The 72,089-nt window shown below is 39.4% G+C and overlaps 1 protein-coding gene across 1 annotated transcript; it reads right to left on the bottom strand.

Moving 5' to 3' along the window:
* Positions 1-36,210: 36,210 nt before the first annotated feature.
* Positions 36,211-70,829, bottom strand: KCNMB2 (potassium calcium-activated channel subfamily M regulatory beta subunit 2). The gene is made up of 4 exons (XM_008142316.3): positions 70,714-70,829; positions 54,385-54,555; positions 51,870-52,065; positions 36,211-36,495 (listed from the first exon to the last, which is right to left on the bottom strand). The coding sequence occupies exons 1-4, from the start codon at positions 70,767-70,769 to the stop codon at positions 36,211-36,213; spliced, it is 708 nt and encodes a 235-aa protein (XP_008140538.1). The 5' UTR covers positions 70,770-70,829.
* Positions 70,830-72,089: the final 1,260 nt, after the last annotated feature.

The raw sequence follows: 72,089 nt of genomic DNA, 5'->3' as shown, positions 1-72,089 counted from the left end.
AACTAAGGGGCAAAGCTGGGTTAGAAACCTATTTCTTCTGACTAGTATCAAGCTCTCATTTTGCATATTCAATAAAATAACACGGGTCAACTTCTTGATATTTAGTTCCTCTGCTTCCTCCTCTCCGGTTCCTTCCTCCAGCCCTCCTCCTGCCTGTCTCCTTCAGGTTATATATTGAATAGTTAATAATACTTTTTTGAATGTTATTTCTTCAGGGCAGAAATAATTGATTTTCAACCAGTCCGCAGTATGAATTTTTAAAACATGCAATACCTGTTTAGTTAGGAGCACTGACCTCTTTTGCCTTAAGTTGTCAAATTAAAAAATGACAACAGCCAACACAACAATAGCTGTCCAGTGTGAATGAATCAAAATTATACTATTTATTTTTATCATAGTGGTAAGAAATATATGATTTTTGGTTCAGAATTTTATTAATTAGTTTATGTGTGCCATGAGATAAAAAGGTTGAAAATCATTGCTTTAGGGAAATCTCAGATCTCCCAGACAAAGGAATCCCTCCATTACATATTTCCAGTGCACCCTACACCTTTTTTTCAGAGTGTATATTACAACTAAATTATTTGTACAAATATTTTACAAAGTCTCTTTTCCACACCAGACTTTATAGTCCTATAGAATAGAAATCACCTCTGTCTGTTCATCATAATATCTCTAACCCTTGGCAGTGGCTATGTACATACAAGTAGCTCAAACAAATTCATTAAATGAATGAATAAATGGCACTCACTCTATGAGTGGTAGCTGTTGTATTATATTTATTATTTTTGATAGTTGAATATCATGCCTTATATGGCTACTCAATGGGATAACTGAAGAACCTGTCAATGTAACAGGGCAAAAGAGGAAATGCCAGTGTTAGTAATTTCTGAACACATACTGAGATTGAGGTGATGACCTAAAGAAGTGTGACATGTCCAAAGTGGAATCAGAAGGGCAGGATGAGGGAGAGTGAGTTAGCAAATGCTTTTGCCTTTGACCTATCTGCCAGTCACTTCTCAACAAGTTCTGAAAAAGAATAGTTTTCAACCAATAGTTTTGATTTAAGGGAAAGAATCGATTCATTTCTAAGCTTGTCTACACTAATAAAAGAGAAACATGCAAATTGACCATCCCTCCACTACACCCACCAGCCAATCAGGAGTGAGTATGCAAATTAACCCAACAAAGATGGCGGCGGCCATGGAGCTGGAGCGAGCAGGAGGCTTGGGTTGCCCCCTGGAGGTGGAGGAAGCCAAGCTTCCCACCCACCCTGGCCACCACTTAAGGATTGGCTGGGAGCCTGGGTTGCTGGGAGCAACCCAGGCTTCCAGCCTGCCCTGCCCTCTGCTCAAGGGGAGGCTGGGGGCCTGGGTTGCTGGGAGCCGTGGCCAGCCTGAAAATGGCCCTCATCTCCTTACCCAGGCTGGCCACATCCCCATGGGGTGAGGGTCCCTGCTGGGGGGCTTGGCCAGCCTGCATACAGTCATCATCCCCTCACCCAGGCTGGCCAGGTACCTCAGTGGGGACCCCCACCCTGAAGGGGGTATGGCCAGCCTGAAAATGGCTCTCAGCCCCTCAGGCTGGCCAGGCCCCCATGGAGTAAGAGTCCCTGCTGGGGGACATGGCCAGCCTGAAAACAGCCCTCCGCCCCTCACCCAGGCTGACCATGCCTCCATGGGATGAGGGTCCCCACTCAGGGGCATGGCCAGCCTGCAAACAGCCATCAGCCCCTCACCCAGGCTGGCCACGCTCACCCAATGGGGACCCTCACCCCATAGGGGTGTGGCTGGCCTGCAAACCACCACAGGTCCCTCGCCCAGGCCGCCCCATGCCCCAAGGGAACCCCACCCTGATCCGGGACACCCTTCAGGGCAAACCAGCCGGCCCCCACCCGTGCACCAGGCCTCTATCTGTACTAATAAAAGGGTAATATGCTAATTAGACTGGGAGACCTTCCAGGAGACCTTCCGGACATTCTTCTGGACAAAGCCATGGTGGCGGGGCTGAGGTAGAGGTTGTTAGAGGCCAAGAGGGGAAGGCAGTTGTGGGTGATCAGGCCAGGATGGGATGGCAGTTGTGGGTGATCAGGCCTTTGGGGGGGGACAGTTGGGGTTGATCAGAGGGGTCAGTTGGGGGCAAGCAGGCCATCAGTGGGGGTCAGTTGGGGGTGATCAGGACAGCGGGGGGCAGTTTGTAGTGAGCAGGCCAGCAGGAGGGCAGTTGGGGGCAAGCAGGCCAATGGGGAGGGAAGGTGAGGGTGAGCAGGCCAGCGGGGGGGGGCAGTTGGGGGCAAATACACTGTCATAGGGGGCAGTTGGGGGTGATCAGGCTGGTGGGGAGGGCATTTGGAGAAGAGAAGGCTGGTGGTGGGGGGCAGTTGGGGGCGAGCAGGCCAGCAGGCAGAGTGGTTAGGGGCAATCAGGCAGGTGAGTGGTTAGGAGCCATCAGTCCTGGATTGCAAGAGGGATATCCGACTGCTAGTTTAGGTCTGATCCCTGTAAACCGGCAGTAGGACATCCTTCGAGGGGTCCCAGATTGGAGAGGGTGCAGGCCAGGCTGTGGGACAACCCTCCCCTCCCCCCCCCCCCCCCCCCGTGCATGAATTTCATGCACCGGGCCACTAGTAATGATAATAAAAAAGAAAGACCTAGAGGTAATTTTAATTATATACTTTCCCCCCAAAGTATTTTCCAATTTATCCCATTGTTTTTCAGTGCTAGTTATGCTTACTATATTCCTAATCAACATTTATTTTTAAGCCAATTGTCTTCATGCCTTATAAACTTGAAGCATCCCCTTTCATGCCTGTGTGAAATTTAGGGAGAGATTTACATTTCCCCTCTAGATCTTGCTGCTTAAAGTTATGTGAGACAACTTCTATTGTATTTTTATCTGATCTGTTTTATAGTATATCAACTCTGTGGTTGTTGCAGGAGCTTAAACAAAGATACTGTAATCTGACCCAAGCTGGCCTCTGATTGAGTAGTCTGATTTATAGATTGAAGTTTCATACCAGAGAAATGTTAACAATGTCAATTTTTAGAGCATTCAGGCTAGCTAAAACAACTATTGCAGTAGCATTTTAAAATCCATTCTAGAAGATTGTGCCCAGTGACTATTCAGTGCTGTAACAATACAGTAAAATGTTTTTAACCAAGGAAATTAATTTTATTTGCACCAAAACCTATTTAAAATTATGAAAAGACAGCAGAAACAATTTTTATAACAGAAAATTATGGTTCTAAACAAGTAAGATTGGGGTAGTCAAATATATAACAGAACACGCAGACACACAAATGACTATTAAACACAAAAAGCAAGTAATTAAAGCTTAAAAAAGCAATTACCCTACTTATTCAAAGAATGAAATAAGTAATTTACAGAAATAAATAGAATACAATAGAATGAAAAGTAAACAGAAGCATTTCTATTCACTACTATAGTACAGGAGAGGAGAGGTTATTGTTTTGTAAAGTTGTTTAGGTAGCAACGGATTTAAAAAAAATTTAAATAGCAGAACTAAATTTTTCTTAGATGGTAGCAGGCTTTTCCAGGTGTAGTGAAAGAAATATAGGTAGATTGTAATTTAAGAATACCCAATTTAGGAAGGATTTGCTCATGCAAATAAGGTCAACTGTTTCCTCTTTATTTCCTCCAAGAGACAGTTGCTTGCTGGTTCCCATTTGTAAATGAGTTGGAAAAATCTTTTATTACAAAGATATAGAGATGCAGACTCCAAAGTCTAGCCCATCCCCTTCCCACTTCCACCCGCCCACCAAAACGGTGCTGGAGTCTATTTCTGAGAATTGTTAATGTGGAACTGAGTGAGAAACAGAGAAGAGGAGGATCTATTCCATTTAAAGTTTGTTTCCCTTTATTTTTATTTCATTATATTTTATTATTTTAATTTAAAAACTTAGACAAATGCAAAAATCATGTACCCACCATCACAAGCAGGATACAGAATTCCCTTGTCCTGCTAAATTCCATTCTGCTATACCAGGTGTTAGAAGTCTCCCCCACCAACAGAGGTTTCGGGATCCATTTGCTCTCTGCCCCTTTGGTCTTGCCTTTCCCAGATTGTCAATTAAATACACCCAGACAACATGTAATCTTTTGAATCTAGCTTTTATTTTACTTGGGATAGCTTTGCATCTTTGTAAAAAATCAAGTGGTAGAATTCACTAGTAAAAGCATTTGGATCTGAAGTTTTCTCTGTCAGGAGGATTTAATTAGAAATTCAATTTCTTTAGTAGATATAAACATATTTAGGTTATTATTTATTTTTTTTAGTAGGTTTTCGGTCATTTGAATTTTTCAGAGAATTGTTGTGTTTTCTTCATGTTGTTGAATGTATAGCTATGGTTGTTTTTATTATTGTATTGTTATCCTTTAATGCCTCTAAGGTTTTTGGTGATATATCCTCTTTTATTCATAATATTAATAATTTGTATCTTTTTTCTTTTTAATTGATCTATCTGGCTAGATATTTATCAATTTTATTGAATTCTTTATAGAACCAACTTTTGGTTTCATTAATTCTATTTATTTTCTTTTTTACACTTTCACTGATTTCTGGTATTATGATTATTATTTATTTTCTTCCACCTGCTTGGGTTTTAATTTTAGCTCTTATATTCTAATTTATTTTTAAAAAATATATGTTCTTTGATTTCAGAGAGGAAGGGAGAGGGAGAAAGAAACATCAATGATGAAAGAGAATCATTGATGGGCTTCCTCCTGCATGCCCCACTCTAGGGATCGAGCCTGAAACTTAGACATGTGCTTTGATCTGGAATGGAACCCTGACCTCCTGGTTCATAGGTCGATGCTCAACCACTGAGCTATGCCAGCCTAGCTTTTAATTTCTTAAATGGAAGGATACCTTGTTGATTTGAAATCTTTCTTCTTTTTTAAGTTTAGCATGTAATGCCATAAATTTCATCCTCTAAGCACTTCTTTAACTATATCTCACAAATTTTGATGCGTTGTATTTTCATTTAGTTCAAAATATTCCTAATTTCCCTTGAGACTGCTTATTTAGCCATGGGTTATTGAGAAGTATGTTTATTTCCAAATATTTGGAGTTTTTGCAGATACCTATGTTACTGATTTCTAGTTTAATTTCATTATTGTGAGAACATATTTTGTATGATTTCAATTATTTAAAATTTGTTAAGGTTTATATTACAAGGTAGAATATGGCTTATCTTGGTGAATGTTCATGTACATTTGAAAGAATATGTATTCTGCTAGGTGGAGTGTTTGATTAATGTCAATTAAATCCAGTTGTCTAATGGTATTCTATTTTTTTTTCTATTAGTTCTATTGACTGTGAGAGAGAAATGTTGAAAACTATAAATATAATAGTGGATTTGTCTATTTCTCCTTTCAGTTATGTTAGTGTTTTGTTTTCTTCCCCGGTTGTTTTCAGGGTCTTTGTCTTCTTGGTATGAATGGACTCCTATCATATAATGTCCTTCTTCATCCCTGGTAACTTTCCATGTACTAAGATCATTTTTCTTCTGATATTAAAATACTCCCTCTGGCATTTTTAGAATACTGTTTCTGTGGTAGATCTTTTCCCATTTTATATTTTTACCCTTAAGGTTTAATGTTTTATCTACTCTGACAATCTCTCTATTTTAATTAGCATACAGTCAGAGTTCCTGACTTACGATAGTTTGACTTACAATTTTTCAACTTTATGATGGTGTGAAGGCGATATGCATTCAGGAGAAACCATACTTCAAATTTGAATTCTGACCATTTGCTGGGCTAGCGATATGTGTTAAGATACTCTCTTGTGATGCTGGGTAATAAGATGATTTTTTCCAACAGAGGTTGCTATAAATGTGCTAAGCATACTTAAAGTAGGCTAGGCTATGCTCTGATGTTTGATAGTTTAGGTGTATTAAATGTACTTTCTACTTATGATACTAATATGGATTTATTGCAGAGCATCTGTATTTGAACCATTTGGTTTGAATGTAATTATTAAATTGGTTGGATTTTGGTCTTTCACCAATTTTTAATTTGTTTACTATTTTTCCTTTCTTGACTTCATTTAGATTATTCGAAATACTAAAGGCCCAGTGCACGAATTTGTGCACCAGTGGGGTCCCTCAGCCTGGCCTGTGGGATTGGGCTGAAACCAGCTCTCTGACATCCCCCGATGGGTCCTGATTGCGAGAGGGCACAGGCCAGTCTGAGGGACTCCACCGGTGCATGATTGGGGCTGGGGAGGGACATGGGAGGTTGGCCAGCCAGGGAGGGACCACAGGAGGGCTCCAGGGTGTGTCTGGCCATCTCACTCAGTCCTGATCGGCTGGACCCCAGCAGCAAGCTAACTTACCAGTCAGAGCTTCTGCCCCGTGGTGGTCAGTGCACGTCATAGTGACTGGTCGATTGGTATACTGTCTGCCTCCTGGTGGTCAGGGCATGTCATAGCGTGCGGTTGAGCGGCCTGAGCATATCATTAGCATATTACGCTTTGATTGGTTGAACGGACAACCAGATGACTGGACACCGAGCATATAGGTTTTTATTATATAGAATATTTTTTGTTTTCTATTTGAATCTATCCATTGTCTTTTGATTATGTCTCTGTATAGGTTTTTTTCTTTTTGTGTTTGCTCTAGAGATTCAAATAGGTAGGCTTGACTCCTCACAGTCTATTTATAATTATTAATTTTTGCTACTTCAAGTGAAATATAAAAACCTTCATTGTCTCTTCTTTATGTAGTAGATAACATACATATAACATCTACATAATTTAAAACCCCAATGTTACTATTTTTGCTTTCAATAGTCATAGATAGTTTAAAGAAGGTAAACTAAGTATAGTTTATTTTTTTACCTAGATATTTACCACTTATGTTATTCATTTTTATTTCTGAAATTCTAAGTTTCTTTCTGTTATAATTTTCTTGCTGCCTGAAAAGCTTCTTTTACTGTTTCTTCCAGAGCAGATCTGTTAATGATGAATTTTCTTAGTTTTCCTTTATCTGAGAATATCTACTTTCCCATCCATCCCCCACCCCCCATTTATGATGGATATTTTCTCTGAGAGAAGCAACAGGGTTTAGCAAGGAAGACAATCACATTTGGAGAAAACTATGTAGGAAAGTCAAGGAAATGGAGAAGTGCAAGTTGGCAACAGTGGGTTCTGTTCATTGGCTAGCAGTAAGGGATTCAGAAGGAGAAGCATTTGCCCTCTCATTAGGCACAGAGATGCCACGGTACATCCATGATCCTGTTGTTCTGAAAACCTCTTCATATCCTCCTATTGCTTCTTCAGTACCTGACTTACCCAAAGGCATGGTTATTGTAGAAATTAAGAAAGCAATATGCCATGGAAAATGCTAAATAAATAATGGAGTTCCTTATTCTTCAAGGGCACTGCCCTGTCTCCAGGTGCAGCGGGTAGGGAGAGATCCTTAGGTAGAGATCCTCCATCCCCTCAAAAACATGGCTGCTCTGTCCCAGGAAAGTCTGCTTCCAGGAAGCCCACTCACAGTGACCCTCTGCTCCCCAGGTGGAGCAAACTCTCCCTTATAGTGCATGTAGACCAGATCCCCAGTGAGACTTAAGGACTGGAGTTTTCATCACCCAGCACTGAAGACATGTCCAGAAGAAGGGTTCCTAGTGTTCCAAGTAATTGGATCTATTTTTGGAATAAGCAAATTTACTCTCATGAAGACAGTACTCATTTGCATGTAATTTTTTTCATCTATTTTTATTTTAAAGACTCCTTACATCATAGTTACCCTGCATAAGGCTCAGAGCTGCCTGTCACCCCCACCACATTAAAAAAAAAAGTCATCTTAAGGAGACTAATTATCTCAGTGCCTCTTACAACCTGGTATTTATTTGGAAGAGCATTTGCAATAATGCATTAAACGGTAGCCTAGTGACCTGAAAGAGTTAAGGCACCTCCCCTTTTGCTGAACTCCTTCTGTCTTAGAATCACTTAGGCACTTAGGAAATTTTATTCAGTGAGTACAAAATAATCATGTCTGACCCAGGTAAAGTGAGTACAGGCTTTTAAAACATGTTAAGACAGGGTTGTGTACTGACCCGTGACCAATATCAGAGAGTTAAAGAATAACTGTCTGTTTTATCACAGCTGTACAGGCCATCATGGAATTTTTAAAGTCAAATCAGAACCAAGGCTGAAGACTAGCCAGTCAAAGGTAAACAGTGACTAGGGTCAACTGGGGTTTAAACCTGACACATAAACTTTAACAATGCAAACTGGATCATGCCGCTTCCCTTATCAAAGCCCTTCAATGGTTTCAGAATGTATCTTAAATTCATCAGCATGACATCAGGATCCTTCATGGACTGGTCCTAGACAAACCTTCTTGGCTCATTTCTTGTGTGTACACCTGTGTGATTTTCCTAGGGATGCCATAACAAAGCACCGCATGCTGGTTTGCTGAAACAACAGAAATTTATTTTCTCACAGTTTCTGGAGTCTAGAAGTCCAAGGATGAGGTGTCAGCTGGGGTGGTTTCTTTTGAGGCCTCTCCCCTTGGCTTGCAGATTGGCTACATCTTCACATGGTTTTCCCTTTGTGTCTGTCTCTGTCCAAATATCCTTTTATTATAAGGAAACCAGTCATATTGCATTAGGGCCCTAATGATCGCATTTTAACATCATTACCTTTTTAAAGGCCGTATTTTCAAATACATTCACATTTTGAGGTACTGGGGGTTAGAGCTTCTATATACGGATTTTTTTGGGATGCTGCTCAGCCCATAATACTTGTCCTCCAGCCCATAACTACTCTCAGCTCTCCAAGTAGGCCTACCTTGCTCTCCCTTCTTGATTTTATACATGTGGGTCCTTTCCATGCTTCCTTGCCTGGCCAGCTCCTACTTGGCTCAAGCATCACCTTTGTCACGACTAGGGGTGGTGATCTGGAGAACAAACTCAGTCTCACTTATTCTTACATTGGTCAAAATCATGCTCAACAGATGTCAAACTGAATTGACAATTTTAGGGACTCAAGCATGGGAAATGAAGTAGAGAGATTATTTATAACTTCCTCTGCTCTTTCTACCCCCACCTATCCTCTTTAATGACACTTATCAATCCTGGTCCAGCCCAGGCCAGCGTTCTGGGTCTGGGTCTGCCTTGGTTGTAGCTGAGCAATCAACACATCAGGGAGGATGCCATGAGGAGATGAGGGTCCATAAGACCTAATCTGTCCAATATGATAGCCACTAGCCATATGTGACTCTTCAATTTTACTAAATTAAAATTAAATAAATAAAAATTCAGTTCCTCAGTTGTACCAGTTACATTTCAAGTGCTCAATATTCACATATGGCTGGTGGCTACTGTGTTAAACAACACAGATATAGTCCATTTCTATCAATGCAGAAAGTTCTATGAGGACCCAAAAGGCCAGGTCAGTCTGTGTTCAATTCCTCTGCCTCACCCTGACCCTATTATTTGAGGCCATGACAATGTGAGGTTAACTGAACTGACCAAAATTTTTTATCTCTCCTGAAGCAAATAAAACCTAGTCTCCAGAATTTATCTGTTTCATTATGGTCCTTGGGTATGACTCACCATTGATCTTCACACCTTAGTGCCACTTGGCAACAGAATAAATTCTTTTAACACAATTCTACTTATACCTATATCCAAGGATACAGACATGTTCAGGGCAAACGTGGGATACAGGTGAAGGTTGTTAAAATGCTCCAAGTTTCTTTTATATCCTGAAACCTAGCTACAGTCTACTATTATAGTCACCAAGTATTATTTTCTCTTTTTTTCCCTATTACGACCCAATCATAGGGAAAAATGATATATTACTCATTTCTTCCTTAGCATGGACTTATCATATTACCTTGCCCTGTAGTGTAGACTGGAATGACATAATAAATATTAGAAATCTGACTCTATGCCTACCAGCTATGTGAGCCTGGGAAAGTATTGTATTCCCTTGGAGTCTCTGTGCTGTGAAATGAGGACAATAATATTTACTCCAAATTGTTGTAAGAATTGATGTGGGAGAGTGTACACCTACCATAGAATCCATATACTAAAAGGTAGTTTTCTTTCATTATTTTTTCCTCTGTCAAATATATTTATTTTTTGTCAAGTTCCTAGAAGAAGCTTTTTTGGGGTCTGGGGTACAGATGGGGGAGGTAGAGCCCTTTCACACGGCTCCTGAAAAATAATAGCAGAGCCAGCCCCCTGTTTTTGTCTTCAGATCTGTTTGAATTTTGAAGGAGGCACAAAACTTAGTCATTGTCTGGCTGCCTGGATTTCTCCTTCGGCAGGTGTTATGTTTCTGATCTAATTTCTCTTACAGTATCCTGAGGCTCTTTCTCACGGATAGAAGTTTCTTATTGTGAAGAAAAAGTGACTTCTAGAAGGAGGGAGGAAAGGCTCAGTGTGACAGTTCATTATTTCTGGAAGCCAAGGTGAAAACAAGAGGTGTATTCAGCCCACCAGCAGACTGCATTTGCTGGGCCAATATACACCCTTGGCCCTGAGAGAAATCCATCAGTTCTTTAGCCCAATTACCATATCAACAGACTGCCCACTTGGGATAACAGCACAAGGTGACAACTGACTATCAGTGTTTAGTGAGAAACTTGGTACTGGAGAGACAAGGGCACTTTTGAAGTTATGTTTAGAATTATCCATAACCAGAAAGCAACTCTGGAAGGAAAATAGTTGAATGCGACTTCTCATTCTAGCATGAAGAAGCCGATTCCAGGGTTTTAGCATTTAAAGGAAAACTTTACTTTTGAGATGAATATTCCACTGTATAGGTACAAAATTCATTTTTTAGGAGTGTCACCTTTTGTTGATGGTCATCAGCAAGAAGAATGTGGTACCCAGAAGTTATAGATGTAAGACAAATAGTACTGAAAACAGTTCTTCATATAATGACATAAAACCTGCCTTGAACTTTCTCTTGAAATTAACTAAATGTAGTTGGCTCTACCAGATAAATTACTTTATGTGTATTTTTTTTCCAATGTTGTATTTTAAATGTGAAAAACATATGTGAAAGTGTTACAACTGAAAGAGATTTATGTGCAGCTATTATTTGTTTTTCTACTGTGTAGCAATCTACTCCATAATTCAAAACATTTTAGGTCTGAGCTTTCAGACACTGTGAGTAACCATGATGACTGGGCTAAATTGATAGGGTAATGTGATGGTATTTTTATGGACTACACAGTATTTAACTTGTTATTTCTTTTATTCACTAAGAGAATCTGTTCTTTCTCCCAACCCTCTTCTTTCTTTCCTTTGTTCTTCCTTTTTTTCCTCTTTCCTTTCTCCCATATCTTTCTCTCTCCATTCCTTCCTTCCTTCCCTTTTCCTTATGGGCCTGAGAAGGTTTTAGTTTTACCCCTTGCTGTATAATACTAAATTTTATAAAATCAGTTAAACAGTGTTTACTGAATAGCTTCTCTGTTCTAGTCATAGTTCCAGGCACTACTGATACAGTGAATGAAAAAAGGTATATACACCTCTGTTCTCATGGAGTTTATATTCTCGAGAAAATCTCTAGATCTTGTGGGGCTTCTTTTGAAGCATTTTGGAGGGTTTGTCATAAACTGTAAAGGAGAATTCAATTTCTCTGGTTTTCAGAGAAATAGCACACTCAAAAGCTTTTTCCACCTACTTAATGAATTGAAGGTAGCCCATTATCTAAAGCTTGGGAAGCCTTGACCTTAAGACCACTGTTATGGTCAAATGCCTTGAAGATCTCTATCCTTAAACCTCTCATTTCAAACGAAACCCATCTAAAACTGCTAGAGTTATAAATCGTTTTTTTAAACTAAAATTCTTTTTCTTTCTTTTAGCCTTGATGGATTGTCCTATTTCCTGTTTCTACTGGAATGTCTATAAGGCAAATGCAACTCAAATACTAATTTATCTTGTTCATTTAGGTTCTAAATTTATATCCCTTTTCCTCTGACAAACAATAGATGGCAACATGTTCTGCATCCAGATCATAGCCATTCTGTTTTTCTTATGCTTAATATATTTTTGAGTTCCTAAGCATGAACTGTCCAACTTTCAGACTATATGTTAACAAATTAGATGACAGAATTCAAAATGCAAGCAAAAGAACGAGCTCTCAATGAGATCCATTTTATATAATGCTAGCATTTATGAATGGCAAGTTTAAGACAATTTAATTGAAGTAATTACCTCTGTCTCCCTTATTTTAGAATCTTTTCCCTTGTACTATTTTCTGTCATAGTTCACTGAACTATTCCTAGCAATTCAGACTGTGAATAAACTTAGCTAAGAACACCTCAAATGATACCAGGAGAGGAACCTACTTGTGTGTAGGACCATTTTCATTTTTCATATTTAATGTTTTCTTTCCTTTTCAAAAAATGTGTTTTTTTTTTTACCTAATTATGGAAGACAAATTATCCTTTAAATGACATAAATTTGATTTCTGATATTCTACTTACTGACTTTTCTGAGTACAACCATCCTATAGTTTGACTTCTCCCTCAATGAGAGGTGGTGCATGCAATCTGAATTTGGTGGTCATATTCCCTTTCTTCTAATGATCTAGGTTTATAGGAGAAAGTTTTTGGTACTTTTTTCTTGGAAAGCTTATATCTAAGGCAAAAAAAAAAAACCCAAAACAAAACAATTAGTTCTCTTTTCCCTCCCTCCCCTAACTTTTGTCCTCAAATATTTAATAAATTCTTAGTATGTATAAAGCACCATTCAAGGTGCTATTCTTGGAGGTAAAAATTATTAGAAATAATATTATGCTTTTAATAATAAACATACCATTTGGTGCCTATTTTTGCCATAAAGCTTACATAGTTTATTCATGAACATATTTTAAAGCCTGGCTTGCATTTTTATACACTAACAACAAAATATCTGAAAAGGAAGTTAGAAAAACAATCCTATTTACAATATTAGTAGGCCAAAAATATTTAGGAACAATCTTAACTAAGAAGGTGAAAGACTTTGTCTATAAGAACATTGATGAGAGAAGTTAAGAAGATACAAACAAATGGAAAGACATACTGTGTCTATGGATTGGAAGATTTAATATAATCTAAATATCCATACTACCTAAAGCAATATACAGACTCATTGTGATCCCTATCAAAATCCCAATGGCATTTTTTTACAGAAATAGAAAAAGTAATTCTACAATTCATGTAGAATCACAAAAGACCATGAATAGCCAAAGCAATCCTGAGAAAGAAGAACAAAGCTGAAGGTACCACACTTTCTGATTTCAAAATATATTTACAATGTATTATGTTAATCAAAGCAGTATGGCACTGGCATAAAGACAAACATGTAGATTGATGGAACAGAATAGAAACCCCAGAAATAAATTTATTCATATATGACCAACTTATCTTCAAAGGTGTCAAGAATACACAATGGGAAAAGTATAGTCTATATAACAAATAGTGTGGGGAAAACTGGGGATCCACATGAAAAAGAATGAAATTGGATCATTATTTTACATCATACACAAAACCAATGGAAACCGTAAAGCTGCCAGAAGAAAACATAGATGAAAAGCTTCATGCCATTGGTCATGGCAATGATGTAAAGGACATGACACCAAAAGCACAGGCAACAAAAGCAAAAATAAACAAGTGGAACTATATAAAACTAAAAAGCTTCTGCCAAACTAAGGAAAGAATGCTTAGAGTAAAAATGCAACCTATGAAATGGGAGAAAATATTTGCAAACTGTTTATTTGATAAGGGGTCAATATCCAAAATACATTAGAAACTCCTATAATTCAATAGCAGAAAACCTAATATGTAACTTGATTAAAAAATGGGGTAAAGACTTGAATAGACATTTCTTCAAAGAAGACATACAAATGGCTAACAGCTATAAGATAAAATACTCAATGTCACTAATCACCAGAGAAATGCAAATCAAAAATCACAATGAGACAGATAGCTCCTCAAACTGATCAGTGTTATAAACAAAGGAACAAACAACCCTCTCTGCCCAAATCTGCAATAACCCCTACCTCCCAAAGACAACAGTATTGGAGAGGATGTGAAAAAAACTCTTGCACACTGTTGGTGGAAATACAAAATAGTTCAGTTCTATGGAAAACAGTATGGAAGTTCCTCAAGAAATTAAAAATAGTACTATCATTTGATTCATCAATTTAATTTCTGGGTATTTTCCCAAAAAGAACTGTCATCAGGATATCAAAGCAATAGCACTGCCATGTTCATTGCAGCACTATTCATAAGCTTTAAGATGTGGAAACAACCTAAATGTCCATTGACAGATCGATGGATAAAGAAAATGTAGTCTTATGCCTACAATAAAATACTATTCAGCCTTAAAAAAGAAGGAACTTCTGTAATATGTGACCACATAGATGAACCTTACAATATTATTTTAATTGAAACGAACATGTCACAGAAAGACAAACACTGCATGATTCTACTAATATGAGGCAACTAAAATGGTCAGAATCATGCAAAGAGTGAAATGGTGCTTGTAGAGGATAGGAGGAGAGGGAATGGGGAGTTACTAATCAGTGGGCACAAAGTTTATCAAGATGGATAAGCTCTAGAGATCTGGTGTAACATTCTACCTATAGCCAACAAAAATAAATTATACCCTTAAAATTTGTTAAGAGGGTAGATCTCATATTAAGTGTTCTTACCACAATAAAATAAATTTTAAAAAGGCAAACTTTATTTTTTAAAATAACAGCTTTATTGAGATATAATTCCCTTCCCTATAATTCATCCATTTGAAGTAAACAATTTAATGTTTTTTAGTATATTCACAGAGCTGTGCAACCATCACCATAATCAATCACTGTTGACTTTATCTTTATTTCCTCCAGAGACTTTCATGGTTTCATTGAGCCATTAAAATTTTACTTAAATTTAAGTTTTGAAATAGTGATTTAACTATATTACCTTTCCCAAAACTGATAGCTAGTTATCTCATTGCCATTTATCACCTTCATTATTTTTCTATTAACTTGAAATCCCATTTGTGTCAAATATTTTATGTATTTCTGGACTTTGTATTGCTCTACTTACTTTTCTGCACGGGTACAATGCTGGTAAATACTCCATCTTTACCATCTGGCAGGGCCAGGCTCTCTGTCTTAACTTTTCTTTAAAAATTTTCGTGAGTAGATTTTTAGTTTATTACTTCAGAAGAAGTTCGGAAATGCATTGTCAAGTTTTCCCCTCCATTCTTTTGAAAGTTTGATGTGAATTGCATTAAATATATAGATTAATTTACTGAGACTTTACAATAGCAAGTCTATTCATACAGGAATGTGGTCTCTAATAAAATCTTTTATGTCTTTTGGCTAAATTTTTAGCATTTTCTTCATACAGGTTATATGCTTTTCTTTTTTGCCACCGGGGAATGGCATTTTCCCCATTATATTGTATAACTAGATATTGCTGGTATAAATAAAAGCCATAGCTTTTTGTTAGGTAATGAGCACCTACAAAACCTGATTATTGTTTCTTATAGGTGAGACTATTGTGGGTGTTTTAAAGAGGAAAGCAGGTGCTCTGGGAGCCAGGAAGGGGCTGCTGACTGGCCACCTTAGAGGTCTCACAGGTGAACTTCAGTCTTGCAATTACAGAAACTGGACCTTCACCAGTACCCTCCTCAGATGGATAAAAACCACATTAGCAGATACCTAATGGATAAACCAGAATCCTAACTTACTAACACACTATGGAGGATCGTCCCTTTGTAGGGATGGGAATGATCTTATGTCTCAACCCAAGGTACTCTCATCCTTTATTTTATGACAGCTAGGGAATAAAATTAATAATGAAAAATTTGTTTGGGGAGCAGAAAAATCATTTCGATTGGGTCATATTGGAATTGAATTTTCTCAAATCCTAAGCAGATAGCTAACATTTCTCCAAGGTCCAGAATGTTAGAGTTCTGCCTGAGCGAATTTCATTCTCCTGGCCAGTGTTGGACAGGTGCTCCTAAGATTTGCCTTCTGGATCCAGCAGTTTTCTGCTGGCCACTGACTTCTGTTAGTACATTCTTTGTTTAGACACATTCTTACTATCAAGAAAGTTAGATAGTTGTTTTTATTTTTTAATTTAATTTTATTATTTTTTTCAATTTTTATTAAGATATTATATGTGTACATATCTTACCATTGCCCCCCCCCACCCCACTTCCATATATGCCCTCATCCCCCAGAGTTTTGCGTCCATTGGTTATGTTTAGATAGTTGTTTTTAGAAGAGTGACTCTTTCTATGGGGACAAAAAGACGGTGTCTCTTCCTATTATGTGTTAATTACATTAACTTTCAGTAGGTTGCCTTAATTTTCTTATGTCCCAGTTTAGGGTATGTGTGGGGAAATTCCCTAACCATGAACTTCTCCACCCATGGTTTCTATAGCCATAGTGAAAAAACACCCCCCCCCCCAACCCCCCGCAACAAAACACAGGAGGATTGGTGGATATGTTGGTTTTTCTAATTCTTTTTGTGCAAATCAAGGTTGGTAAATACACAAAGGTAATCTTAATAAATACATTGGGTATTGCCAAAGGTTGGGAAATATGGGACAGATAAAGTTTGAATGTATTTGCCTATGACCTCCACCCCAGTTCCCTTTCTGTGGCCAGCACCAGCACCTCATCTGCAAGAATCCCAATGACATGAGGGATGCTCCAGGGAACAAAAGGCCCAGATACTTTTGAGAATATTGTTGAATAATAAGCAGAGGGTTCTGTTCCTGTCTGTGCCTCCAGAGAGTATGTTTTGTTTTTCTCCTCAACCAGAGGAGGAGAATCAAGCCCCTTAAGAAAAACTGGGCAGATAAAACTGCTCAACTTAATAAATAAACATAACCTCATTACAGTTTGGCTTAATGCATTTATTGGAGTCAGTCCATTGGGTGTTATCTGAAACATTCGCCAGAAAAGCAGTTTCAGCTAGGCTTGCTTAAGCTGAGAGAGCGCACAAAACACCCACCATAATAAAAAAGAAATACAAATGGAAAGAGGAGCGAGATAGAAAGTAACATACACTGTACATGTAATCTTCTCAGGAACAAGGGCTAATTAGCCTGAACAGGTGCATTTTTCTTGGTCCTGCTGTTTGAACATCGATTACTGGCCCTCTGCTTACTTCCTTTATGACTTACATATTTCTGTTTGTAAATTATACTCTAGACTTCCCACATGCTGCTGAAGTGGGTTGATGGTCTTACTTCCATTTATAAATAAAGAAAGAGGTTCCAGAGGGTGCCTCCCTTGACTGAGTTGGGATGGAAATAAGGTACAGAAGAGAGTCTAGAACAAGCATGTCAAACTCAAAGGCTAACACAGGCCAAATAAACAAGGTTTAAGTTTATGTGGGCCGCAAAAAAACAAACAAACCCTAAAGCTTCAATTTTCATAAAAACATAGGTTTATTTTGAAAAGTATAGTATAAAAAAAAAGAACAAGAGCAATGGTAAAATTAATGTTTTCTTCCTGACACTTGGCAACTCTTCTCTGCTACTATCTTTCCTACTTCGGGGGAAATCTTGTTCACAGCAATTACTTTCAAAACTGACTCAAGGTGAATGTCAGTAATTCTGGATCTGACAGGAGACTTATTTCCTTTCATAGTTGTAAATAACTGCTCACATTGTTATACTGGCTGGGCCGCAAAAATATTCGTTGTGGGCTGCATGTGGCCCGTGGGCCATGAGTTTGACATGCTTGGTGTAGAGAACTGGGTCCTGGAGGGCAAGGGAGAGCATGCCTGATGTCCGATTGTGAGGTCCAGGTGGGAAATAGGCCAAGTGATGCTGGAAATGAGATGTAGGTCAAAGAGACTAGGGAATGGAAGGGTAGGTGGAGGTGGAGGTCAGATGGATGTTTTACTGCATCTTTCCAGAATTCACATTAACTTCCATGGAGTTTAAGAGACATTGGCTTTTTGAACACACCAAGGCAATTTTTACAATAAAAAACAAAAAAAAAACAACTTGGCAAATCTTTACTAGAAACAGAGAAAAGCTTTGAGCTTGTCTCCTTTTGATAAACACTAAAAAATGCACGGAGGTCATTCAGTTTTCTTGGCCAAATGCTTTAGCTGGATATTGACTTCAAGGTCAGAAAGACAGGAAACTAAGGAAACTCTTTATATCCTACTCTTTATATATCCAACCCTAGGGGGACGTATGGGCAGCAAATCTACTCCACATATGGAGAACTGGATACACAAAAATAAATTCTCTACTTCAGGATTTTTGAAAATATGAACAGTTGAAAGAAGTAATTTTGGCTTATAGAGACAGTTTATGTGTAGATAAGTCACTTCCCAGATCATTTTTAAAAAATAGCCTCTTCTAATAATAAACGTACCATGATGAAAAGAATACTTTTAATCCTCACAACAACTCTGATAGGTGGGTACATAGTTTCCTGCGGCTGCTAGAACAAGTCACCCCACATTTAGTGGCCTAAAACAACGCAATGTTTTACAGCTTTGGAGGTCAGCAGTCTGAAATGGGTTTCACTGGGTGAAAATCAAGGTTGTGGCTGGGCCTGCACTCCTTCTGGAGGTGCGAGGGGAGAATCCACTTAGTTGCCTTTCCAGCTTCGAGCCTGCCTGCATTCCTTGCCTGGGGAGTTGGTACTCCACTTTTAAAGAAAGTAACACAGCAGCTTCAACTTTTAATTTCTCTCTCTGACCTCTGTTTCCATTGTCATGTATTCTCTGACTCCGGCAATTTCTGCCTCTCTTGTCTGAGGAACCTTGAGATTACACAGGACCAACTAGGAAAATCCGGGTAATCTTCTTATTTCAAGATCCTTAATCACATGTGAACAGCCCCCTTCACCATGTATGGTAGCACATTCACAGGTTCTAGGAATTGGGACATGGACATCTTTGAGGCGATTGCTTTGCCTACCTCAATAGTTATTATTACCCCATTTCGTGGATGAGGAAACTGAGACTCAGCATTTAAGTGATTTTCCATGTAGGTAGTGATGAAGCATGAATTAGAGCTTGAGGCCAACGGAGTTCAAAGATCCCATCATTTTTATGATACCACGGTCCCTTCTCTAGTAATGACAGAAGTCTTTGAATTTTATATACAAGCACTACATGAATATTCCATGTATATTAGTTTCCTGTGGCCACTGTAACAAATGACCAAAAACATGATGACTTAAAACAATAGTAATGTATTCTCTCACAGTTCTGGAGGCCAGAAGTTCAAAATCAGTGTCCCTGGGATGAAATCAAAGTGTCAGCTGGGCGTTACTCCCACTGGGGACCCTAGGGGAGAATCTGTTTCTTGCTTCTTCCAGCTTCTGGTGGCTGTTGGTAGTCCTTGATTTGCAGCCACATCACTCCAATTTCTGCCTCTGTCTCACCTGCTGTCTCTTTCTGTGTCAAAACTCCCTCTGCTGCTCTCTTATAAGGACACCTGTGATGACATTTAGGGCCATGTGGATAATCCAGGATGATCTCATCTCAAGATCCTTAATTTAGTCTTATCTACAAAACAATCCTTTTTAAAATAAGATAGTACAGGTTCTAGACATTAGAAATGTCTTAGTCAGGGTTCCCCAGAGAAACACAATCCATAGGACACATCTATCTATCTATCTATCTATCTATCTATCTATCTATCTATCTATCATCTATCTATCATCTTAAGTAATTGACTCATAAGAGAGCTGGCAAGTCTAAAATCTGTAGGCCACATGGGCAGGCTGGGAATTCAGGCAGGGATTGATGCTATTGTATTGGATCAGAATCTCTTCTCTGGGAAACCTCAATTTTTACTCTTAAGGCCTTTAACTGATTGGATGAGGCTCACCCACCGCTATCAAGGATGATCGCCTTTAAAGTCAATAATCAAGATGTTAACCACATTTATAAAATATCTTCACAAGAATAGTTAGTGTGGGATAAATAACTGAGTACTAAACTCTACCCAAGATGGCATATGAGACTAACCACTATAGGACACATATCTTTGAAGGCCCAGTACACCATGCTTTAAAGATAAAATTTAGGTAACAGAAGAATAAAGAGTAAAAAGTGAAAACCCCTTCTTTATTTTTTGTCCTCCATCTAACTCCCCCAGGAGAAACCACCGTTAACTGTTTGGTGTTTATAATTTCAGGTTTTCCCCATGTCATTTATACATTTACATAATATACTTATATGTGCATATATATTTTATGTATTATAAATTGGACTTGCTTTTTAAATATTATGTCTCAGAGAAATGTCTACATCTGTGCATACAGGTCTACTTCAATTTTTTAACTTCTATATGGATGTCTAAGGTATGAATGTACTTTAACACATTTAACTATTTTTCTTAGTGATGGACCTTTATTTTTAATTTATTTTTATTATGAACAACACTATTACAGTGTACAATCCTTGCTCATATGTCTAAGTGTAATTACATTTCTAAGAGATATCCTTAGCCATGGAATTGCTAAATAAAATGGAATTTGCATTTTAACATTTGATAACACTTCTAAATTATTCTCCATAAAGGATATATTAATTTACACTCACACAAACAGAAAGAATACTCATTTTTAAACAGTCTTAAGACTGGGAATCATACAGTTTTAACACTAACAGAAAGAATACTCATTTTAAAACAGTCTTAAGACTGGGAATCATACAGTTTTAACATTTTACAGCCTGATGGAGAGAAAGTAATATATCATTGTTGTTTTAGTTTGCTTTTTCTTGATTAGTAATGTGACTAAACATCTTTTCAAACATTTATTGGCCATTTTAATTTTGTTTTCTATAAATTACCTATGCCTACTAGTATTCTTTGCTCATTAGCTATTGCCATGCCTTTTACTCATTGATTTTTAGGAGTACATTATTTATTATACATAGAGTTAATTTGTCTATTTTATGAATTACAATTATTTTACTTATATCTTTCACTTGTTTATGAACTATTTTTATTTTATGGATGGTTTTGAATATGTCAGTGTTTTCTTCAATGGCTTCTTGGTTTTGTGCTTTGCTTAGGAGAGTCTTACCAATGTTCTATTAGGATATGAGTAGAAAATGTAATGATTTTATATTTTTTGTAGAGGGTTTATATTTGACTGTCATAGTGCTAGCAAACCCAGCTGATTGTACTGTGGCCTGAGAGTTGGCTACAGTTGTCACAATTGTCTATGGACTGTTTGTTCGTCCAGCGCTTTATTAGAGCCAACCTCTCTAGGAATCTTTGTTATAAAACAACTTTCCATGCTGATTAATTCAGATGTTATTTTAATTACTTTTTTTTTCTGAAAGCACCAGAAACTAGTTAATTCAGTTCCTTATTTCATATCCTATAATTCACAGACATAGCTTTTTGTTTTCTTCCCATAGAATCAGTGACAAAGAAAGCAAAATAAATAAATAAATAAATAAATAAATAAATAAATAAATAAATAAAATAAAATCAGGGGATAAACTCACAGTCAAACCTCCAGTATTACACTGGTAATGGGGATATTTCTTAGTTTCCTTCTGTGTCATTTGTATTTTGGCTTTTTATTCCCTGTCATTTCATTGATGGAGAGTTAGTTCCCTATCACTTCATTTTTTATAGTAAGTTTCCAATTGAAGATTGTGTCTGAAATTGTATCTTTTTAAAATAACATCTGCCATTTCACACTGCAGAAATTGGTCTTGATCAATGCATCACCATCAAGCTACATGGCTTTAAATGACATTCCAAAATCCCAGCAATCACTAAGTATGAATGATTGTCCTGTGACTTAGTGCAATGGGGCTCCCTGTTGGGCTGAGATTGAGTGCTTTCTTGTTTCTTTGATGTTTTGCTCATTTCAAAGTAATTCGCCAGAGACATTTTTATACACAACACTGAAGCAACTAAAATTCCATGTATTCCTTTATTTCTGCTTGTAATCCCAAAGTTTGGCGCATATAGATTTTGGAACAATTTCAAGCTCTTTTAAAAGTATGTTGTCCACTGAACCTTTTAAGTCATGGATAGTTTTTTATTTATTTTTATTTTTAAAAGTATGTTTTTGTTGATTTTAGAGAGAGAGGAAGAGAGATAGAAACTGATGAGAGAGAATCATCAATTGGCTGCCTCCTGCACATCCCTAATACGGATTGAGCCTGCAACCTGGGCATACACTTTGATTTGAAATCAAACCAGTGACCTCTTGGTTCATGGTTGATGCTCAACCACTGAGCCACACCCCTGGTGGCATGGATGGTTTTTTAAAAAGTGATTTTTTATTTATTTATTTATTTTAAAATATATTTTATTGATTTTTTACAGAGAGGAAGAGAGAGGGATAGAGAGTCAGAAACATCGATGAGAGAGAGACATCGATCAGCTGCCTCCTGCACAACCCCCACTGGGGATGTGCCCGCAACCAAGGTACATGCCCTTGACCGGAATCGAACCTGGGACCTTTCAGTCTGCAGGCCGACGCTCTATCCACTGAGCCAAACCGGTTTTGGCTGATTTTTTATTTTTAAATTACAGTTGACATAGGGATGGTTAGTTTTAAGGAGTCACTTAAAACTTGAAAGTTATATGTTTAAAAAGTGACTTTTGGGGGGTTTGTTGTCCCACTTATTTATTTATGCTTTTTGTTGCACTTGCTCCAGGGAGATCTAACAACAACAACAACAAAAAATTGCTAAAACCAGTGTCAAAGAGTTTACTGCTAATCTTTTTTTTCTAGGAGTTTATAGTTTAGGTCTTACATTTAGGCTGTAAAATCTAAAAACAAAACAGAGACTCATAGCTACAGAGAACAAACTGATGGTTGTAGAGGAGAGGGAAGTTAGGATAGGTGAAGGGAAACAAAAGATACAAACTTCTAGTTATAAAATAAACTAGAGGCCCGATGCACAAAATTCATGCAAGGGGCTCGGCCCTCGCATCCCAGCTTTGTCTGGAATATTGTCCAGAAGGATGTCCAGAAGGTCGTTCGGCTGTCTGGTCTAATTAGCATATTATGCTTTTATTATTATTGACTAGAGGCCCGGTGCATGAAATTCATGCATGGTGGGGGGGGAGGGGGGGTCCCCTCAGCCCAGCCTGGACCTCTACAATCCGAGACCCCTTGGGGGATGTCCGACTGCCGGTGGATCAGGCCGAAACCGGCAGTCGGACATCCCTCTCACAATCCGGGACCGCTGGCTCCTAACTGCTCACCTGCCTGCCTGATCACCCCTAACTGCCTCTGCCTGCCAGCCTGATCACCCCTAACTGCCCTACCCCCACTGGCCTGGTTGCCCCTTAGTGCCCCTTCTGCCGGCCTGGTCTCCCCTAACTTCCCCTCCCTGCCATCCTGGTCGCCCCCAACTGCCCTCCCTGCCAGCCTGGTCACCCCTAACTGCTGCCTCCCCTGCTGGCCTGGTCACCCCCAACTGTCCCCCCCACCCTGCTGGCCTGGTTGCCCCTCACTGCCCCCCTCTGCTGGCCTGGTCTCCCCTCACTGCCCCCCCCCCCCCCCCCCCCGCCGGCCTGGTTGTTCCACACAGCCTGCTGGTCAGTCATTTGGTCGTCCCTCACTAACCCCCCTGCCAGCCTGGTTGCCCCATGCAGCCTGCTGGTCAGTCGTTTGGTTGTCCCTTGCTAAGCCCCTGCCAGCCTGGTCGCCCCACGCAGCCTGCTGTTCAGTTGTTACTATGAGGGCATCATGAGCAATTTGCATATTACCCTTTTATTAGTATAGGTAAGTCGTGGGGATGTGATATGCAGCACAGGGGATGTAGTGAATAGCACAGGGAATATGAAGTGAATGAAGTGAGTTCCTTTATCAGAAGCAACACTGGGTGGAATACCATGATAGTGGAGAAGGCATTCTGTAAGTCCAAGGATGGTAGTTTTGGCAGAAGCATTTGTGCAAAGAAAGCAAATCCACATCCAGAATCAGTGTCTATTTCAGCTCGAGCAAAGGGCTGCCCCTTCCATGATGGAAGGGTTCTGATGTAATCATCCTGCCTTCCACTAGATGGCTGACCGCCCTGAGATGGCGCCCTCCTGGGGACTCAGTATTGGTTTCTGTTGCTGGCGGATTAGGTGCTTAGCAGTGGCTGTAGCCAGATAGGCCTTGGTAAGTGGGCATCCATATCGCTGAGCCCGTGTGTAACCTCCATTTCTGCCACCAGGGCCATCTTGTTCATGAGCCCACTGGGCAATGATGGGGTGGCTGGGGAAGAGGCTGACTGGTATTCACAGAGAAGGTCATCCTATGTACTTGAAGCACGTCCTACATACTAGCTTCTCCTTTACGTTTTTCACTAAATAAGTCCTTGACAAATAACCCATATCAGTGCATTAAGAGCTTTAAGAACACGTATCTTTCCAATAGATTTTTTTCTTCTTTTGTATAATGTGACCAGACTGGATTTACAGCAGTATGATTTAGTGGAAGTTAACAATGAGGGTCAAATGCATGTCTAGACCTGAACTGTGTGGTATTTTCTGATGTATTGATTTGATTGCACAGAATTAGAAACACTCAGCATTCATTTAGGAAGCCTGTGCCTTCAAGATGACAGGGAAGTGGCCAAGCTTCAGTATCTAGGCCAGGTGAGGTCATGACTTTAGCACATAGATGGTGAGTAAAAGCACTGAGCTAAACCAGTGACTGCCCTGGTATCCTCGTCTCTTCTCAACTGCTCTCTAACTTAACAATGACCATTCCTTTTATTCATTAATCTGTGTATTCAGTCTGCAATCTCGTGGGCAGGGACCTTGTCTTAATCATTGCTACATTTCAAGTGCTTTGCATAATGCTTGATACATAGTAGTTCATTTTATAGTCATTTATTACTTTTTCAGCAAATATCAAGGGAGCCCACTAATATTATTACATCTTGAATGGACACTCCCTTTCTCTTTTCCTCATTTGTTTTTCTGGCTATAACTCTTATTCATTTTCTTTACTTAGCAAAAAGGAAAACAAGTTTCATTGAAAGGCAACTTACTCAATTCAATTCTACAAACACTTACTGAGTGCTTACTTTGCGTCAGGCATAAAATTGGGTAAGAGACTTTCCCTCAAGTCACTGTTTGGTAGAAAATAAAGACACATCCTATCTAATAAAAGAGTAATATGCAGATTGACCATCACTCCAACACACAAGATGGCTGCCCCCATGTGGTCAAAGATCCTGCCCCCATGTGGACACAAGATGGCCACCACAAGATGGCCAGCAGGTGAGGGAAGTTGGGGGTGACCAAGGCCTGCAGGGGAGAGCAGTTGGGGGAGATCAGGCCTGCAGGGGAGGGCAGTTGGGGGGGGACCAAGCCTGCAGGGGACAGCAGTTATGGGTGACCAAGCCTGCAGGAGAGGGCAGTTAGGGGTGACCAGGCCTGCAGGGAAGGGCAGTTAGTGGAAACAGGCTGGCAGGGGAGCAGTTAGGCATCAATCAGGCTGGCAGGGGCGTGGTTAAGGGGTGATCAGGCTGGCAGGTGGAAGCGGTTAGGGGCAATCAGGAAGGAAGGCAGGCGAGCAGTTGGGAGCCAGCAGTCCTGGATTGTGAGAGCGATGTCCGACTGCCCATCTAAACGGGCAGTCAGACATCCCTCGAGGGGTCCCAGATTGGAGAGGGTGCAGGCTGGGCTGAGGGACACCTCCCCTCCCCTGTGCACGAATTTTATGCACCGGGCCTCTAGTAGAAATATAATCAAATATCATCAAAAGTAATATGACAAATGCCATGATAGGAAAATGCTTTTGGACCTAGGAGAATGTCTTATAGCTACTATGGAATACAGTATCAAGGGTCGGCAACCCCACCTCTGGGTGTATACCCAAAGGAAATGATATTAGGGTCTTCAAGAGAAATCTTCACTCCTATTTTCATTGCAGCATTATTCACAAGAGCCATGATATGGAAACAACCTAAGTGTTTGTCTACAGTGGAGATAAAAAAGATGATATAAATAAGTAAATACAAATAAATAAATAAGAAGTAAAAGGAATAAAATCCCGCTATTTGCAACCACATGTAATGACCTTAAGGCAGTGGTCGGCAAACTCATTAGTCATTAGAGCCAAATATCAACAGTACAATGACTGAAATTTCTTTTGAGAGCCAAATTTTTTAAACTTAAACTTCTTCTAATGCCACTTCTTCAAAATAGACTCGCCCAGGCCGTGGTATTTTGTGGAAGAGACACACTCAAGGGGCCAAAGAGCCACATGTGGCTCACGAGCCACAGTTTGCTGACCACTGCCTTAAGGCATTATGCTAAACTAGAGGCCCAATGCATGAAGATTCATACAAGAATGAGCCTTCCTTCCCCTGGCTGCTGGCACTGCCTTCACTCTGGCCCGAGCTGCCTTTCCATCTTCCCACGCTGCCCAGAGGCCCAGAGCGGCTGGGGTGGTATGGAACACCTGCGTCGTCATGCATGTGTCCTGCCCCTGCCGCTTGGCGCCCGTGTATGCAAATTAACCTGCCATCTTTGTTGGGTTAATTTGCATACTCACTCCTGATTGGCTGGTGGGTCTCACAAAGGTACAGTCAATTTGCATCTTTCTCTTTTATTAGTGTAGATGAGATAAGTCAGACATAAAGACAAACTGTATGACATCACTTATATGTGGGACCTAAAAAAGTTAAAATCATAGAAACAGAGAGTAGAATGGTGATGGCTAGGGGCTGGGGGTGAAGGAAATGGGAAATGTTGACCAAAGGGTGCAGATTTCCAGTTATAAAATGAATAAGTTCTGGGGATCTAATGTGCAGTGTGTTGACTATAGTAGATAGTACTATCTACCTAATAAAAGAATAACATGCTAATTGACCGTACCTTTGTGACACCCACCAGTCAATCAGGAGTGAGTATGCAAATTAACCCAACAAAGATGGTGGATTAATTTGCATATGCAGGTGCCGAGCCGCTGGAGGCGGGGAGCTTGCATCATTGCCATGGTGATGACTCAGGCGTTCCACACCACCCCTGCCGCTCCGGGCCTCTGGGCAGCATGGGAAGGCAGAAAGCTGGCTCCAGGCTGGAGCGGAAAGGTGGCTCTGGCCGGAGCGAAGGTGGTGCCGGAAGCCAGGGAAAGGAAGGCCCATTCTTGCACGAATCTTTGTGCATCGGGTCTCTAGTATTACATACTTGACAATTGCTAAGAGAGTAGATCTTAAATATTTTTACTGCATGCACAAAAATGGCAATGGGGTGATGAAGGTGTTAACTAAATTTACTATGGTTCATTTCACAATATATATGTGTATCAAACCTCCAAATACACTTTTGGCACTTGAACCCTTGTCAGAGTCTACTTCTGGGTGTATCTAAACCAAGACAAGCCTAAGATAGGATTTGAACCCAGGCTCTTAGCTGTTCCTCAACTGACACTAGGAAGCAAGCTGGCAGAGAGCAGCAGCTAGTGCACAGGGGCTTGGGAAAGGCTGGTGGGTTTGAAGAAGTGATTCAGGATGGCTAGAACAGAATGACATGAGTGGGATGTGGCAGTGGGGAGTGAGGCTTGAAAAATGCAGCCTGGGATGAATTCACAAAGTACTTATAGGTCAAGTGAAGGTATTTGAGCTTTATCACAAAGGCAATGGGAAGTCATTGAACTGTTCTACTCAGGTATGATATGATCAAATATCCGTTTCAAAATTTCTTTTGGTATAAGGAAAAGAATGAATTGGGGCAAAGGGAAATGGAGGGACTAGAGATAGGAAGACTGAGTCTGAGGCTACAGCTATTAGGAGAGTGACAGTGTGGATAGAAGAGAAGGAGCTGGCCTGACAGATGCTTAGGGCGTAGGGTCAATGCAACATGGTGATGGGTGGGGTTGGATGCATGCACAGAGAGTGAGAGATGTAGGATGGATGGCAGCAAGGATTGTCTGTGTGGCTTTAGAAAGAGGACAATTTCAATTGGAGCTGAAATTGAGTTGCAAGTGGCTGAAGGGCTACCCAGGTGGAGATATCCAGAAGCAGATAAAGACACAGCTCTAAGATTTAGGCTAGAGCCCACAACTAGATACACAAATTTAGGAATATTGATTGATATTTGAATATCTTAAACCCCTGCGCATGGATGGAATACCTTAAAAAATGGGGAAAAGGCTATAGAAAGTATATGAAATATTTTCATGTACATTACTCCATTTGATCTTCAGAATAACCATCTGAAGCAGAGAGGAAAGGTATTTTCACCATCATCTTTTAAGGGGGAATATTAGGACATGGAGCGAGGTTAGGTGACTTCAAGAAGTAGGTTTACTGGATTTACGTCCAGTTCTCCTACTGTTGCACCACTCTGTCCCTTTCAGAATACACTTGCATGCCTATATTGAGTGATATATGTCCTTTCCAGAAAAGTATTTTAGAGGAGGTATCATATATTTCCCCATGTTATGTATGTCTCCATTATATTGTAGAAGCCTGTCAAATGTCTAATTATGACATATAATGTTCTTTTCTGTAATTTTTACTTGTTTGCTGATAATTGGACAGGCATTTAATATAATGATTGGATACAGGCATAGATGACACCCATTCCCATTTTTCAAGGTCGTGCTGGCTTTGCAGGTGAATTCTTGGAGGCTCAGTTAATGCCTGCTGCTCATTTTTCTTGATCCATTTATTCCTGCATCACCTGTCACCACGGCTGTCTCCGTTTTCATTACTTTTGATTATGTGCTAAACACCCAGCCTAACTCTACAGAATGAAGTTTTAGGCAGTAATCACTCACATTTATCCGTGGACTCCCTAAATGCTTACAGCCGATCTTCCTGAGGCTTTCCTCTCGCCCCTTTTATGTCCTGGGGAAGACACTCCCCAAACAGGACCATAAGTTATATCACAAAAGGTCCCTGGAGCAGAGCCACCTTGGAATGCAGAGAACATAAACATTTTTGGCCAAGATGTTAAAAAAAACCTACTTCCCTCTCTTACATGTTAGGGAGATGACACTGAGCTTTGGAACCTGTTGCAGAAGAGCTTGTATATGTGACAAATTATGACATAGTTTATTACATGATTTGTGGCCTTTTATCTATTTTGGGGGAAACGCTGGCGATGTCACCTACGTGTGAGCCAGCCCCTGTAACCTCCCCGGGGCAGTCACAGCCAGAGCTGGGCTGAACAGACTGAGGGGCGGCTCTCGCTCACAGACAGCAGAAGGGGGCTGTCGTGTTCTGCTGTGGTTGGCAATTTGCTCTCCCACCTCTCGAAGCATATGGTACATGGTGGTGGGAAGACACATCCCAGATTATGGCAGAACACCCTCTGTGTTGTGCTTCCTCAGCTTTCTGCTGTTTTACCCAATTTCCAGTCAATTATACTGGTGTCTGGGGGTATTAATGAGTTTGTTTTAGGCAGAAAAAAACACACACACCCATACATTCCCATCCTGATCCTTTTCTTTGATCACCAGAATGTGCTTATTTTATTTTAATTTTGATAGAAATCAGGTTATGAGTCATTTGTGAGAAGGGACAGTTTCTGGGACTTCTGTCCCTTACTTTTCCCCACTTTTCTCCCTTTCAGATGGTGAGAACAGAGCCACTGCATGATAATGACTCACGTAGGGAGCAGATGTGCCCTGCCTGATGGAAAACTCGGATAAGCTATTGCCTCCAGAGGCGTGTGTGTTTGTGTGTGTTATGTGTGTGTGTGTGTGTGCATGTGTGTATGGGCTTTTTAAGTACTGTGACCCTTTCCCCACCATATCAGACCTCCTGAGTATCTAAATTATTTCTGTGAGGGCAGGGAGTATTCCACCTATAGCCATCCTTTCCTTTTGGGGAGAATAAAAATGCTTCCAGTGTGATGATATTTAGCTATGTAGTTGGTCATTTTCTTCTTACTTTTTCCAGTTAGCTGAAACTTGGAGACAGAAAGTAGGGGAAGGACAACATTTTCCTTTTCTGAGTTGACAGCTCATGTTTATGTCCTTAGTCTCAAGTTAAAATAAGTCGCCTGGGCTGGTGTGGCTCAGTGGGTTGGAGTGTCATCCGGTCCACCAAGAGGTTGCATTTTCAATTCCCAGTCAGGGCACATACTTAGGTTTCAGGTTCGATTCCCAATCGGGGGTGAGGATTTTTAAAAAAAGTCTCCAGAATCCTTTGCATAAGTATGTCAATATACTTGGATAAGGCGTGTGGTTAGTCAGAGCCTGTTTTTTTGACTCTTTCCTAGGAAGAAGCAGGAACTCGGACCCAGTCTCTGACACTCTTGAGTGTAGCCTTGGTGCTGATGACTCTGGTTCCAGTGTACACATTCCCCTTCTCCTCCTCTGCCACGTCTCTCCCTGAAACTCCTGTTTCCTTTATGGGTGGCTCTCTGGTGCCCTGAGTGCAGATGCTTGTTCATTCAGCCTCTTAAGTCCCTATTTTAAAAAAGGTTTCTGGGATTTATGCCCTGGCTAGATGAGATTCAATACAGGGCCAGAATCTCTTCTCTCCCTACTTGGAGAGGACCAGAATATCCTTCTTCAACAGAGAGCTTTTTCTTTCAGAGAAAGTAGGAAGCATGTAATGTAATATCTCAAGTCAAGCTTTTGATTCCCTAGCTACATTCCTCCATTGACAGAGAGGCTTTTAAGTCTCCCCAGAACTGACCTTAGTTATGAGGTTTTATTTGGCAGGGTGATATGGCTGGGGCCAGTCCTAGGAAAAGTTGTAGGAGAGATGAAGCTCATCTTAAGGATCTTTTATTGCCCACACTGCATCCATCTTTCTACCTTTGCCTCCAAACTCTTAGGGCCTAGTCCTAAAAATAATAAATCTCTGTCTTTTATTATTAATCATCATAAAACAAGTGCTGTCATTTCATAAGTGTTTATTATGTGCTAAACATCTTGCTAAGCACTTTATATATCACCTCATTTAATCTTATGAATTAGATGCTATTACTATTGTCATTTGCGATGAAGAAATTGATGTATGAGGAAGTTAAGTATATTTCCCCAAATTTCACAGCTATTGAGTGCCAGAACCAGGCTTCAAACTCATGCCTGAATGATTCCAAAACCTGTGTGCTAATCACTTACATAGACTACCCTCTCCTTCTTGAGCATTATTCCATTTTATAAGTTTAAGACTCCTACTGTCGCCCATCAGCACTTACCTTTTATGTTCTTGTGCCGCACCGCTCCTAGGTGTCTGGGGTGATGTATGGTTCTAGGCTATATTAGTGTGCTGAGGAATTGATGGCTGAGAAAAAGCATTGTCCAGGGCTATCTGCAGTTTCATTGCCAGGAATAAGAATCTGCACTTAAAGGAACAGATCCCTAGTGGTGGATTTTCAGGTATTGTTATTGTTTGGGAAGATCTTCAGATCATACAACAGAGAGTTCTGCTTAATTTGGCTACTTTTTATTAAGAATTCACTTGAGTACGTTTATTGAACTCCTCCTATGGGCCAGGAATTGTATCGAACTAGGTGATGAGAATATAACAACAAAATAAAACAGAGATGAATAAAATAAACCCATGTGTTCAAGAATCTTATAGGAATACCAGAGAAATAAACCATGGCTATCATGTGGGTTGATGCGTGTTTTTATAGAGGGATGTATGGCGTGTTAGTGAAGCATAGAAGATAGGCACCTTCCCTGGGCCTGTGGGACTCAGGAATGACCCCCTAGTGCAGATGAAGTTCATGCTGAATCTTAAAGAATGAGTATGAGTTAGCCAGGTGGGTAGAAAGGTCAGAGGAAGGAGGCAGGTAGAGGAAACAGTAAGCACAGAAGCCAAGAGGTGTGAATGAATTTGGAACGTTGGGATGGCCACTGGTTAGAGGGCTGAAACATGAGAGGTGTGAGGATGACAGTGTGAAAGAGACTTAAGGGCCAGTTCACTTCATGACCCAAGTCATTTGAAGATGCCAAATGTTACTAGTTCTTGGGGGTAAGTCTTAAGTAAAGGAAGAACATTAGGCTGGTCTACAGTCTGTTGTTGAATGAAAGCCTCCTCGTTTTAGCAGACCTTGATCCCTGCAATTTTCAGGCCTGGGCTGGGTTTGGCTGGCTTCTTTAAAAAAACACACAAAACTTTATTGTTGAACGTATTCCATATGTCCCCTTTTTTTCTCCCATTGACCTCTTCTACCCTCCTTGCCCCCCGCCACTGCCCCATGGCTTACTTCTTTATACAAAATAGAAGTGAAATGGGGGGGAACCATGTAAAGATGGCTTGCAGTTTTCCCAGGGCTGCTGTTCTGGGATCACAGACAACACTGATATCAGAGGTAAAGTAAACTGCTGGCTTTACCGGGTCTTCCAAAGGGCCCTTTGTTCCACTTCTCCATAGGGTTTTTGAATCGGGTTCAGTGGTAAATGCTGGCACTTTATGGGGCTCCTCAAGTATTAAATACTTCATTCTTAAAAGTGGAGACAGTTGCTGTTCACTCTTGGATGCTTTGGACATGAGGCTTCTCAAGCACACCAAGTGGAACTTTCTAAAAAGTCTTGGATGTTTGCCAGACTAACTTGAGGGTTGTTAGTATTCAATGGGTTAGGTATTCAGCCAGATAGTGTGACATTTTCAAAGAAACAGAGAGTTGGAAAGCCTCTCTGTTGTAATAGCGCAGTTGGTTGTAAGTGGCCTCAACTGGCTGAACTGGACCTGGCTGCTGGGGTTTCCGCCGACAGATGCCCAAGCTGTATTTACAGCGCACTCTTTTCTAGGAAACCTGAAATTTCCCAGCTGATTATGACCAGAAAGAGAGGGACATAAGTGTCGCATTGGCACCGAATTCTGTTTCTGGCACCACTGTTGGAAAGGAAGGGATATGTTTTTCACACAGTATGAGTTCCCAATCTGGACTCGGTGCTTTCTTCTCAGTACGGCTAGATGTTAGTGACAGCAGCTGAATGTTATTGGTTAGAGACAGACACTGTTAATTGTTCCAAAATGATACTTCTGTCACGCTCAAGGATGACACAGGGACGGCCTGTTGTGTTTGCTCACCACAGGAAGGAGCTAAGTGTCAGGGTTTGCAGCTGCCTCCCAAGCTGCTGGATTTTTAATGCAGCACATAAAAAGGCTGAGCTTTGATGACTCTCCAACTGGTGGAGGCTGGTGAGTTTGGACAGACCTAGGTTGAGGGAATTATACGTGTGTCTAGATGTTGTGGTCACCACGGTGGTGTAGACAGTAGGTGAGGTTGCAGATAGATGGTGGGCGAATGATGCTTCCTGTTGGTATCTCTGTGACAAGATCTCTCACTGCCTGTTCAGGAAGGAATCATTTTCTTAAGTTTTATAATGTGTAAAAAACCTAAGGGATAGTGAGAACCCACCTCTTTATCTCTTCATATACTCCTTAAATGAATTTACTCCAAAGTAAGCAATACATGGGGCAATTGAATGTGTGCAAGTCCAAATAGGTATTTACCAACCCTGAAGGATAAGTAAGGCCCTTACAAAAAATATAGAGACATTCTTTAGTATTTGATAAATAGCAATAGTTGCTTAAATTAGATTTTCTAATTCCCAATCTCTCTCCCCCCCCCCCCCCCATGTATTATTACTCCTCTCCTTTCTTTCCTCGCATTGTGATATCAGATGCTGCTAAGGGAACCTATTGTCTCTTGCTGAAACCAAATATTCCTGTATCTCTCATTGAGTGCCAATCAGAACATTTTTTTCTTTTAAATTTTATGAGATAACTGGGGGAGTCCTAGAAAAACTGCAAAGTTAATTCTGAGCACTGGTTCTTTCTGCTCCTTTGCCCTCTCAGTAACATGAGTTTTTCACCCCATAGAATCTTTCAGTGTTATCTAAAAGCCCCTAAAGCCATGAAAATAATTACCACAATGGAAAAGCTAAAGGCTGGATATTTTCTCAACTCTCCACCATCTTAGTATCTGTGTAACCTTGGGGAAGTTATTTAACATCTCTGAGCCTCAACATTCTTATGTATAAGATGGGATAATAGTGATCCTCCAATAAGGTTTTAATTAATAAGACATTATTTAACACTCGCAAAGCATTTAAGACATTGCTATTAGTCCCAGTTCTTCCTCCTTTAATAATGAGCACTTAATGGTGTATACATTCAAATTACTTGAAGGGGGTGTTGTGTTATTGGAATTCAAGAAGGCACTAGTTAACTTCTTTTTGGTGTCATTATTTTGAAATTTCTACATTCTTATCACAGCTGGGAATTTTTAATTTAAAATACAGAGGAAAATAAAAATAACTCATCTAAAAGTTCAGTTGCATATTTTTCACACCTTGATCGCTGAAAGGAGGCTCAAGGAACATTAAAGATGTCTCCATAGTCACAAAGGTTTCTCTTTTGTCTTCAGAATTATTATTTTCTTCTTAAATATATTTTTATTCATATCAGAGAGGAAGGGAGAGGGAGAGATAGAAGCATCAATGATAAGAGAGAATCATTGATTGGCTGCCTCCTGCATGCCTCCTACTGGGGATTGAGGGTGAAACCTGGGCATGTGCCCTGACTGGGAATTGAACCCTGCCTTCCTGGTTCATAGGTTGATGCTCAACCACTGGGCTATGCCAGCTGGGCCAGAATTATGTTTTTAAGATGTAGTAGGAATTGAGTTTTCCATCGTATTTTTCAAATATTCATAATATTGCATGTGTATATGCTTGGGTGTTACAAAAGGAACTTTTTTTTTTATAATTTCTTTAAATACCTTTGAACATAGTGAATCATAGGTTTTTGGATTACCATGTCTTGTCAGCTTAGAATGCAAGAGGTATTGATATCTTGCTGATGTGATGGATTTTTCCCCCTAAATTTTAATTACACATTTGAAGTCCTGATTATACCTTAGGGGTTTATTTGCTTATGAAAAGTCAAACTATGAATTACAATATTGCAGAATACTTTCATTTCATCAGATTAGTTTCACCATTCATTTCACAGATACGATTTGTAAAATTTTGTAACACCTAGAAAACTACATTACAAAAAGGTATTTAAATATAGATGAGAAAGACAGATGTTTGTCTTCGTTTTTTGATGTTGATGTTAAATAAAAGATGGAATGTTTTTGTTTAAAACCAATCCCTCATCCCTCCCTCTACCCTCAACCACAATAAGTAAATGGAAATGTGAACAAAGGCTTTCTTTAAATCTGTTATTCAGTTCAAGTGTGTGTTAGGAAAAAAGGTCTATTTTGTGTATAAAATCTAGCAACAAAAAAGGCAATTGTAAATAGAAAAATAAAACATGTAGAGGAGACAAATATTCTGCGCACACAACTTTAAAATCCCAATAGGGAAAACATGTTAAAAAGAGAGAAACTACACACTCATTAACTTAAACATAAATTCCCAAAGAGCAATATTCCAACGTGTTCATTTGCCACAATAGATCTACCCGTTGAAATAAGTCCACTAGTCTTGACCAGCAAGTAGGATCTTAATTTTACCATCTAACAGTTCAATTGAAATGGAAGAGAGATTTTCACACAAATATCTTAGTAACATAGACTTTCCTGGATTGGAAAAGAGCATCTATTCCACAGTCAGTCAGTTCACAGGTAAGGAGATTCATGTAAGTGTCATCCCCTCACACAGTAGCAGGGTCTTACATGGAAAAGGGCTCTGTTCATTTTTTATTTAAGTCACAGGAAATGGTTATAGAATTGGTGAAAGAAAACAGCTTTCTTTTTTGGAAATTAGTTTGAAAATTTGAAGTTATGAATAGAAACTAATAACAGAAAAATAGCTGGCTGGGTCTCCCCACTTCTTTACAGTGATATGGTAGAAACACAGGAAAAATGCATTAACATCTTTTAGGAAATCTGGTCCCTTCACTTGCTGTGGGGCTCAGTTCAGAATAGGAAAAGAAAAACAGCATTTTTGGCTGCAGCTCTAGTAAACAATGAATGATGAAAAATATTGCAGAAATGTCTTCAACACAGACCTTATCACATTGATATTGTCTACATTCCTCCGCAAACCTTGGCAAATGAATAACTGAGCCCTATTTTGGTGGAATGAGAGAAGGAAGCACTAGTTCCAGCATCGAAACAAGATTATGAAAACAACCAACCAACACAAAACAGTATTTCTTTTCCTGAATAATAAAGACGTCATGTTTGCATATAGAACAGCTTTTGCATTATTGCTCTATGTATAAGAATATATTAAGGAACTCATAATAGACTGCACATTACAAACTTAAGGTTCTTTGGTGAAGAATGAAAGAAAACAGTATTTGAGCTTTAAAGAAAACGATTTCGTCCATTTTGCCTTTATCTATTGATCCGTTGGATCCTGTCACAGAGCAGGGAGAGGTACTGTGTGAGCTTCACCATGGCAACGATCACCACGCCCCCAGCCATCATACACGTTGGCCAGAAGAGTGAGTGGAACAGCACGTTGGAACTGTAGAGTTTGGTTAGGATGACACTCTTCTGGTTTCCTTCTGGGTCAGAATAGCAGGAAAAGTGTTGGTACTTCCTGAAGTTTTCCATGACAACACTCACCAGGGACATGGATTCTTCAAAATTTTTTCCACACTTAGGTATATAGGAGCACTGTGGAAAATGAGATAAATTGTCACCAGAAGATACTGTGTGTGTGTGTGTGTCCGTGTGTCCGTGTGTCCGTCTGTGTCTGGTACAGGAGGATACTGAGGTCAACTTAGTGATCTGTGAAATAACCATGATGGTTACTCTTTTCATATTCAAACTAGTGCCTCCAGAAACCTTAAGAATGCACACATTAATTAAAACAATGTTTTCAAGGATCCTTCCAAGATGTACTTTGATATTTATTATTATTTTTTTAAATATATTTTATTGATTTTTTACAGAGAGGAAGAGAGAGGGATAGAGAGTTAGAAAAATCGATGAGAGAGAAACATCGATCAGCTGCCTCTTGCACACCCCCTACTGGGGATGTGCCCGCAACCAAGGTACATGCCCTTGACCGGAATCGAACCTGGGACCCTTGAGTCCGCAGGCTGACGCTCTATCCACTGAGCCAAACCGGTTTCGGCCCAAGATGTACTTTGATAGCTTACCCATATAAGTTTAAATATTGATTAAACTGGATGACATCAATGGATTCTTTTTGCCATAGCTAAGCATAGTGGGTATTAATTATTCCCTATGAACACACTTTTCCATGGGATCAGAATGTCAACCTTTCTGTCTTTTGTCTGCCACAGCTGTCCGTGTAACATCAAAAGCTACCAGTTCTCTTAGGGCAGTGGTCGGCAAACTCTTTAGTCAACAGAGCCAAATATCAACAGTACAATGATTGAAATTTCTTTTGAGAGCCGAAAACCAACTTCTGCGCATGGGCCATGAAGTTTCAATCGCACTGTACGTGCGCGCCTGCACGTGGTATTTTGTGGAAGAGCCACACTCAAGGGACCAAAGAGCTGCATGTGGCTCGCGAGCTGCAGTTTGCCGACCACTGTCTTAGGGAAAGTAGTTTCTCTTATCTTTTTGGCTAAATTAAGCCAAGCCAACTTGTTCACCTTACTACTATAGTTAAAAAACAAACACCCAACAGTTATACCCCTGGTGAATTGCTGACAAAGAATATCAGAAAGTGTAGGAATATTGAATAAAGAGCTCTGATGAATGTTTTATGCCCAGTTAGCATTATAAAGTAATTTTCCCCATAAACCTAGAAAAATTAAAACAGTACCAAATCAGTTTACTCTTCAACCAGCACCCACCTGAGAACTTGCAGTATCTTTCCTTTGAACTGTCCCCTTCTCTCTTTCTTACTATATCTCTTGTACTATATGTCTCTCCTTTCTTCCTTTCTATACACTTAGATGTTTGATTTGATTCTTTCTTTGCTTCTCTTTTCCTTCCCTGCCTGCCACTCCCCTTACCTTGCTTTAATTTTCCTCTCCATTCCCTCTTCTTGTCCTCCTTTCTCTTTTTCCTCTCTCGTCTCTGAATACAGATGGCGTAATAATCTTTGTAGTTTTTTTAAATTATAATTTATTGGATGTATTTTTGAACACATTTTCCTAATTATAAAGCAGTCTCTGAGGAGATGAAATCTCTGTGATCCTCTTTCCTGGGTTGGTAAATGGGCAGTGACAAAACTCATAACAACGAATCTAACTTTTTAAAAAGCTAAGAAAAAAGTGATTTAAGTCATTTTTCTGGGAGATGTGTGAATCCTTGGTTAACTCTTTACCCTCCCCATGGTAAGATATATCCCAATAAGAAAAAGAAATCCCTGTCTCTTGTTATACTCATTATCAAATTATTAATTTAATTGATTTATCTGAATTAAATTGGTTTCTGACAAGATCACAGCTAATCCAGTGTTTTAGCAAACCATGCCCTCTCTTCAAAATTGTTATTTTTCTGTTGAAAAACTGTCATAATACTGATTTTATGAAAACGACAACAACAAAAAAAACACCTCACCCATTTTACTGTTCTTTACCAATTTATTAATTGTTATAAATAATCACATCTATGACTTTTGCAATGTGACCGACACTCCTGGGGTTGTGCAGTGCACAACTCACGTGACTCTGAGACACACGGATGAGGTGGGCTGCTGGAGAACACTGAGGTACGCCCAGGGGAGCTTCAGGTAGGATCCTGGAACTGCACCATTTAGACTTGTAGATTTCACAGGAAACAACTATAAAATAAATGGAGTGCCTTTTGCTAGTGGAGTATGTTTGACTCACTCTTTCCTCTGATGTTATTAGTGGCTACAGTGGTATCTTGCTTTGTTAGCCAAGCTGTGCTATAATCATTGGATTATTTGACAGCAGGAAAATTCTTCGATTAGTTAAGAATGGAGGATGAACATGCTGGCTTTTATCGTAAACCAGGCTTAAAGTAATGTTTTCATAACAAGAGCTGGTTGGCAGCTTCAAGTCTAATCGGCTAAGAATAAATGTGAGTATACTCATAAATGTGAGCACAGCAGAAGCTGGTACTAGCACAACATTAAAGGTCTGAAAGTATCTCCAGGAAAGCACAGTTTCTCAGTGAGTTGTAATTTAGTACGAAAATTTGCCTATAACTACCATGAAGCAAATTTTCTACCAGCAGGATGCATTCTGGATCAAAAAGATTTAAGGTAATAAACAGATACATTTTTTTTCCTTCTTCAATGCAGCCATCATGCCTTTAAAAATTTTAAAAATGTTTCTGGAAGCAAAATATTAAAAAGAAAAATCACAGACAAGCCATTTGTGGTTGAATTCAAAGAGAGTGGATTTCGATTCTGAATGCATCCGGCTTCTGTATATTTTTGTGCCAAGACTGTTTATAGTAGTAGATTCAGTGGCTAAGATTACTAAGTTATTGAAAGGATCTCAATAAAAATGGCATTCCATTAAAAATGGAGGTTTTTCTTTTCTTATGCTCTCATGAATTGATGAGGCTTTAAAATATTTTTCAAGAAGCGTTTGTCAGCCAAATGACAATAATTCTGGCACTAGATAGGATTCTTCCAAATAAAATGGGATATAAATTACTTTTGAGACCATCTATAGCAAGGTCATAATTTAGAGGCTGCTTATTATAGTTTCAAGCCATCAGGGTCTCAAATGTACACATTTGGAGTGGCCAGACGAGGCATATTCCATACCTGATTGGACTTGGGTCCTGGGGCCAGTGGTACATACAAGTGCAGCTCCACATTGCTGGTGGAACAATGATTCCTTTGCCCGGGTGTTTTTAACTTTTCTAACCTTGCCACCTGCCACCTTTTAACACACATAAATCAGCTCCCACTAAGTCTGTTACTGATCCCTGAAAACTCTACCCCAGTCATTCCTTTACTTTTCTTATTGCTCAGATCTCTGTTGTGAAAATGAACACACCATGTGGTCTGACGAGCCCCTCCCTGACTTGTGTTCAAGAGATCTGGGTACTGTGTTTTTATAAGTGAGCTACTTGGCTCCTCAGAATCAACTTCTTTATAGAGCCTTCCTGGCAGGGTTTGTGTGAAGATTAAATGCTGAAGATTAAAAGCCTCATTGAATTTTCCCTAATGTATTTTCTTATTGGAATATCACAGTCTCCATGTGACCTCTCAAGTCTTTAACCAAGTGCACATATTAAACGATGAAAACTTGAAGGAGGGCAAAACTCCTAGTTATATGGTTTTACAGGAGCAGTCCTGTTGGATGGCTTTTGTCTCATATTCCTTGTTTTTGTGTCTGAGGAGATTTGACATTATGCTGAGTCATATATAGTATTCGAATTCTAGATTTCTGTTTCTGTGGCTCAAACTATAGCCATGTGTATGTTTCTGAGGCTGATATGAAATTGTGGTGAAGATTTAGTGATCTTATGATTCATCATATGTTTCAAGGATAATTTGATGTGCTTGGTTAGATTACATAGAATGCATTTTTTTAACAAATGGAAACTGTACGGAGTGATCTATACTTAGCTGGAAAAATGTAAGTAGACTAAAAAGATAAAAATTTTGGCATTTTTATTGTATTATATATATTTATTGATTTCGGGAAGAAAGGGAGATGGAGAGATAGAAACATAAATGACGAGAGAAAATCAATGGCACAACTCCTGCTGGGGAGAGAGCCCGAAACCCTGACATGTGTCCTTGACCAGAATCAAACCTGGGACCCTTCAGTAAGCAGGTCAATGTTCTATCCACTGAGTCAAACTGGCTAGGGCAAAATCCTGCCATTTTAGATCCTTTTATATTTTTAGTGGGAGGTGTGGGATAAGAAAGATTAATTTTCAGACTCTGTGTGATATATAATACCAAGCAACATATGAATAATAATTTTATATACACAAGACACATAAGTACTAATCCAAATCTATATATATAAAAGCCAAGCGACCCCTCTCCCCCACCCCCTGGCTGTCCCCATCCCCAATGGGGGGGTGATCAGGGGCGGGGCCAGCTGGCCAACCACCCATGGCCCCTCCCCCCTGTCACCTGGCTGATCAATCCCCATCAGGGCCGGCTGCTGGACCCCACCCATGCATGAATTCGTGAACCTGGCCTCTAGTATGTATATATATATATATATATATATATTTTTTTTTTTTTACCATGGCTATAGGTTATTCTTTTGTGCTTTAACATATAAATATATAGACCTAGCAAATCTCTGAGGCAGCCATTCGGCAGAAGATTTAGTCCCACATCTCTCTTCATCCTGAATTTTGTTAATAAACCTTTCTGCTTTCCCAATCCCTTAAATTCTCTTTAGTATTGAAAACCACAGAGATGGCCCCACAACATGACCTTTCCTCTCCCAGATGAGGACACCTGGCTCCTGTCACCTACCCCTGACTGTCCTTTCCCGACATGGCAACAAAGGTCCAGCAAGTGCATCTTCTCCCCAGTTCTTCGGAAAGTCACTGAACATTTTTTTCTTGGGCTCATTTCTAGAATCTTTTACACCAGTAGAGTTATTTTTAGTTTCATGATAGAAGTTTTGAGAAACTACCTCTTGAGCTTTGCTTATACATTCTTTGTAGGCCTGTGTGAAGCCCAAAGTGACAGGCCTTCACCTGAAAGTAAAGGACGTGGGGAGGAGTGGGGGCCAGGCGGAGGGGGTGTTTGGCTGAATAACCTCACCTGTCAGCCTCCTTTTCCATCTGATGGTAGGAAGGGAACTATCAATTCTTAGGATCATCTCAGGGGAAGGGCTTGTTCTTTTTTTTTTTTTTTTTTTTTTTTGACAGTTGCAATTTTATTTATTTATTTATTTATTTAATGAATCTTTATTGTTCAGATTACAATTGTTTCTCCTTTTTCCCCACATATCTCCCCACCACCCAGTTCCTACCCCCCCTCTTCCCTTACCTCCCCCCGCGTTGTCCTTCTCCATAGGTGTATGATTTTTGTCTAGTCTCTTCCCATACTCCCCACACAGACACCCCTTTCCCCCTGAGAATTATCAATCCACTCCCATTCTGTGCCTCTGATTCTATTAAGTTCACCAGTTTATTCTGTTCCTCAGATTTTTAATTCACTTGACTTTTAGATTCACTTGTTGATAGATATGTATTTGTTGTTCATAATTTTTATCTTTCTTTTTCCTCTTTTTAAAGAATACCTTTCAGCATTTCATATAATGCTGGTTTGGTGGTGATGAACTCCTTTAGCTTTTTCTTATCTGTGAAGCTCTTTATCTGCCCTTCAATTCTGAATGATAGCTTTGCTGGGTAGAGTAGTCTTGGTTGTAGGTTCCTGCTATTCATCACTTTGAATATTTCTTGCCACTCCCGTCTGGCCTGCATGGTTTCTGTTGAGAAATTAGCTGATAATCGTATGGGAGCTCCCTTGTAGGTAACTAACTGTTTTTCTCTTGCTGCTCGTAAGATTCTCTCTTTGTCTTTTGCTCTTGGCATTTTAATTATGATGTGTCTTGGTGTGGTCCTCTTTGGATCCCTTTTGTTTGGGGTTCTGTGCGCTTCCTGGACTCGTAAGTCTATTTCTTTCATCAGGTGGGGGAAGTTTTCGTTCATTATTTCTTCAAATAGGTTTTCAGCATCTTGCTCTCTCTCTTCTTCTGGTACCCCCATAATTCTGATGTTGGTTCGCTTGAAGTTGTCCCAGAGACTTCTTACACTATCTTCAACTTTCTGAATTCTCTTCTCTTCATGCTTCTCTGGAGGAGTGTCCTTGGCCTCTTTGTATTCCAAATCTCTGAGTTGATTCTTGCAATCCTCTAGTCTGCTTTTGGGTCTCTGTATAATATTTTTTATCTCAGTCAGTGTATGTTTAATTTCTAGTTGGTCCTTTTTCATATCCTCAAGGGTCTCATTGAATTTATCGGCCTTTTCCATGAAATTTTTGAAAAACCTTATAACCGTGGTTTTGAACTCTATGTCCAGTCGCTTATTCTCCTCCATTTCTTTGGTTTGTGATCTGTTTCCTTGCCTTCTCATATTCTCTGCTTCCCTGAGTTGGTAGGGTAGTTTTGTCTACTAGGTGTCCTATTGGTTCAACGGGTCAGCCTCCCAGTTACTTGAGGTGGACCCTCTTGGTGTACCCTTGTGTACTGTGTGTTCCCCAGCAGGAGCTACAGCAAGGGCTAGTTTTCTCCTCCTTTGCTTGGGCGGTTTTGGAGCAGTCTGGAGCTGTAGTTGGTTAAGCTGCCACAGAACAGGCCATTTATATGCAAAAGCCGCTGTGTGGAGCCTGGGCGGGTTTGTAGAATGTGCGGGGCGGGGCCTCAGGGCGGGGCGGGGTCTCAGGGCGTCACTAGGCTGGGGCGTGGCCAACGGCAATGGCTGCCGTCAGCGGTCTCTGCCTTTCCCGTTTCCAAGTCCCTGCGCCCCGCGCTCCAGCGCAGTAAACAATGATTGCTGGGCGCACCTCTGCAAAAAAGTCACTCTCACTTTCCGACCCGATGGCCGAGAGTCCAGCTTCTCCCCGTAGGTGTCTGGGTCCCCCGAGTGTCCCCAGAAACTGGATTTCAGAGTGATCGGGAGCTTGTCTCCCTGCGGGTTGAAGAAAAGCCGCGCACCCAGCCGCCCGCCGCCGGCCCGATTCGCGTGCCTCCGTACCTCAGCTTTTCAGCGATTGTGCTCCTTTCTCTTCTCAGCTGTAAATCTTCCACTCAGCCAGCTTTCCCGTGGTTCTGGGTGGTAGACGTTTTTGTCTTTTAGTTGTGTTTTTGAAATTGTTGTGTGAGGCAGCAGATTAGTTGTTTAACTATGCCGCCATCTTGGTTCCTCCCAGTTCGGGCTTGTTCTTTTATAAAAAGAAGGGTGTGTTATTTCAGAAGGGTTAGATGTTAATAAAATCCAATCACTATTGTCTCCAATGTGCCAGGGGGTGTGCTAGGCATAGGTATCAAAAACATAAACATGCCCTGGCTGGTGGCTCAGTTGGTTGGGCATTGTCCTGCACACCAGAGAGATTGCAGATTTGATTCCAGGTCAGGACACATACCTAGGTTTTGTGTTGGATCCCTGGTCTGGGCACTTATGACAGGCAACTGATTGATGTTTCTCTCTCACATCAATGTCTCTCTCTCTCTCTTCCTTCCTCTCTCTCTAAATGAATAAAAACATATCCTCAGGTGAGGATTATAAAAGACATAAATAATATAAGGTAGATCAATTAAAAGGAAACCGGAAAAGTACACAAACAAGGAAAGGTGGCGGATGAAATAAATGTCACCAGGAATGAGGTTAAAAAGGCTTTCAGTAAAGAGTTTACCCTTTCACAGAGGCGGGCCACAAATTTGCTCTGAGAACTCTTTAGTAGCCAGGACATTCTAGTCCACCATATCTATGAGATAAAAATGAAAACAAGCCCTGAATGGTTTGGCTCGGTGGATGGAGCGTCGGCCTGTGGACTCAAGGGTCCCAGGTTCGATTCTGGTCCGGGGCATGTGCCTTGGTTGCAGGCACATCCCTAGTGGGGAGTGTGCAGGAGGCAACTGATTGATGTTTCCCTTCAGTGTTTCTAGCTCTCTCTCCCTCTCCTTTCCTCTCTGTAGAGAGTCAATAAAATATATATATAAAAAAAACAGTAAAAAAAAAAAAGAAAACAAAAATAAAAACATTGCTCATGTGAAACATAAATATTCTTGGTTCTTGCCCTGGCCCGTGTGGTTCAGTTGGTTGGAGCGTTGTCACATGCTCCTGAAGGTTGTGGGTTTGATTCCCAGTCAGGACACATCCCTAGGTTGTGGGTGTGATTTCCTGGTCAGGGTGTGTATAGGAGGCAGCCAATCTATTTTCTCTCTCACATTGATATTCCTCTCTCCCTCTCTCTCTCTTCTAAAATCAATTTAAGAAAATATTTTCTTGGTTCCAAAGTCAGATGGAACTTTTTCTAGTGTCCTCAAACAACAAATATTGTGCACATGTTTATTAAGCATGTACGATGTGTCAGGATTTGTGTTCTGTGCCAGAGGAAAAAAATCATCCCTACATTCAAAGAACGTAGACAGAGGTCACCAGCTGGCGGCCTTGGGCTGCTCTGGCTTCCCAGCACATTTCGGTCTTTTAAGTTTTTTGAATATTAGTGATGGACAGAGGAGCTGAGAGGGTAAATTGGGACCCTATGTTCTTTTTCTTTTAAGACTTCCTACTCTGTAAGAAAGTGAATCCTGCAAAATTTAGTTTACACTTGTTAGTTTGTACTTCTAGTGTCTGCTTGATTTTTGACAAGCAGGACTGCGTGAAATGTTTGGTAGATGGGAGGAAGGTAGGATTCACACTCTGCTATGTACCTGTTTCTTTCAGTATCGAGACAGGTTCCTCCCGAGAGAGGTTTTTCCTTTTTGTGCTTTCAAATTTATGACAGCATTTCTGCTTGGAGAAGATACTTAAGAGACCCAGGAAATCCACTGACGAAACAGAAGCTGTGTAGAGCCTTGGGATTAGTCAATTCCCAGAGCATTAACCCATGGAGCTCCCAGACCCATGACGTCTCCAATTAGGCTGAGAGTAAGTCAGACAGGTAAACTGACCTTGCCCTTCACCAGGTTCCCCTTTCTTGGAAATTGGAAAGGAGTAGGTTCTTTCTCCATGCTTCTCTTCTTGATGCTCAGTATGAGCCTCCTTCAGGCACATTCCTCCTTTCATTTATGCATAAAGGTACACTTAGCTGTTCCAGAATTCAGTTTTGGTGAGCAGTGACTGAACTCCATTAATAACCAAAGCATTTCTGAATCTTTGGTCCATTGCAGTTTCAGCAAATGTCTAATAAATATCCCTAAAATTAAGGTGCTAGCTTTGAGGATGTCATATGTCAAATTTCCAGCAGGCTTTCTCCCCTCCCCCCTATCAGGTTGCACTTACATCTGTTTAATATCCACCCTCTGTAAACTGGTACTAAATATACACCCCTGACCTTCCCTATGGATCACAGATAATTCTATCCTTTGCTCATGTACCTCTAAGATATGATGGAATGGCATGAAGTTTCAGCTGTTCACTAAAATATGCCATTCAGAAAGATAAATATTTCAAGGAATTTGGATTTTTCAGAACTCTTATCTTTCCTTTCTCAAGAGAATGCTCTAATATTTTCTCTTTAAGAGATAGTATGATGAGGTAAAGAGACTTAGATTTTTAATTCAGACCTAGTTAGTGAATGTGTGACTTTGGGAAAATTATTTCATTTTCCGAGCTCAGCTTCATTATTGTGAAGTGGAGGTATTAGTGGTGCTTAATACATGGGATTTCTGCTGAAATTAAATAAGCGAGCTTCATGTAAAATATTGAGTACTATACTGCACCTGGCACTTTTTGAGCTCCTGATAACATCTTTAGAAGTAGGGATTTAGTCAGGATTAAATGAGATAATTTTTATAAAGTTCTTAGCATGGTGCTGGGCTCAGATTCATAGTGGAAACTTAATAAATGTTGGGTCCCTGTTTTTTCACATTTAGATTCTCAACTCCACTTAATTTTCTTCCCTTCTCCCCTTACCTTACTAATGCTGTACAGAGGAACTCAATGGGTACAAGGTTTGCTTAGGATTCCAGAATCTCACAGAATCCAAGCTCAAAGTGAAATAAAATCAAGAGCAGTGTTTCAGAACTGTGTGGATACATTTTTAGTTACCATAAATGGAGGGAGGAGGAGGCTAGGGATCTAGTAGTTAGAGGCAAGGGATGCTGCTAAACATCCTGCAACATACAGGACAAGCCCCCCACTCACCTTCACAGAAAACAAAGATTTATTCCACCCCAAATGGCAATAGTGTTGAGGTTGAGAAACCCTGTTCTAGATATGAATATTCTCAGGATTTAGCCCAGAAGGCTTCAGAATGGGTGACAAAGTGAGGGGTGACACTGAGTTTGGAGTGGTAAATAACTGGCTAATTTATGGAACTTATTCTCCACCAAAAACAGCTATCTTCTCCATGATAGATAAAATACCATATATATATGGTATTATGCCACATACCAAAAAAATGGTTATATTTTCTTGTTTTGTACCAAAATTCACTGTAAATTTACTCTCAAACCAGATGGGTATGTTTTAAGAATCCCTGGTGGGTAGAAATGTTTAAACTCCCAAAGCACTGAGAAATTCAACAACCGTAGTGAATTAACACTTAGCCACCGTTTAAGATTCCAGTGGCACCTTGTGACCAGGGGAGCCAGGGCCTTGAGCCCACTTGTAGCTCCCAGAGACTGTTAAGCAGGTAATTGCTCCACAAGAGGAGCCAGCGTATCAGCTTAAGCAGCTTTAGCTGTAATGTTGACGAGAGGCTGGGCACTGTGTTTGCAGGCTAAGGAAAAGGGATATATGAGAGAGTGTAAAAATTTAAAAATAAAATCCTTTGGATATTTTCTACAAAGATACCGACAGCTTGCTTGCTTGATGTCCGATGCCTCCTGTTGTCTCAAATCAAACATTGTCAGCAGTGCCTTATGTATCTGGATAAAAATACCATTTTTTTTTGGTAACTAGGGGGAAAGCTATTATTTTTAGTGAGCTTGGGGAAGGGTAATAGGAAGGAAAGATCCACATAAAGAGTATTTTAACCCCCCACTCCCAGAAATATCTTGAATATTTTTCATGCTGGACTAAGATCATGGTCTAATGGCCTGCTGACATGCAGATAACTGTATTTTCAATGCATATATTTCTGATTTTTTAAAATACATTTTTATTTATTTTAGAGAGAAAGGGAGAGGGAGAGTAAGATAGAAACATCAATGATGAGAGAGAATCATTGATTGGCTGCCTCCTGCACGTCTCACACTGGTGATCGAGCCCATAACCCAGGAATTCAACCATGACCTCCAGGTTTATAGGTTGATGCTCAATCACTGAGCCATGCTGGCTGGGCTATAGTTCTGATTAAGGGAAGAGGACAGCTATTCAGAGAGTGAAAAACTACCAGGCCAGGGAGGGGAGTCAGTGTTTGATGCCACCTTTTCCCTGGGAGCATCTGCTGATTCCAGGAGAGGGCTGAGAGCCTGGAGGGTGAATGATATTTCTGACAACCTTGCAGAGTGAGGGCCTATCAAGTGGGGCCCCTGATGACGTCCCCTCATTTACTTTGTGTTGGGACTCTTAAGGGCTGCATCATAGGAGTAATGGTAAACCTGAAGCAAACAGGTCCTCACAGGACTTCAGTTCAGACTTGAATGTCTCAACTTATGAAGTCAGAATGAGATGGTCATTAATGGCTAATATCCTCAGGGCCTGGCAGAGGAAAATGGAAATAAGTTTTGGAAAATATGACATCATTCTAGGATTAAATTATTATTATAATAATTTAAAATATGATGTCTGAAACCTAATAAATATTAACCAGACATTATACAACATGGAAAAAAAATATCCCAAGAGAAAAGAATAGGCACATAGGGGCTTCAGATATTGAAATCATCAAAATAAACTTTAAAATAACTACAATTTACTTTTTTATGTCAAAGGATTTAAAATACAAGAATTAGAATATTACAGAAAAGTAAAAATTATAAAATAAGACCCAAATGGGTGTTTTATGCATGAAAATTACTGTAAGAGAAATTAAGAACTCAAAGGATGGATTTAACAGTAGATTAATCAGAGCTGAGGAAAGAAGTACAAATTAGAAGATAGGTCAATATCCAGAATGAAGCTCAGAGAGACAAAAAGAGGGAAAATAAATAAAGAGAATAAAACACACAGAGGATACATTGAGAAAACCTAACATATGGTCAATTTGGATTTTAAGCAGAAGAAATGGGAGAGAATGAGAGCAGAGATAGTATTTGATGTGATAATGACGAAAAACTATCTAAAATTGACAAAGAACCTCAAGGAACAGGGAGAGAAACCCTGAGAACACTAAGTAAGCTAAATAAAAATAAATGTGCACTTCGGCAAATAATAGTTAAATTTCAGAAACCAAAGAAAATAATCTTTAAAATAGATGAAGATTACCTTCAAAGAAGCAGTAACTAGCTTAAAGCTGATTTCTAAATAGTAAAAATGCTCACCAAAAGAGAATGGCATGTTTTCAACATGCAGAAACAAAATAACGACAAACTTAGAATTTTATCCTCAGTGAATGAAATTTTTTATTGTTCTTGATTAGTCAGGATTGCAAGTTGTAATTTGTAGGCTAAACACTAAATTAATAACAATAGAACAGATAACTTTCAAGAAAATAGAAGGGGAAATGGGATTATAAAAATAATCGGGTAAGGAAAGGGTGATCTTTTCAATAATGGATTTGGGCATATGGATGCTCATTAAAAAAAAAAAAAGAAAAAGAAAAGAAAGAAAGAAACCCAGAAACTTGACTTCTACATAAGTATCAATTTCAGGCTAATCGTACTCTAAGTGTGAAAAGAGAAACCATATGCTTCTAGAAGATAACTTAGGAGAATGACTTCATGACCTCAGGGTAGGTAGACACTTTAAATAGGATGCTCACATGCACAAAAATAACACACCGAAAAATATAACATTTGGCTGTATTAAAATGATAAACTTCCTTCTTTCAAAGACATCATTAAGAGAGTGAGAAGGCCACATAATGGGAGAAGATATTTGCAAGACATATTAACCAATGGAGGTAATATCTAGATTTAAAGAATTTCTAGAATGAATGTGAAGAAGAAACACTCCAATAGAAAAATGGACCAGGGGTTTGAACAGATATTGTACAAAAGAGGATATCCAAATGGCCAGTAAGTAAATGAAAAGACACTTGAGTCCTGAGAACCAAAGGAAATATTGCCATATTAGCTAAAATTAAAATGACAAATGATACCAAGTGTTGGTGAGGAATTGGAGCAATAAACACTCTCATACCCATAGGGTTGGTGAGAGGCACTTCGGAAAACCATTTGGCATTATCTCCTAAACTAAGATAAGTATACTCTATGATCTGGATATTCCATTCCCAGGTTTACACCTGACAGAAATGTGTGTGCTTGTGCACCAAGAGACATATATGAGAATATGCCTGGCTGAATTATTAGTATTGGTCCCAAACTGTAGAAAACTCAAAATTTCCATCAACAGTAGAATGAGTAAATAAATTGGCATGTTCATACCATGGGCTATAATACTTTAGTAAAAGTGAATGAACTACCACCAAATGGAATGACTCTAACAAACATAGTGTTATGTGAAGGAGGCCAGGTACAAAGAGAAATATTCTGTATGATTCAATTTACATTATGTTTAGAAACCAGGCAAAACTAAAGTACAGTGTGTAGGGATATATACTTAGGTGATAAAACTACAAAAAAAAAAAAAAAAAAAAAGAAAGTAATTGCCATAATATCAGGACAGCAGTTATCTTTGGCAGGGGGCAGAGTCGATAGTTATTGGGAGGAGGCATGAGGGTGTTTTTGTGGTGCAGGAATGTTTTGTTTCTTTACCCTTGTGGTAGTTACATGGGGATCTCTGTGATAAATGCTTGAGCTGTATACTTTCACTTCTTGCATGTTTCTACATGTGTGCTGTAATTCACAGTAAAAAACAAGGTAATGGGGCAAACAACAAACAAATGACCTACTACCATGCTGACAGCAGACAAGATACTGGTCCTAAATTTTTAACTGAGACTTTCTATGGTAGGTCCAATTCCTGTTTATAGCCGTGTTTATGCATTCACAGGGCTGTAGTGATAAAATGTCAAAACGAGGAAATGGAACGACGTCCCACTTTTTTCATGCTTATTTAACTTTGGCCAATTTCCAATTCCACGAAGATGTGAGAGTTTTATAGGCCTTCGTTGTTAAGGGTCAGCTTTGATTTAGAAATCTGACTTGAGGGAAGATGTTGAAAAACACACGCTATGTGGGAGAGCTGGGCTTTAAAGATTTGCAGAACACGGCGAGGACTGGTATTGTTTGTGGCTACCACAAACAAAGGAAATCAGAGCAGAGATCTTCAAAAGACATTCCCTGAAATATTCATTATTTTGAGTCCTCAGAGATATTTGCAAGAATTCTTTTAAGTTATTGCAATAAAAACAAAACGTAAGTTTCCTTACTTTGTGCCAATCTATCACAAAATAAAGCCTATGTTAGAGTATCAAGCTTCAAAGCTCCAATACATACAATCTATGTCATTTAAGAGCTGGTAATGGTAATGAAAAGCTTTGACAAGAAGGACAAGAGTTCCTGAGGGCAGTGTCTGGGTCATGAGGGCCATTTATTCTATTGGAGCGGCTTCGGGTTGTTTTGGCATGGGAGAGCACTCTGGCCTCTGAATTACTACCATGCACCCCAAACTAAATATGTTTAACTTCAAACTGATAATGGCAGGTTGGTTCTGCTGGCACTTTACTGGTCAACCCAGACCTTAGAACTACAAATTTTATGTGCAGCTTTAATACAGTATGCATGTGTGGAGCACCCACCCTGTGAACGTGAGCAGGGCTGGAAAATGCAGCCCCTATGGACATAACATACATGGAGAAAGACACACAGGTGCACACATTGTGACCGTGGATCGAAGGTCTGCCCTGTGCCAGGCACCGTGCTCCGCTCAGCACCTTACACCCTCTGCTCTAACCCTCACAATGACCTTGAAAGATGACCATTGTCTTTACCTTCTCAGAGATAAGGAAGCTGAGGCTCAGAGAAGTTAAGTTACATCCCCAAGACCACAGGACTCAGTGACAATGACTGTGGAAAAGCCAAATACAGCTTTACCTCATGGCTCCCAGGTATATGACAAATAGCTGGTTTTCTGGTACAACTCTAAGCTGTATGTTTGCTTTGAGAGACTCAGTCCAGTTGTGTATAAATAAGGATAGGAAGTTTTCTCTTCGAAAAAGAAGGAAAGGGTAAATCTGCACTGCCACAGCATGGGGGAATGATTTGTCCACAACGTGCACAGAAAATAAATGTTTCCCAGGCCAGAGTCAAATAGTGAGTTCTGTTTACAGATGAGGCAGGGCCTGCTCCCTGGTGGTGCTTTCCTTTGAAATGCTGGCACAGGGGTCTTCAGAGAGGGGAGCTGGGTGTGGGAGCCCTGCAGGGGTGACCTACCTTCTGATTGATTTTCATCGTCTCTTCGGTGTGGTAGAGAAGGAGCTTTTCGCCTGAAGAAGTCAGGTTGACGTACACCTGGAGGCAGGGGTACTGAGAGAGCTTCAAGCAGTCCGGGCCACAGCTGAAGGAGCAATTAAATGTTTCCGTGATGGACGCATTCAGCAAGGTGCATTGAGATTCCTCGGTCCACACGCTACAGGGAGACGGGGAGAGTAAACACAGGTCCAAAGCGCTCACAGCAAGGAATGCATAATTAGAGGGGATCATTTGTCCTTAGCCTGAAGAAACGTTTTCAAATCTATAATACAACCTAGTTATTAAAGTTTATGCTTTTGAGTAGAGCAGCTTCGGGCAAACCATAATATAAACATAGATAAATTTACCTGGCACCTGAGAACTCTTTCAATGACTTGCATTGGTTATAGTATAATATTTTCCAATGCTTCTTTCCTATCTCAAATTCACTGGTAAGCATAAAACATCTTATGACATCAAACCTGCACTCACCTGTATTACCTTGCAAGCAGCTTCCTGCCATGCCCAGTCCTCACCTCTGCAAAGCCTGCCCAGTTTGTAGCAGAGACGGTATAAGGGGAGAAGAGGAGGGAAGATGACAAAGGGGTGGAGGCTTTGAGGTCCAATTTGACAGATGGAGGGACAGGGATACATTTCTTTAAGGCCTTTCTAATAAGAGCAATCATTGTACCAAGAGCAATCATTTGTGTATCTCTTTTCACCCTAACTGGTGTTTTATATGCATTATCCTCTCTTATCCTCCCAACAACTCTATAAGTTGGGTATTAATTCCCTTTGAAGGTGAGTGAACTGAGGGTCAGAGAAAACAAGTAGCATGTGAAGACATGCAGCTAGTGAGTGATAGAGAGTGTGATTCCACTCAATCCTGATTTCTCCAAGGCCCAGACTGGGTCCGTGGAGTTGTGTGCTGTGGAAAAGAGGACAAATGTCCTCTTGGGACCTCTCAGTTAGAAAAATTAAAGAAACAAACAAACCCAACAACTTCCAGCTGCTCATTGGCCAGCTTTTCATTCTAAAGTATTTAAAAGTATCTGATCAAGGGTCACATTTGTGACTAGGAAGAAACACACCAGCAATCAAGTGTTTGTTTCTGGGGATAAGCCAATAACCATCGTGAACAGAAGACAGCCGTTTTCTTTGCAGATGGATACCCCTTCCTTTTGCAGAACATGTGTTGACAGGGCCCCCCCATGCCATGTCCAATTTTATGCCAGAGGCAGCATAGTAGCCCTGACCCCCTCTGCTGTGGCAAATTGTATTTTCCTAGGACCTGGGTGGTCAGAGTTTGCTTATCCAGGGAGGAAAGAGTCTTTGATGACTCTAAGCAGATGTGAGGATCCGAAAGTGGTTTTGGAACCAGTGAACACTGGGACCCTGAGGCAGCAATCAGCACTTTCATTGAGAAGGAGACAGCTGAAGGCATCTGAGAAATAGAGCAGAGCAGCCACAAATGGGAAAGAAGATGCCTTAATTTTAGCAAATTACTGTGTTTCAGCTAGAGTTTGCTTCTACGTGAAAGTAGTAATTTAGGTGGAGAACTGAATGCCACAAAATCATTTGATTTTCTTTTGGATTGAAACCTCAGTTTTTCATTTGAAAGACTCTCATCTCTTTAAGCTGAACCACTGTGAGATTTTCCCTATTTGTTCGAGCAATGCTGGGCTTTCCTGTGCTCAAAGTGTCCAAATTATGGGCAGAGTTAGCTAGAGATGCTGTGGCTTACTCAGGGGAGAATACACATGATGTCTCAGTATTTAACTGCCTCCCTACCTACTCAGTAATCCATGGGCAAATGTTAAAATAAAAAGGGTTCAAAATCTGTAATTTTTTTCAAGTTGGTGCATAGCAGTGTTTCTCAGCCTTGACAGCATATGTATTAGAATTACCTGGATACATTTAAAAGGTACTGATGACTGGTTCCATTCCAGGCCAATATAATATGACCTCTGGAATGATGGTGGGGAATGAGACCGGTATTTCAAAAAGTTTCTCAGGAAGTTTTAATGTACAGTTGAGACCACTGATGTGTGGGGTGATGGAGGAGTGGGGTGGGTAGGGGAGGAATGAGGGTGGAGAATGAACAGAAGTGTGAAGAGGGAAGAACAGGGTCCCTGGAATTAGTGGGATGTGGGTTTGAGTCTTGATTCTGCTATATGCTAGAGCTGCGTGGCATTGGGCAAATTATTTCTATTCTGAGCCTCAGTTTTTCCATTTTTATGGTGCATATATTCATATATACCTTATAAAATTGTTATGAGAATTAAACAAGTAATGTATGGATCCTGGCACATGGTAGGAAGTTTATACACAGAGCTATTTTATCATTATTATTAGACAACTTTATTGAAAAATATTATGTTCAGCTTAAAGTTCTTATTAGGAAAGAAGGGGAGGAAGAGGATCTGAGGTTGATAATCTATCGGGGAGGAGGATGGAGGAGACAAAGACAAGTGACCCAATCAGCTAATGGTGTTACCTCTGCATGTATGAGCGCAGGAGTGTGATTCCCAGCAGAAAGTACATCATGATGGAGCACACCATCATGGTCAGTCCTAGGAGAATGGCCCGGTCCTCTCCTGCTTTCAGTGCTGTGACAGTTTTCCTTTTGTCCAAGAGGTCGTGGTCCCTGATTTTTTGGTAAATATTTCTGAGGTTGAAAATAATAAAGTCTTATATGAGATTTACAGTTACCAGAGAGTAGGTAAGTCACTTCCCAAGCCTTATTAGGGCAGGGCAGCTAAGAGGAGCCCCTCCAAACCTGCCTGAGTGCAATTAGATCCCAGTATGTGCCCATTGCCTCCCAACACACACACACACACACACACACGTGCACACACACACACAGGCGCACACACACACACAAACACACACACCCCAACCCTGAGCAGAAACAAGTAGCCCAAACTTTCCTCTCATGGAACACCTGCATTATTTGACCATTTGCTAATAAAATATAGACAGTTTGATTAAAAAAAGAATCTCAGGAGCATATTCAAAACAACAATAAAATTACGAGTGTTTTAAAAATATAAATTATTATAATGTATCCCAAGAATTTTTCTTTAAAGAAAAAAAAAAAAGAAGTCCTTCTTTACTTGGGTCCATGTCTATCTGCAAATACTTTTTCCTTCTCTCTAAATCTAAAGAAGGGAAACAATCCTCTCAACCCTTAACATATGCTTTGGGTTTGTTCCTTTGTCATTTAACCCCCAGCTGATCATCACTGATATTTTTATACTCTCTGAATACATAATGGAATGTTAGTTCAGAATCTGTCAACTTCACACCTTATTTCCCCTCAGCAGTAAAATACAGAATTTATTTTGGTTAACATTTTCCTTAAGCTTAGGGTTGCGTTGGCTTAAGATTTATAAGCAATGTTGAGATATGGAGTGGTGAATCAACCTTCTTTTATTTGTAAACCCTTGAGTGAGTTCAGAAAAATGTTAGTCAAATGAAGGCAAGATTCTATGACTTTGGATAGTTATTATTATTATTTTTGCCATTTATCATACAGCAGCAATATTGGGTCTGAAAGAACATGAAATTGGAGTAGAATGATCTCCTGAATTCAAAACTTGATTTCACTGCCTACTAGCTCTGTGATCAAGGACAAGTTCCTCAGCCTTTCTGATTCTCAGGTTCCTGGAAAGTGGAAATAATATGTCCACTGCATTTTAATTGTTAAATGAGATATATAAGTAAGTTATCCAGTAGAATAACTAGCATTACGTAAATGTTCCCTTTGAAAAATGGGGTGAGAGTTTGGGTCCATGACATGAGCCTCAAAACATCCTAAAATTACTATTCTCCAAAGAATTTTTAAATGACTGAATGGCCAAGAAAACAAAAAACATAAAAAGCTCATCAGTAGAGGATTGGATTTGAAACAGGTCTGGAAGAAAAGGAAGAAAAGAAGTAAGAAATTACTTGGGGTGCTTGGAGAGATACGTGAGAAGAATAGGAAAGAAGGCAATGCTCAGGGATTCCATCAAGGCAGGTGGCCAAGGAGCAGTATGAGATCTCGTTTAGTTTCTATTTTGAGATGGGAGCTCTGAATCAAAGGGGTGTGGGAGCTGGGGAGTTGTAGGGCCTGGGAAGGGAGAGGACACATAGAAGACTGAAAATGGAGAAAGAAACTCATATCATTTTTTTTAGCTTCAGGCAATAAAACAACATACACAAGAATAACTTCAGATTTTTCTTTAACATTTTTTATCATTAGTCATTCTTGTTGTTTAAAAAAGAAACTAGAGTAGAATTCAGTATAGAACTTGGCAGGAGAGGAAAGAGATGTCTGGTATTTGTGCAGATGTGTGTATATTCAATTGTGTGAATATTCATTTAACTCTGTGCTCCAGAATGGCCTTACTAGTGTTTATGGCAGGCATCTGTTCTGGTTGGCAGCTACATTTTGGGCTGGTTGTTAAATATTTTGATTCCTGATATACGTATTTCTTTTTTTAAATTCCAGATCATAAAGCATCATATTTAAAGAGGTTGTTTATATACTTAATGTATTTCCAAAAGGTTTTAGGGTATAGTATTTATTAATCTGGTTATTAGATGTAAAATCAACCAATTAGCTTACTATTATTGCTATTATTTTAAAGTTCTCTTTATGAGATAGTTATACAAATCTTACTCTTTCCTGGAGGAATGGGCCCATTATGGGAAGAGAATAATAGAGAGGCCTTTGTTCTTCTTCTTTTCATGGCTGCATCCTTCCTGGCTCCTGCCCTCACTCACTCTGGCCATTCATTATCCTGATTGCCAGATGCAGGGAGAGACCCTATTGTTCATTATTCTCAGGTTCCCAAACCCACTGCTCCTGGACTAGCTAGCCACCTCCCACCCTCCAATATTTCCTATTATTTTCTGAGATTTTCTTTAGAAAATGTAGGGTTTATATTGAAGCTCTTTAAAGTTGATCCTTTATGAACTGGAATTTAAAAAAGAAAAAAAAAATCAGTGCCCATTAGCAGCTAAAGCTCTTGAGCAGGCAAATTTCTGAAACAAGAAGAAACAGGCTGAATCTGACTTTAAAGACCTTCTGTGAAATAATAATCTGATGTTACTTTGCTATTATTGTTCATCAAAATGTAGTTAATTCTGATGGCTGCCATTGAGAGTTGCATTTTCTGCAGATGGAAGCCAGCAAGGAGGGAGCATTAGTCTCAGTTCCAGTGTTAGGCTGTTAGACAGCATCACTTATGTCAGTCTATCCTCATAAAAAAGACAAAGTGTAATCAGTCAGGAATGTCACTGGAATAAGAGCATATAAAAATGATTCAAGTGGGTAATTTACAAATCACAATTTGAAAATGGCTAACAAATATCTTCATATGCTCTGGAATGTGTAGCGAAGCGGGAAAATGATTGGTTTCCACACAGGCCAGACACATCTGGAAAATTAGGATATTACTCAGCAAAACAAAAGTGGATGAGTGGGGTGAAATTCATAAAATTCATTAATAAGTTATTGAATTAATGAATAAATCAAGGAATGAATGATTTAGGAAAACAAAGAGTTCAATTTAAATCCACAAATTTATCTTGAGTGCTGGTAATCTCTAGTTACTGGTGATATGGCCACTAACCAAGAGGAAGACAGACGTGAAAAAAAATCAACCCGGGGTAGTCAATTCAATGATGGAGCTATTCACAGAATGAGTACAGAAGAGGAGTAATTTCCCCAGCCTGAGGGAGCAGGGCAGGGACAAGTATTGAGATCATGGGAAGCTTCTGAAGGAGTGTTGGCTTCAACAGAATCTTCAAAGTTGAATCAGAGTTAACCAAATGAGACAGGGAGTCAAGAGTTTTTCAGATGGAAGGAATCATATGAACAAATGGATGAAGATTTGCAGCTGCATGGTGACTGTCAGAAACTACAAGCATTTCCATGTTATTGGAATGAGTATGGAATGGGGAAATGGGGCAGTTAAGTTTGGAAAGGTAGTAGGACATAAGAGTTCTGTAATTCATTCTAAAGAGTTTGGCCCTTATCCCTGTAGTTAATGGGAAGCTGTGTGTGACATGAGGGTGACATAATAAGAACTGAGTTTCAGGATGATCATTCTGGCTGTAATGTGGAGAAACAATGGATTAGAAATGGAACAAGACTTAAATCAGAAATAAGAATTAGAAGATTGTTACTGTTGTGTTGGCAAGGGATTATGAGGATCTAGGATCAAGGTAGTCTAGATGGAGAAAAAAGGAAATATGGAGAAAGATCTGGGGGATAAAACTTCAGGATCTGGTGATCAATAGAATATAGGGGATGGTTAGGAAGTAAGAAAAATGATATAGTTCAGATTTATGTCCAAGAAGTTAGCTTAAATGACTGGGGAATTGGCAGAGAGTATTAAAGCAGGAAACCTTATTTCTCTACTTATCAGGGCTCCAAAGAGAGGACCTTTACCCTGGTAAGAAGGGAGAGGTTGATTGTACATTTATAGATTCACTCCCCGACAAACATAGTGTCCTGAGCTCAGGTGGAGAGGAATGACTAATTGATTGATGAGATGGGCCAGAGTCTGACAGTCAGGGGTCAAGTCTATCTTTTGGGTGAGTTTGAAGCACAATTTTTTTTCATCCTCTGGACTTGCCTTTGTTCAGTCAGGCCTGGTGTGTACTTCCTATCTCCAGGAAGTAAGTTCCAGTTGGGGAAGGGAATGTCCACAGCCTGAGACTAAGTGGGTTAGTGAGGTGATCTGTCCCATCCCAAGTTGTCTTCAATGCTAGGAAGAAGAAGTACAATGGTGTATTTTGGGCCTCAAGCCTAAACATCATCCTTAATCCTAGGAAGCCTTATACTTTGGGAGTTACTGTGCCACTACTAACAGCTAATATTTTATCTCCCTTTGGCTCTTTGTAACTACTCTCTGTGAATCTACTTAAAAGGGGTTTTGGGAGAAATAAAGAAATGAAGGCCAATGTAGTTCACTGAAGCTGAGATCTCAGGAGGAAGAATGAATCTGGGGCATGACTACAAATTCAGTTTCAAATATGGGGGATGTCCAACAGTAGGTATAAAGGAGGAAATTGGATTTATAAGTATGAAGCAGATCTAGCCTTGGTGTGTGTTGGCAAAGCAGTATGTTTATGTTCTGATGGGGCAGTCTTGGCTTCATGGTTCCTAGTGAACCATGAATTAGTATGGTGGATACAAATCAACATTTACACATGTTGACAATAACAAATAGTAGATCTGTACACTCTTTTCTACATATATAGGGAACATTTTGCCCAAATCCTTTTGGAGCATATGAATTATTGATAAGTCTACAAGGCAAATTTAAACATAACAAAATATTTTGCATAAAAATATTTTTAATTGTCCAATAAAGCTTCATTTTTACCCCAAGCAATAGTCAACACAGTACAATTTTATTTCAAGCTCCATATTTGGATAGTTTCTTAAACTTTGATATTAGGTCTATAGTTCATAAGCAAAATATTTATGAGGCTATATACATACAAATATGGATATAAAGAATAAAATGTGCAAAAAATATTTTTCTCCTTGTCTTTCTCCCATTTAAATTAAGATTCTCTGGGTATTTAGTCTGCAGGAGAAAAGTATTCAGGTTAACACAGGGTAAAGATCATTCATTAATTCATTTGTCAATGTTTTTTAAAGTCTTCATAGCACACTGTGCTAAGTTCTGGGATACAAAGTGAATAAAACATGTCTTGAGGGAACTGGGGAGATATAAATAATTATGTGCATTGCAATGAGACTGATTAGAGAGGAGTACAAGAGGGAAGCAGGCCAATATATTGGGGGTGGATTTGCCAAGGGATCAGATACTGAAAGGCTAATGCACCAAGATGAGTCAATTTACCAATTTATTGAAGGATTACTTTGCTACAATGAATAATTGGCCCACTTTATCACATTTACAGATGTAATAAAGTAATTTTAAGAAGTGTTGTTATATTAGTAAATTAATATGAGTACATTTTTCTTATAAATATTTTGACTATATTTCAAAAATACACTCAATTATAAAGTATATTCTTATGAATATATTATTTTTAGCAGTATTTTAAGATCTGTTTGATTTTTAAAAAAGCTGTTTTCTAGGGAGGCTTAATTTTCTTATGACTATATTCATAGATACATCTTTCTTGAATAGGTATCTGAATATATTCTTCTAATAAATGTAACAAAAGTTTAATATTTCCTATGGGAGCCTTTCAGTGTATATTTATTTTTAAAAATTATTTTTAGAGTCATTTGCTATTTTGCTAACATTTTAGCATCACTGAGATCCTTATGGCAAATTTCACATTATGATTATTTTAATATATTGATCAGCTTTATCAATGAACCCACGTTTGTTTCTTTTAACCATTCATAAGGTTACGGTAATTGATTTTGGATGGACATCTTTAATAGCTTTTTGAAGATTCATGAAGTTTAATTTACTTGGTTTTTATTTTGTCTTTATTACATCATTTTATAAAATGCTTACTGTGTCTCTGCTCTAGTCCTGTTATTTTAATAGGAGGGATCTAGGTAAAAATGGTGAGACTCTCAGCTGGGGCAAAATTGAAGAAGAGAATCAGCATAATGAACAGTCTAACCTGCTGATCCTAGAGTGAGGCAACCTAGGGGCAGAGTGGAGGGGAAACTGAAGATTAGAGAGAGCAGTAGGGCATGACTGGGGTGGGCATAAGAAGGAAAGACCAGGGGACAGAGAGAAGGGAAGACTAGAAGCAAAGGGTGTCCAGGACACAGGGAAGGAAAGACAGAGGGACAGAGAGGTAGAGGGACAGTGGCTGCAGACACTGAGAGACAGAGGGGCAGAGTCTGAAGGCCCCAAATCTGGACTCCCTGCAATGTTTTTGGTCCCTGCTAACCCACTGAACTATGTGGAGTTATAGTGATCATACAAAATTTTTGGAACATTACAAATTTGATAAATTCATCAAAATGATTAACTGACAAATGAATATTTTTGGCATATTGGCTTCAGGCAAATTGGCTGCCACTGTATTGGGCATTCCTTGAAGGGTTAATGGTAGGTAAATTGACCCAGGGCTGTGATTAAATCAGCATGAAGGTGGTTTAGAAGGCTTCCAGTTAGAGGCCATAACTTGGTTTAAGCGGGGATGGTTCAGGTCCTGTGACAGGCAGAATTGAGCCTCCAATGAGTAAACAATTGAGAAGAGGAAGGATATCTAGGCAGATTGTGAGGGAATTAGGGTAGATGTGTATAGTTGGATTCCAGGATCTGGTGGGTGAGGGATAAGAGGGGGCCAGAGATAAAGGATCTTGGGTGTCTTCTGAAGTTAGAGGAGCAATTAAAATAATCTAAGCTAGGACGTGGTATGATTAGATTTGTACTTTAGAAAGATCACTCATGTTAGTGTGGTTGGTTGCTTAGAAAGCTTTACATTTGAATGCAAAGAGACTGATTCTGAAACTCTCCCTGCATTTTAGGTGTCAGATAAAGAGGAGTTGGAAAAAAGCAGGGGTGGAGGAGATGAAGATCTAGATCTAGGCATCATTTGTGTCCAGAAGTAGCAATCAACACTGGGTTTTTATGAGACTTTCTAGGCAGTCAGAGGAACAAAAAACAGCGAGGGTATTATAGCACATAGAGGCAGGAAGACAGGGCTGCAAAGGGTCCCAAAGTTGTAGGGAGGTGAGGGGGTACCTAGCGGGTGTAGAAAAGAGAAATAGGAAAGATGTGATTAGAAGTGAAGAATTATGCATATCTGAAATTACTTGGCAGAAAGCGCTTCAGAAACTTACACATAATACTTAACATAATGAATATCTATATTTATGCCTCTCCGGCCCACTGAATACAGAGCTGCTCAAGAGTTGGAGTCAGACCACATTCATCTTTGTAAGTTCAATCCCTTGGCATTTGTTAGGCTCACAAAATATGTTCCTTTTATCTGGGCTAGAAATGGCTACAAATGTGTGAGATAGCCAGCACAGGGAGGCTAAGTGGTCAATTGAAACCAAACAAATCAGAGAACCCTGGCTGGAACAGGCTCCTGGCTTCTGGCTTCCTATCAGTGCCCATTGGACTTTACTACTGACAAAGTTAGTATTCCTTCTAGAAAAACTTCAAGCTTTTCAGGCAAAAAGAGCTCTAGGAAAAGTGCCTTCTGTTCTGTCCCATGAGGATGAATCTGCAGGGCGATGAATTGCGAAGTGCCAGCTGAGCTGAAATGAGCAGAGTTGCTATGTATTTCTGCCCCAGGACCACTCAGCCTGTTATCCCGTATGGCAGAGTCGGGAGTGGCATCGACGAAAACAGCCATTGGTCTGCCCTCTGTTCACTAAAGCCTTTCATATTTTTGAGATGGGCTACTCATAAGTATATCCTAATAAACTGATAAAAGATGAGAATCTTTCATTAGTTTCAGATTTCATTGTGTATTTTATCCTTGAGCTAGTGGGTATTTATTTACTTATATGGTCCAATTTGAGCAGTTTAATTGTTTTCCTTTCAGTCTTTTAAAGTGTACATTCCATTGGGGGGGAATGTGCTTTTGAGTTTGGGAACAAATGATAGTCACACTTAATACTGTCATTAACATGAGGGCTTTTGCCCATGAACTTAATGTTATTAATTGTCAAGACTTATAATATTACTAGAGGCCCGGTGCATGAAATTCATGCATGGAGGGGGGGGTGTCCCTCAGCCCAGCCTGTACCCTCTCCAATCTGGGACCCCTCGAGGGATGTCCGGATCGGCCTAAATGGGCAGTTGGTTATCCCTCTCACAATCCAGGACTGCTGGCTCCCAACTGCTTGCCTACCTGCCTTCCTGATTGCCCCTAACTGCTTCTGCTTGCCAGCCTGATCACCCCCTAACCACTCTGCTGCCAGCCTGATTGATGCCTAATTGCTCCCCTGCCAGCCTGTTTGCCCCCAACTTCCCTCCTCTGCCAGCCCGGTCACCCCTAACTGCCCTCCCCTGCAGGGTTGATCACCTCCAACTTCCCTCCCTTGCAGGCCAGGTGCCTCCCAACTTCCCTCCCCTGCTGGCCATCTTGTGGTAGCCATCTTGTGTCCACATGGGGGCAGGATCTTTGACCACATGGGGGCAGACATATTGTGTGTTAGAGTGGTGGTCAATCTGCATATTACTCTTTTATTAGATAGGATAGAGGCCTGGTGCAGGAGTGGGGGCCAGCTGGTTTGCCCTGAAGGGTGTCCCAGATAAGGGTGGGGGTTCCCCTGGGGCATGGGGCAGCCTGAGCAAGGGGCCTGTGGTGGTTTGCAGGCCAGCCACGCCCTCTGGCGACCCAAGCAGAGGCACTGGTATCTGGAATTTATTTACCTTCTACAATTGAAACTTTGTAGCCTTAAGCAGAGGCCTGAGCCCAGCCAGGGTGTGCGGAAAGCTATGCTTTCTCCGTTACCACGGGCAACCCTGGCCTGGTCTCTCCAGCTCCGTGGTTGCCGCCATTCTGTTTGAATTTGTTTACCTTCTATAATTGAAACTTTGTAGCTTGAGTGGAGGCTTAGGCCTGTCAAGGGCAGGTGGAAAGCTTGTTTCCCTCTGTTGCCTGGGAAACCTTGCTCTCGGTGGCTGTAGCCATCTTGGTTCGGTTTATTTGCATACTCGCCCTGATTGGCTGGTGGGCATGGCTGGGCTGGTGGGCGTGGCTTGTGTGTAGCAGAGGTATGGTCAATTTGCATATTTGTCTATTATTAGGTAGGATTTTATGGGTGAGAGCAAAATTATAGAAACAAAAGTAGAAGGTAATTCTTTTTAGTCAGGCCTTTAACTTATCAGATCACATAGTTTCCCAATAGTATGTTAATTCCTAATTCTTATTTATTTTTACCTGATCTATTAGCATATTAAATTTTATAAAAGCCTTCAGTGAAAAATATAAAAGAAGGCAGAAAATTATGTGAATTATTCAGATAATTTAGACTATTTCTATAACCTAAAGAGCCTTTTAGGAGCATTACCTTTATATTGACCACATTATTTGGCTTTAGTGCAACAATGGTAGAAATAAATAACAAAAAATAGAGTGACTCTATACATAGAAATAAAAATACAATTCTCCAAAACTCATGGGTCATAGACTAAAACATGATAAATTAGGATGTATTCAGAACTTAATGATAAGAAAAACACTATAGATTAACTAGTGGCGTGCAACTAAAGCAATATATAAATAGAAATATATAATCATAAATGTTTATATTAGATAAGAAGAAAGCTGGAAAATTAATGTGCTAGGCATCCAACTTAGGGAATTAAAATAAAGTGTAAAAAAGGAAATAAGAAACATTAGCAGAAATAAATAAAATAGAAGATAAAATGATACTAGGAAATCAATGAATTCAAAGTTTATTTTTTCTTGAAGACTAATGAAATAGATAAACCTCTGACAAGACTGATCAATAAAAAAAATAGAGAAGTCCCACATAAATATCAGGAATTAAAAAACCATAAGCACAGATACTTAATAGATTACAAAGATAATAGAGGATGTTAGAAATAACTATAGCAAGATATTTGAAAACTTTGACATATAATTTGCTAAAATATGTAGTAAATTCTTATAAATATATAACTAACAAATGGATTCAGAAGCAACTAGAAAATCAAAATAGTTGTAAATCATTAAAAAATTAAAATATCTTTATAATAAATGTAATAGGCTCTGATATTTATAGGTGAGTTCTAACTATATTATATAAATCATTCCAGAGGGTAGAATAAGATGGGATGCAACCTAGTCTATTTATGAGGTTAGCAAAATTTGGCACAAAACCCAAATCAGACAAAAAGAAAAACTGCATATCAATTTTACTCATAAACATAAATGCAAGAATTTTAAAAACAATGTAGCTCACCAATCTAGCAATATATTAAAGTGAAAATGCATCATGATCAAGTTGGGCTATCCCAGGAATATAATGTTGTCATAATTTGATTATCTATTAATGTAATATAATACATAAATCTTTTATTTTTATTTTTTTAATTTTTTATACATAAATCTTTTAAAGGCCTACTATCATAGGATAATATAATAACTGTAGAGAAACATATTTGATAAAATTTAACATATATTCATGATAAAATTCTTATCAAATTAAAAATAAAAACATTCTTTCTGTGATAAATAATATAGAGAAAAACTTATACTAAAATTTATACTTAATAGTGAAATGTCTAAAGAATCTACTTTATGAACAGGAACAAAGCAAAGATGTTTACTATATTACCTGTTTTATTCATTATTTACAAGCTAGTCTAATAAAGCAAGGAAAACAAATGAATGGTATATAACATATTTACTGATAAAGAAGAGATAAAAATATACTATTTACTAATGATATAATTATAAAGAAAATACAAAAGAATCTACATATAAATTATTAAAATTAATAACAAACTTTAGCATAGCTGAAACAAAATGTTAATATACCACTTGCCTTCCCATATACCTGCAAAAGTAGAAAATATAATTTAAACATTAAAAAAAGAAGGTACTTAGGAATAAGTCTAGTTATGTGCAAATTCTCTTTGTAAAAATTATAAAACTTTATTGGGAGATATTAGGGAAGACAAATTAATGTAGAGATCAATCATATTCATTCAGAGAAACACTTGGTGACATGATGCAATTCTACCACAATTAAGTAATAGATTAATAAAATTCCAATAGAAATTACTAAGAGGTGTGGTTTTTTTTTTTTGGAAAGTGGGCTTGACAAGTTGATTCTGAAATTTGTGTGAAAATGCAAGTATCTAAGAATAGCAAGTATACTCCTGATTACAAAAAACAAGGTGGGTGACTTGTCCTATCAGATAGCAAGATGTAGTGTAAAGCTAAAATGTGTAAGTTCAAGTGTGGTGTTTGTCTGAGGTAGATAAAATTACATAGAATAGAGGTCCAGGAATATATTCATGCGTATATAGAAACCTAATATATAAGGCACGTGTGCTTTTAGATAATTGGGGAAAAGATAAACCATCCAGTAAAATGTACTGGGACAATTGGCTATTCATATAGAAAAATAGATTGGATGCCTATTTCACAACACATACAAAGTCAACTTCAGATAATTTAAGACTTAACTATGAAAGGCAAACCTACAAAATATTAAGAAAACACTACAAGAGCATATTCTTTGGAATATAGAGTTGGAAGGGATTTCAAAATGTTTAAAAACTTGCTACATTAGAACACATTAAAATGAATAACATATGTTCATGAAAAGACATCGTAAAGAAAATTAAAACACAGGTCATAAACTGGGAGAAGCTATTTGCATGCAACAGATGGACAAAGGGTTAATATAGACTTTTATAAAGAATTCATACAAATCAATAAGAAAAGGACAAACAATCCTGTAGAAAAATGAGCCATATTCTTGAACAGGCACTTGGCAGAAAAGAACTGGAAAAATAGGTTCAGTCTTATTACTAATCTGAGAAATGGGATTTGAAAGCACAATACCATCTGAATTGATGAAAATTAAACATCTGAAAACTCTAGGCAAGGCTGTAGGGCAGTAGCACCACATGTATAGCTGCTCTGGAAAGCAATGGCATTGCCTGGTAAAGTGGAAACGGCATACTTTTGAACCAACCATTCCCAAGTTAGGTATATATCCTAAGAAGTGATTGTACATGTACAAGGGGACATCAACAAAAAGCATTATAACAGCATTGCTGGTGGAAAAAGAACTGAAAATATTACAAATGTCTATTAGCAGGAGACTGGATGAATAAATGGCAATACATTCATATAATATAATGCATACAGCATGAGATAAAATGAGCCATGGCTACTCACATATAAATCATTGGAACATAGTGTTTGGTGAAAAAAAAGTGAGTTGCAGAACAATTCACATGGTATTATTCCATTTATTTAAAGTTTCCAAACATTCAGAAGTAAACAACATATTGTTTAAGGATTCAAATGTGACAGACTCATGAAGAAAAGCATGGGGATGGTAAACACAAAGTTCAGGATGGTGGTTATCTTTGGATGGGGGCTGGGATAGGAAGAAGGATGCTCTTAGAAAAGCACCCTCAAGGGTTTCAAAAATTCTGATTGTTTTGTTTTTTGCCCCTTAATGAAGGGTACTCAGGTGTTTATTATATTATCACTAGAGGCCCAGTGCATGAACTCATGCACGGGTGGGGTCCCTCGGCCTGGCAGGTGATCAGGGCTGATCAGGGCCATCCAGCCAGGGGTGGGACCATGGGAGGTTGGCTAGCTGGCCTGGGAGGGACTGTGGGAGGTTGGCCAGCCATGGGACGTTGGCTGTGGGAGCGCACTGACCACTGGTGGGGGCAGTGTTTGCCCCCTGGTGGTGGTCAGTGCGCCTCATAGCCACCGTCTGGTCATCCAGTTGTCCGGTCATCTGGTCCTAAGGGTCTCTTAGGCTTTTATATATATAGATTCTTGATATATTAACATGTGATATGTATTCCTTCATATCAGTTCAAGATTTAATAAAACAATTTGAAGAATATTCGATAAACACTCAGCATTTGTTTTCTTAGCAAATAAACCCTTTCTTCTAATTCTAAATTAGTTATTGTTGCTGCTGTTTTATTTTGCCACCTGAAATTTAGAAATTAATGTAAGGTCACCTATCAAAGAAGTTTGTTCAGAAAAGGAAAAGTATTCCTTGATATTGCTGGGCCTGTGGAATGAAGGATAAGGACAGAAACCCGTGTTTTGCATGTATGATCTGAAAAAGGACTGGCTTTGAATTAAAATAAAATTAAAAGTAAAATTGACTTCAACTTCCAACCAGCTATAAAACACTTGGTTTCAGAATTTTCGGTGGACTTTTCCTTCCACTTAGTTGCTGAGCCTGTTTATAAGCTCTTTCCTGATATTCCACCTCTTCAGGAATCCCTGGGCAGCCAATATCCTGACAAGTTTGGCGCTGGTGTCAGGAGAGGGAGGGTGGAGTGGAGCCAAGGATTTTGGCTGCCTGGCCTCTGGGATTGCGGCTGGAGCACAGCTGGAGATGCAGGACACAGAGGCCAGGCTGGCAGAATTAGAAACTGAGGTGGAACAATTACCCGCAGTTCTGGGCAGTGCTGCCAGACGATCTAGTTAATTTGTTTTTGAATAATTAACTTGAGGACTTTAATTATTGAGATTCATTATCAGCCATGATCACCTTCATTATCACCATGATTACTGCCACCAAGAGCATCTTAAGCAGAGCAGTAGATGCTGTTCAAAGTCTGTTCTGAGATGTGAGTCTTATTCTACAGTGAAGATGAAAATGTGGTCAAGAAAGGTACAGACAGATGAACCAACATCAAACTAAGGAGACTGGCTTAGTGGCAGATTCTGTTGCTGTATTCGTTGGCTGTTTTTTTTTTTTTTCCATTTGCTTTTGACTTTGTAGGACAAAGCCATGCAGATTGATATAGTAAGCCTTGGCAAGCCTCACCCCATAAATACAGCCTGCTGAAAGTGATTTACTTAGAGTCAGTGTTTTAATTATTTAAAATCCCATAGTTACTGAAATCATTCTTTGAAAAAATAAATAAATGTAGTAATTTAAGACTTTCATAAATCTTATTGGTGCATAATGAGAAGCTATTCGCTCCTTTTAACTTCACAAATATTGCCAATATGTCATATTCACATGTTTATTATCTCCTTCAATAATACTATTTTCAACTCTATCTTAAAACAGTTTTCCTTTTTGAGCTTGGCTGTTCCCTGCTTCTCCAAATATCTCACGTTTGATGCTGTGTAAGCTGTAGGGTGCAGGGGAGATAATATGACCTGTTTGTAAACTGTAATCCCTTTGTTGTAAGAAAATATATATATAGCAAAATGTATCTAATAAATTTTTTTGATGAGAATAAATGGAAGGTGAAACAAAGACATCTCACTTCACCTGCTCTCATGAAGCCTTCAAAATCTCAGGAGGGCTGGTCACTCAGAGCCACAATATTCCTGTAGGGCAACAAAATCTCTGCCCTTCCACATCATCACTGAGAGTGGACAGTTTTTTTTCTTTTTAAAGAAATGAGGAAATTACATATAAAAGATGGAACTTTGGAAATGACATATGGAGTTTTAGTTGTGGAGTAAAGGTCTTGCTGAAAGATGATTCAACGTACTTGGCTTGAAAGCTAATGAAAAATAACTTAAGCATTGAGAAGCATGTGAAAATCTAGAGATGAACAAAGACAGTAAATTTTCAGTTGATCTGCTTATATTATGATGTACACTGGGAGTTTTTTGAACTTTGTTCAAACACTAGTTGTCTTCTGGTCTGTAATTTTACTTTAACATCATATCATTATTTATTCCATAATTAAGATAGTATATTACAAAGCACTTGGGAAATGGAGAATTTGAAAAACATGCTTTTCCTTCCATCGGGGGTGGGGCCGGCCAGGGGGAGGGGCTGCAGGAGGTTGGTCAGCCGACCCTGCCCCAATCCCTCCTCCCCATTGGGCCGGTGACACTGGCCGCAGTGGGCATCATAGCAACCAGTCCTTCCAGCATTTTGGCCGCTGGCTTTTTATATATATAGATATTTTGTGGCTGTAATCATTGTATATAATTTTCCAACTTGATTTTTAGTTAATATTATGACAAAATATTTTTAAATGCTAAGTGTTACATTTACTACATTTTATTATTTATTTAACAGGTTTTCTATTGTGCATATTAAAATTGCTTCCTAATTTTTGCTGTAACATATAATTATTGTGAAGGACAGTTTTGCTTTCAGAATTTTTCAAAGACTTTTATCTGTATGGAAATGCCGATTTAAAAAATAAAAATAAAAGTACCAGTTCTCAAAACTACATTCCAGCAAACTTCCACCAGATCTTTCCTCTTGAGCCCAGCACAATTCATCAATCCTGATTTCTCTCACAACCTGCAGGCAGGTGAGCTCTGCATAAGTTGCAAAAGATGGTAGAGGCAGTTTTGCTTAAAAGTTAGCTTTACCAAACCCTAGTAATAGTACAAGGTCAATGAGAAAGGGAGAGATCTTGCTGTCGCAACAAAGTCTAACCTATTCCGGTGCTCATTCCTCTATGAGACAAGCCATTATGTAGACTTAGTGAGAAAAAACAAACAACAACAAAAAAAACCAAACCAAACCAAAACAAAACAAAACAAAACTAAAAAGAAAGAGAGAGAAGCAGAAGAAAACATTTAAAACTGGCCAGAAAACTTTATGCATGCATTTACTCCCTAAATTCATATGGGAGGGCTGGACTAAGTATGTATTTGTCACTTTATCTTATTAACACTGTTTTTGACCTTTAGTCTTTTTTCTTATTCCCCCATTTTTCCTTTACCCAGACTGTTCTGTCAAGGAATTTGAGGACTCCATGGACTTGTCCATCTTCCTTTTATCCTCTCTAGCTTTCCTTCCCCACCCTTTGTCCAGTGTCTTGAAATGTAATTTTCATATTTCAGCTTGGAAAGTACTGAGCATTGACTATGGGCCAGGTATGGTGGTAGGTCCTGGACATTCAATGGAGAGTAAACAGGGTATGGGCTGGTCAGAGGATGGTGAGAGATTCTGACCGAATGGATATCTGAGGCAGAGATGGAGTTAGCCAAGTGATGAGTGGGTGTGCGTGTGCATATGTGAAGGGTATGTCTCAGAGGCAGGGCTTTGCAAAGCTATGTGGTGGGAGTGAGCATGGGGAGTACAAAGAGGAGGAAGACCGCGATGTCTGAAACCCCATTCCCTCAACGTAGAGCCCAGCCAACAGTAGCACATGCAAAACACAAAGCTCAGCTGTCCATGCTTTCCCGGTGGCATCCTGTCTGGGTCGTCAGTTACCTTTTCTCATCGTGTCTGTAAGATGAAGAGGTCCGGCCGCTGGTCCATATAAACATCTTAGAGGATGTGGGTCCAGAGGCTCCTTTCCTTAGGGTGGAAGTCCTGGGGGAATGATGGAAAGACCTAAAAGAGGTACACACTGAAGTTCAGTCCATTGCTTTAAATTGTGGGAACTCTGTATCTACAACAACCAAAAGCTCTCAGTGGATTGACCTTTAAATAAGACCGGGTTTCTGATGCTGTGGGGCAGCAGGTCTCAACCCTGGCTGCCCATGAAAGTCAACTGGGAACTTTGTAAAAAAAACACTGAAGCATGCACCCTTCCCCAGAAATGTGCGAGCGATGTTTTGAAAGCTTCCCAGGTGTTTCAAATGCATTGCTTTTGCTGGGGTTGAAAGTCACTGCCTTAGGGCAACACATTTTTTCAATTGATATTAAGATCATATTGCCTCTAAAATGCCTCCTCCAAAATATAATTTTGGTATTATTTCACACTCTTTGGTACACTGTATATTTCCAAAATTTTGGTTCAGATTTGAATACTAACTTTTTGCTTCTTTTCTCTTCAAAATGTTTTTCCTGAAGCTGACAGATAGGAGATTTTGAGAACGTAGTATTTTTAAAATGTGCTCTACTGTTGCCAAGCTGTGGGTTCATCCCCTTGCAGCTGAGAAAATTACAGCAGCGGTGGCAGCAGATACTGACTGGCTCCTAGAAGCCTGGCTTATAGGATCTAGAATCATGATATCAGAGGAATGTCGTGTTCTTTTGGCTACGAGGTGATTTAGGGTTAAGTTCTTTCATCTCCAAGCATAGCACTAAAAATAGTTAGCTATTATTATTTATTTTCTACATAATAATCATCTAGTGAGTTAGTAACATGAAATATCATAGAAATTGTAATCACATATACAATTTAAAATGATATTTAACAAGTAGAAAAAAGGAAGGGAGGTAGGAAGGTGATTCCTTATGGTTTCATTGTCACTCTTGGCTTTCTTTCTGGTTGAACACAATATTGATGGTAAGCCTGGGGATCCAAATAATATTAGCCACTATACACTGTATTAGCTACTAGATGTGATATATGCATATATTATCTATACATATGTCATGAAATGTACATGCGTGTATCTGGTATACTTATATTATTAAAACTCTGCAAGCTATTATTTCCAGATTACAAATTATACCTCCAGGAGATTGGGATGTTTGTCACATTTAGAAGAGGTGGAATCATGCTTCCAGCCAATGTCCACTTGCCTCCAGTTCTTGGGCTCTCTAGGGAAAGACTCATTATGGTCTAGCCTAGTGATCCTCAAGCTGTGATGTGCATGCGAATGTCCTAGGGATCTACAATGTAGAATCTGATTCAG

Source organism: Eptesicus fuscus, chromosome 3 (assembly GCF_027574615.1).
Source record: "Eptesicus fuscus isolate TK198812 chromosome 3, DD_ASM_mEF_20220401, whole genome shotgun sequence".
NCBI lineage: Eukaryota > Metazoa > Chordata > Mammalia > Chiroptera > Vespertilionidae > Eptesicus > Eptesicus fuscus.
The sequence above is the reverse complement of the archived record's forward strand: the minus strand, read 5'-3'. Positions and strand labels throughout refer to the sequence as shown.

Bases quoted from the DNA above. Each gene is read 5' to 3' on its own strand.
- KCNMB2 (XM_008142316.3), bottom strand. From the start codon at position 70,769: ATGTTTATATGGACCAGCGGCCGGACCTCTTCATCTTACAGACACGAT. The intron at 54,556-70,713 runs GTAACTGACGAC...TTTCAACCTCAG, and splicing joins TACAGACACGATGAGAAAAG to AAATATTTACCAAAAAATCA. The intron at 52,066-54,384 runs GTAACACCATTA...GTCTCCCTGTAG, and splicing joins CTGCGCTCATACATGCAGAG to CGTGTGGACCGAGGAATCTC.